Raw genomic sequence first — 68,205 nt, 5'->3', positions numbered from 1 at the left:
GAATAACATGGAACCGAAGAAATTTCGAATAACACTATGTTACCTCAACAGGGATATGCACATCCCCAATAATAAGAATATCATATTTCTTCTTGACAGTAGGAAGAGGAAATTCAAACCCTCCAAATATAATCGATGGAATCTTTCCAATAGAGTTGATACTATGAACTTGAGGTTGTTTCCTCGGAAAGTGTATCGTATGCTCATTGCCATTAACATGAAAAGTGACATTGCCTTTAGTGAAATCAATAATAGCCCCTGCAGTATTCAAAAAGGGTCTTCCAAGAATAATAGACATACTATCGTCCTCGGGAATATCAAGAATAACAAAGTCCGTTAAAAATAGTAACGTTTGCAACTACAACAAGCACATCCTCACAAATACCGACAGGTATAGCAGTTGATTTATCAGCCATTTGCAAAGATATTTCAGTAGGTGTCAACTTATTCAAATCAAGTCAACGATATAAAGAGAGAGGCATAACACTAACACCGGCTCCAAGATCACATAAAGCAGTTTTAACATAGTTTCTTTTAATAGAGCATGGTATAGTGGGTACTCCTGGATCTCTAAGTTTCTTTGGTATTCCACCCTTAAAAGTATAATTAGCAAGTATGGTGGAAATTTCAGCTTCCGGTATCTTTCTTTTATTTGTAACAATATCTTTCATATACTTAGCATAAGGATTCATTTTGAGCATATCAGTTAATCACATACGCAAAAAGATAGGTCTAATCATTTCAGCAAAGCGCTCAAAATCCTCATCATCTTTTTTCTTGGATGGTTTGGGAGGAAAAGGCATGGGTTTCTGAACCCATGGCTCTCTTTCTTTACCATGTTTCCTAGCAACAAAGTCTTTCTTATCATAACGTTGATTCTTTGATTGTGGGTTATCAAGATCAATAGCAGGTTCAATTTCTACATCATTATCATTTCTAGGTTGAGCATCATCATGAATATTATTATTAACATTATTACTAGTTTCAGGTTCATTACCAGCTTGAGTTTCAGCATCAGAAATAGAAATATCATTTGGATTCTCAGGTGGTTCAATAACAGGTTCACTAGAAGCATGCAAAGTCCTATCATTTTTCTTTTTCTTCCTTTTAGAAGGACTAGGTGCATTTATATTATTTCTCTGAGAATCTTGCTCAATTCTCTTAGGGTGGCCTTTAGGATACAAAGGTTCATGAGTCATTCTACCAGTTCTAGTAGCCACTCTAACGGCATTTTCATTATCTTTACTATTCAATTCATTGAGCAAATCATTTTGAGCCTTAAGTACTTGTTCTACTTGAGTGGTAACCATAGAAGCATGTTTACTAATAAGTTTAAGTTCACCTTTAACATTAGCCATATAATCACCCAAGTGTTAAAGCATATTTGAATTGTATTTCAATTGTCTACCAAAATAAGCATTAAAATCCTCTTGCTTAGCCATAAATCTATCAAACTCATCTAAGCATGGGCTAGCAAACTTAGTAAATGGAATTACATCTTTATCATATCTATAGAGAGAATCTACCTTTACTACCTGTGTTGGGTTATCAAGACCATGAGTTTCTTCAATAGGTGATGGATCAAGATCATATGTTTCTTCAACAGGCAGTAAATTAAGACCGTATATTTCTTTAATAGGAGGTAAATTCTTAACATCTTCAGCTTTAATACCTTTTTCTTTCATAGATTTCTTTGCCTCTTGCATATCTTCAGGACTGAGAAATAGAATACCCCTCTTCTTCAGAGTTGTTTTAGGAATAGGCTCAGGAACTGGCTCCGGAGGTGTCCAATTATTTTCATTTGTCAACATATTATTCAATAGAATTTCAGCTTCATCCGGCGTTCTTTCCCTGAAAACAGAACCAGCACAACTATCTAGGTAATCTCTGGAAGCATCGGTTAGTCCATTATAAAAGATATCAAGTATTTCATTTTTCTTAAGAGGATGATCAGGCAAAGCATTAAGTAATTGGAGAAGCCTCCCCCAAGCTTGTGGGAGACTCTCTTCTTTAATTTGCACAAAATTATATATATCCCTTAAAGCAGCTTGTTTCTTATGAGCAGGGAAATATTTAGCAGAGAAGTAATAAATCATATCCTGGGGACTACGCACACAACCAGGATCAAGAGAATTAAACCATATCTTAGCATCACCCTTTAATGAGAACGGAAATATTTTAAGGATATAAAAGTAACGAGTTCTCTCATCAGTAGTGAACAGGGTGACTATATCATTTAATTTAGTAAGATGTGCCACAACAGTTTCAGATTCATACCATGAAAAGGATCAGATTCAAACAAAGTAATTATATCAGGATCAACAGAGAATTCATAATCCTTATCGGTAACACAGATAGGTGAAGTAGCAAAAGCAGGGTCAGGTTTCATTCTAGCATTTAGAGATTGCTTGTTCCATTTAGATAATAACCTCTTAAGTTCATTTCTATCTTTGCAAGCTAAAATAGCTAAAGAAGCTTCTTGATCAAAAACATAACTGAGGGAGTCCTAGATTAGGGGGTGTTTGGGTAGCCGGACTATACCTTCAGCCGGACTCCAGGACTATGAAGATACAAGATTGAAAACTTCGTCCCGTGTCCGGATGGGACTTTCCTTGGCGTGGAAGGCAAGCTTGGCGATGCGGATATTCAAGATCTCCTACCATTGTAACCGACTTTGTGTAACCCTAACCCTCTCCGGTGTCTATATAAACCGGAGGGTTTTAGTCCGTAGGACAACTTCATCATACAACAACCATACCATAGGCTAGATTTTAGGGTTTAGCCTCCTTGATCTCATGGTAGATCTACTCTTGTACTACCCATATCATCAATATTAATCAAGCAGGACGTAGGGTTTTACCTCCATCAAGAGGACCCGAACCTGGGTAAAACATCGTGTTCCTTGCCTCCTGTTACCATCCGGCCTAGACGCACAGTTCGGGACCCCCTACCCGAGATCCGCCGGTTTTGACACTGACATTGGTGCTTTCATTGAGAGTTCCTCTGTGTCGTCGCTTTTAGGCCCGATGGCTCCTTCGATCATCAACAGCAATGCAGTCCAGGGTGAGACTTTTCTCCCCAGACAGATCTTCGTCTTAGGCGGCTTCGCACTGCGGGCCAATTCGCTTGGCCACCTTGAGCAGATCGAAAGCTACGCCCCTGGCCATCAGGTCAGGTTTGGAAGCCTAAACTACATGGGTGACATCCGTGGGGACTTGATCTTCGACGGATTCGAGCCACAGCCAAGCGCGCCGCACTGTCTCGATGGGCATGATATAGCTCTGCCACCGAACAGCGCTTTGGAGGCCGCACACGCACCGGTTCCGACCATTGATTCGGAGCCTACTGCGTCGATCGAGGATCAGCGGTCGGACGCTGCCTCTGGGGCTGCGATCTCAGAGGCGATCGAGCCGAACTCCAGCCCCGCACTCCGCATGGCCCGTGACTCCGAGGAGCCGGATTCCTCTCCGAACTTCGAGCCCCCCGTGCCCCTGCCGATCGAATCCGATTGGGCGCCGATAATGGAGTTCACCGCCGCGGACATCTTTCAGCACTCGCCCTTCGGCGACATCCTGAATTCTCTAAAGTCTCTCTCTTTATCAGGAGAGCCCTGGCCGGACTACGGTCAGCAAGGTTGGGATACGGACGATGAAGAAATTCAAAACCCACCCACCACCCACTTTGTAGCCACTGTCGATGACTTAACCGACATGCTTGACTTCGACTCCGAAGACATCGACGGCATGGACGACGATGTAGGAGACGAACAAGAACCAGCACCTGTAGGGCGCTGGAAGGCCACCTCGTCATATGACATATATATGGTGGACACTCCAAAGGATGGAGATGGCGATGGAACAGCGAGGGACGATACCTCTAAGAAACAGCCCAAGCGCCGGCGTCAGCGGCGCCGCTCTAAATCCCGCCAAAGCAAAAACGGTGATTCCGGCACGGGAGATAATACTACTCCGGATAACGCCGAAGAACACCCCCTCCAGCAAGATTCAGCACAGGAGGACAGAGAAGCCAGCCCTCACGAGAGGGCGGCGGACCAAGAGGTTGAGGACGATAATTATACGCCTCCCTCCGAAGATGAGGCAAGCCTTGACGACGACGAGTTTGTCGTGCCAGAGGATCCCGCCGAACAAGAGCGTTTTAAACGCAGGCTTATGGCCACGGCAAGCAGCCTCAAGAAAAAGCAGCAACAGCTTAGAGCTGATTAGGATTTGCTAGCTGACAGATGGACTGAAGTCCTTGCGGCCGAAGAGTATGAACTCGAACGCCCCTCCAAGAGTTACCCAAAGCGCAGGCTGCTACCCCGACTAGAGGAGGAAGCACCTACATCACCAGCGCATGACATGGCCGACCGGCCACCTCGTGGCCGCGACAGAGAGGCCTCTCGGCCCTCCACTCAAGCCATGCCCCGGCGCCGCGTCAAGCATACTAAGGCACGGGAAAATGCGCCCGACCTGCGTGACATACTGGAGGACAAGGCAAGGCAAACAAGATCGATCTACAGATCGCGCAGGCGCCCCACGGCACGTGACGGTGATCGTCACTCCGGATGCAATGAATCCGGTCGGGCCAAACTCAACAGACAAAGCTCCTTCGAGCTGCGTCGTGATATAGCCCAATACAGAGGCGCCGCACACCCACTATGCTTCACAGATGAAGTAATGGATCATAAAATCCCTGAGGGCTTCAAACCCGTAAACATCGAATCATACGATGGCACAACAGATCCTGCGGTATGGATCGAGGATTATCTCCTTCATATCCACATGGCCCGCGGTGATGATCTACACGCCATCAAATACCTCCCACTCAAACTTAAGGGACCGGCCCGGCATTGGCTTAATAGCTTGCCAGCAGACTCAATCGGTTCTTGGGAGGACCTGGAAGCCGCATTCCTTGACAACTTCCAGGGCACTTATGTGCGACCATCGGACGCCGATGACCTAAGCCACATAATTCAGCAGCCAGAGGAATTGGCCAGGCAATTCTGGACACGGTTCCTAACAAAGAAAAACCAGATAGTCGACTGTCCGGACGCAGAGGCCTTAGCGGCCTTCAAGCATAATATCCGTGACGAGTGGCTTGCCCGGCACCTGGGACAGGAAAAGCCGAAATCTATGGCAGCCCTCACGACACTCATGACCCGCTTTTGCGCGGGAGAAGACAGTTGGCTAGCTCGCAGCAACAATTTAACCAAGAACCCTGGTAATTCGAATACCAAGGACAAAAGCGACAGGTCGCGTCAGAACAAACAAAAGCGCCGCGTTAACAGCGACAGCAACGAGGATACGATAGTTAATGCTGGATTCTGAGGCTACAAATCCGGTCAACGGAAAAAGCCATTCAAAAGAAATACTCAGGGCCCGTCCAGTTTGGACCGAATACTCGACCGCTTGTGCCAGATACATGGCACCCCCGAAAATCCAGCCAATCACACCAACAGGGATTGTCGGGTGTTCAAGCAGGCAGGCAAGTTAAGAGCCGAAAACAAAGACAAGGGGCTGTATAGCGACAACAAGGAGGAGCCCAGGCCGCCGAACAATGGTGGACAGAAGGGATTTCCTCCACAAGTGCGGACGGTGAACATGATAAACGCAACCCACATCCCCAAGAGGGAGCGAAAGCGTGCGTTACGGGACGTATATGCGATGGAGCCAGTCGCCCCAAAGTTCAACCCATGGTCCTCCTGCCCGATCACCTTTGATCGAAGGGACCACCCCACTAGCATCCGTCATGGCGGCTTCGCCGCATTGGTTCTAGACCCAATCATTGACGGATTTCATCTCACAAGAGTCCTCATGGACGGCGGCGGCAGCCTGAACCTGCTTTACCAGGATACAGTGCGAAAAATGGGCATAGATCCCTCGAGGATCAAGCCCACCAAAACGACCTTTAAAGGCGTCATACCAGGTGTAGAAGCCAACTGTACAGGCTCAGTCACACTGGAAGTGGTCTTCGGATCTCTGGATAACTTCCGAAGCGAGGAGTTAATCTTCGACATAGTCCCGTTCCATAGTGGCTATCACGCACTGCCCGGGCGAACCGCATTCGCAAAATTCAACGCGGTACCGCACTATGCATACCTCAAGCTCAAGATGCCAGGCCCTAGAGGAGTAATCACGGTCAATGGGAACATTGAACGCTCCCTCCGAATGGAGGAGCACATGGCAGTGCTCGCAGCAGAAGTACAAAGCAGCCTCTCTAGGCAGTTCTCCAGTTCGGCCTTCAAAAAGCCGGACACTGTCAAGCGCACCCGGAGTACCCTACAACAAGACCGTCTGGCACGTTCTGAGCTAGCGTAGCAATGCGGCCCCAACCCTAGCCCTCGCGATATAGCGAAACCAGTGCTTCGCGTACATAACTACGCTCTTGAAATACCATGGACACAGGGGAAGGGGCACTATCACGGCACGCCCGAAATACGGCTTAAACCGCACCAGGGGCTGCCGGATTCCTTTTTTCTTTTTTTCTTTTTTTCTCTTACTCTCAGGTGAAAGATCGTGGATGTCGCCTAGAGGGGGGGGGTGAATAGGCGCTTTAAAATAATTACGTTTTAGGCTTGAACAAATGCGGAATAAACCTAATGGTTAATTTGTCAAGCACAAAACCTAAAACAACTAGGCTCACCTATGTGCACCAACAACTTATGCTAAGCAAGATAAACTACTTAGGTGATAGCAAGATATATGACAAGAAACAATATGGCTATCACAAAGTAAAGTGCATAAGTAAAGGGCTCGGGTAAGAGATAACCGAGGCACGCGGAGACGACGATGTATCCCGAAGTTCACACCCTTGCGGATGCTAATCTCCATTTGGAGCGGTGTGGAGGCACAATGCTCCCCAAGAAGCCACTAGGGCCACCGTAATCTCCTCACGCCCTCGCACAATGCAAGATGCCGTGATTCCACTAAGGGACCCTTGAGGGCGGTCACCGAACCCATACAAATGGCAACCCTTGGGGGCGGTCACCGAACCCGTACACTTTGGCAACCCTTGGGGGCGGTCACCGGTACCCGTCAAATTGCTCGGGGCGATCTCCACAACCTAATTGGAGACCCTGAAGCTTGCCCGGAGCTTTACACCACAATGATTGAGCTCCGAACACCACCAACCGTCTAGGGCGCCCAAGCACCCAAGAGGAACAAGCTCAAGGGTACCAAGCACCCAAGAGTAATAAGCTTGTCAACTTGTAACTTCCACGTATCACCGTGGAGAACTCAAACCGATGCACCAAATGCAATGGCAAGGGCACAAGGAGTGCCCATGTCCTTCTCTCTCAAATCCCACAGAAGCAACTAGTGCTAGGGAGGAAAATGAGAGGAAGAACAAGAAGTAGAACACCAAGAACTCCAAGATCTAGATCCAAGGGGTTCCCCTCACAAAGAGGAGAAAGTGATTGGTGGAAACGTGGATCTAGATTTCCTCTCTCTTTTCCCTCAAGAACTAGCAAGAATCATTGGAGGGATTGAGAGTTAGAAAGCTCGAAGAAAGTCAACAATGGGGGAAGAACACGAGCTAAAAGGATAAGGTCCATTGGGGAAGAAGACCCCCTTTTATAGGTGGGGAAAAATCCAACAGTTACCCACCAACCAGCCCGCGGCCAGCGGTACTACCGCGCCTGGCCAGCGGTACTACCGCAAGGCCGCATGGTACTACTGCTTGCAACCAAGCGGTACTACCGCACGGCTGTGCGGTACTACCGTACCGACCCATGGTACTGCCGCAACCCCAGCACAGAACCGATAAACAGACGCACAGGAGTTGGGGAAGGAACTTCCGCACGCGCGGTACTACCGCGCCCCCCATGCGGTACTACCGCGAGGCAAAAGTCCCAGCCAGGGGAAAAGGGAAACTTCCATGCCTACTTCCGCAAAGAAACGGAAGTAGCAAAAACCTGACACAGTAGTACTGCCGAGGGGCGGTACTACTGCCTGACCGCATAGCGCGGTACTACCGCACGGCGAAAGCGGTACTACCGCGGTAGGTGCGGATGTAAAAAATTACATCCGCTCCTACTACCGCAAAGGGGCGGCACTAGCCTGGTGGGCTGCGGTAGTGCGGCTCCAGGGGAGCGGTACTACGGTGGGCACCTGCGGTACTACCGTGCCACTGCACGGTACTACCGCCGATGCCTACGGTACTACCGCTTTCCTGGGAGCAGTACTACCGCAACCAACAACGGCAGCCACACAAGGGAGGCAAGAAAATGGAGGAAGCTCCAAGGAAGAAGGAGGGGAAAAGAAGGAGACGTGTACGTGATGAATCCACCCAAACCTTTCCAACGCGGACCCTGACAAAACCACACTCAAGAGAACAAGACTGCATATGAGCTCCGAATTGAGCAAACTCAAGCTTGTTGGAAAATAGATGACGAGTAGCATCAAAACAGCGACTGGTTATAGTAAGAAGAGGTAGGGGAGGTATGCCAACAAATAGAGGAGTGAAACCTCCAACCGAGAAGAACCGGCAAAACCTCCAACAACGAAAACATCATAGAGTATGCAAGCGAACTCCATTTTCGATGAACTCAAGCTTCTCATCAAGATGACCAAAAGCTCTAAGACTCTCAAAGAGAACCAAACAAGAACCAAGAAAGATGATGCAATGGTTTGAGCTCTCAGCGAACGATACGATCAAGCTACTCATCGAGAGCCCCCCTTGATAGTACGGCAATCGATCCTATAACCCAGTCTCCCAACTACCATCATGAGACCGATAAAATAGAAAACCTATCAAGGGCAAACCTTTGCCTTGCACATGGTCCACTTGAGCTAGATGAAGACGATCTTGACTCCCTCAAGTTGGACCACCTTTCTTGATTGGGTTGACTTGATGAAGACTAGTTGATTGCTCCCCCATACTCCACTATGGGTGAGCCACTCTTCAGCACATCTTCACAAGTCCATTGTCACCACAAAGGACGGCAAGCTTCAAGCATTTGATCTCTTCGTGATGCTCCACTTGAACTTGCACACCGCAACCTAACCCCACAAAGAATCCTCACGAAGACCATGGGTTAGTACACGAAGCGTAATTGACAATGCTTACCATACCATGGGATCACTTGATCCCTCTCGGTACATCTTCTACGCTTTGTGGGTTGGTCAACTTGATTCACTCTTTGACTTAGTCTTGATCAACCTCTCACAAGACCAATCTTTAGGTAATTCCTTGAATAGCACCTTGGTCGACACAAACTCTCCTTGAAACCAACACATGTACTCCAAGAAAAGCCTATGGACAAAAACCTTCAAATATAACTCAAGGCAACCATTAGTCCATAGAGATTGTCATCAATTACCAAAACCAAACATGGGGGCACCGCATGTTCTTTCATCAGGACTCCATACTTCGGATGACCCGTTCGGCAATTCAACTGCCGCACAAACGATGCAAGATCCAGGAAAGCAGACAAGCCACGCCGCATTATGGAACTCCCACGTGGTCTCTATTGCGAGCAGTATACCTGTTTTTTAATACAATTCCGCGGCCTGCCCCTGGCCAGGACATGTTAAATAGTCCAATTTCTTTTGCTTATCGCACTATTTGTATCGTTCCGCTTTCATAGCAGCCTTTCTATAAACAATGCATAGCTTTTTGTCTATTTTTTGCATCCTCTTTTTATATATATGTTTATCAATAACACGTTGCATCCATACACTGGTATGGCAAAAATACGCCAGGGGCTTTAGTACCCATCAATATGGCGTGAGAAGTCTATACACTTTCACAAGTGTGGCACCCCGAACTTATAGCACTATATGCATCGGCTCCGAATCATGATTTGGGTCAATAGTTGGGTTTGCCCGGCTCCTATGTTTGGGTGCCTTACGTTCCACTATATCGGCTAAGGTAGCACTAGGAGAACTACTGCGATTGTGCCCCAGTTGAGCTGGGCTGAGCACCTCAGTAGAGAAAGCTAAAACTGACTGTCATGATGAGGCGAGAGACCGGTCGCTGTTCGAGAGGTTTTTCGAGTCCTTAAAGACTTATGCCGCTTCGAGCGAGGAACCGGCTTTGTCCGGCCAAGGCGTGGATAGCGCCCCGAACTCGGTCTTCCGAATACTAGGGGCTTCGCTGAAATTTAAAATTATAGAGTTCTATGGCTAAGTGAGAGTGTTCAAGCATTATAGTCCGATTGCCTTGTTCGTTGTGCTGAGCGCCTCCCTCGACGGACCCAATCATGGGAAAAAGAGCGCTCAGGTTTATCCCGAACACCCCAGCACTAGTGGCATGGGGGAAGAAGCCGACGACTGGCCATCTCTCAATTTTTTGATAAACGGCCGCACAGAAAGTAATATTTTAAATTCAAGCATTGCTTAGCGCATATGAACAAGTTTTCAGCGCACAGGATAACATGAGCGAGTTCATTCAAAAATTACATCCTTGGTGCATTCATCCGCCATAAGGCGGGCACCAGCCAGAACATCCTTGTAATAGTTCTCGGGCTTGCGATGCTCCTTCCCCGGCGGTGGCCCGTCCCTCACTAGCTTCTCACCGTCCAGCTTACCCCAGTGCACCTTTGCACGGGCAAGGGCCCTACGGGCTCCTTCGATGCAGACGGATCGCTTGATGACCTCGAGCCTGGGACAAGCCTCCACCAGCCGCCGCACCAGTCCGAAGTAGCTCCCAGGCAGGGCCTCTCCAGGCCACAGCCGAACTATGAAGCCCTTCAGGGCCTGTTCGGCCGCCTTGTGGAGCTCGACCAGCTGCTTCAGCTGGTTGCTCAAGGGCACAGGGTGTCCGGCCTCAGCGTACTGAGACCAGAACACCTTCTTCGTCGAGCTGCCTTCCTCGGCTCGGTAGAATGCGGCGGCATCGGATACGCTGCGGGGAAGATCTGCGAATGCCCCTGGAGAGCTCCGGATTCGGGTAAGTAACAAGTAGTTTACTTTTATATGTCTGCTTTGCATAGAGAATGCCTTACCCGCCGCTATCTTTTTCACCGCATCCAATTCCTGGAGGGCCTTCTAGGCTTCGGCCTTGGCAGACTTGGCAGTTTTAAGGGCCGCAGCACGGACGCTCGCGTCTTCGAGTCAAGCTCCAAACTCTCATGTTTTTTCATGAGAGCCTGAAGCTCTTGCTGCACCTCGCCGACCTGCGCCTCAAATTTCTCCCGCTCGGTGCGCTCCGTGGCTGCTCTCTTCTTGGCCTCGGACAGCGCCTGCTTGAGGGTCGCCACCTCAGTTGTGGCCCCTACAATAAGCAGTATACTCCTGTCATTTTTTGCAATTGTGTCTTCTTATAGGCATTTTTTCTATAAGGTATCTCTTACCTTCTTTCTCCTCGAGCTGCCGTTTGGCAAGGCCGAGCTCTTGCTCGGTCCGCTTGAGGCCCTGCTTCAGGGCACCCACCTCCGCAGTCAGTGCGGCGGTGGCCAGCAGCGAAGCCTGCATACGTATATTGACTCCTTTTTAGTTAGACTCCTGCGATATTTAATAGATCCTCTATTCGGCTTTTCTTTCCGAACGCCAAACAGAGCATCAGGGGCTACTGTCTATGCGGTAATATTTTTACATATTTCTACTTACCTCGAAGCCTGTTAGAAGGCTAGCACAAGCTTCAGTAAGTCCGCTTTTGGCGGACCGAACCTTCTGGACCACCGTACTCATGATGGTACGGTGCTCCTCGTCGATGGAGGCGCCCTTAAGCACCTCCAGCAGATTGTCCGGCGCCTTCGGTTGGACGGAGGATGCCGGCTCAATAGGCTTGCTCCTCTTGGCAGGAGTTCTCCTGCCGTGGTCCGGAACCGTTGATGATTCCGGTGCGGTGTCTGGCTTAAAGCCGGACTTGGAGCCCTGGGGGGGTCTTGTCCCCTTTACTGCTGGAGTCCGGGAGGTCGCCTCGCGGCTCCTCCTGAACCACCTCCTCTTGCCCCGGAGCTTGTCGCGACGCCACTTCGGCGTCATCCACAGCACAGGGGCAGGCAGCAGGCGGAACTGAATTCACGTCCGATGAATCCAGGGAGCCGCTCGACGACTCGTCGAGCCCGTCCTTGGGCGGGCTGCATGATTATATTCGACATTAGGGAAAGCTGCGCAACAAAAGGAATATCATGAGTTACTCTGGTATCCGAACACTTACGATTTCGCCGGACGCTTGGCCCTGTCCGGCCACTTCTCTTCGTCCTCGTCGGCATCGGGGGCGTAGTCCGGTGGAGGGGTTTTCCTCTTCTTGGACCCTTCGGCCTCCCCTACTAGGGCGGCCTTCCTCTTCTTTCCTCCCCCCGCTGGAGGGGGAGAGGTCTCTTCTTCCTCCTCCTCGTCTTCACGGGAGGAGTGCGTCTCGGACTCATCGGACGACGAGTCCGACACCACCATATGTCGGGAACTCTTTCGAGTCCCCGTGGCCTTCTTCTCCGGCACCACATAAGGTGCCGGAACCAGCAGCTTCACTAGGAGAGCAGGGGCTGGGTCTTCGGGCAAGGGAGCCGGACAGTTAATCAGTCCGGACTTCGCCTGCCAATCCTGTCAAAGGTGAGGGAGTTTAGATCCTGCATAGAGTCAAACTATGAAGAAAACTTAACATCCTGTAAAAGATGAAAATATTTTACTTCGCCAGCAGGACACTACGAGCTGAATCCCCGGTCTTCGGAGGCAGATGTGGGAGCCTCGGCACCTTTGGTTAGCCCCTTCCAGACATCTTCGTACGTCGTGTTGAAGAGCCTGCTCAGAGTTCGGTGCTGCGCCGGGTTGAACTCCCACAAATTGAAGTCCCGTTCTTGAGATGGAAGGATCCGGCGGACGAGCATGACCTGGACTACGTTGACAAGCTTGAGTTGCTTGTTCACCAGGGACTGGATTCATTTTTGCAGTCTGGTCACCTCTTCTTAGTCGCCCCATGACAAGCCCGTCTCCTTCCAGGACGTGAGCCGCGTAGGGGTCCGGATCGGAATTCAGGGGCTGCGATCCACTTCGGATCGCGTGGCTCGGTGATGTAAAACCACCCTGACTGCCACCCCTTCAAGGTCTCCACAAAGGAGCCCTCGAGCCATAGGACGTTGGCTATTTTGCCCGCCATGGCACCTCCGCACTCCGCCTGGTTGCCGCGCACCACCTTTGGCTTGACATTGAAGGTCTTGAGCCAGAGGCTGAAATGGGGGTGGATGCAGAGGAAAGCCTCGCACACGATGATAAACGCCGAGATATTGAGGATGAAGTTCGGGGCCAGATCGTGGAAATCTAGGCCATAGTAGAACATGAGCCCGCGGACAAATGGGTGGAGAGGAAAACCCAGTCCGCGGAGGAAGTGGGGAAGAAATACTACCTCTCATGGGGCCTTGGGGTGGGGAGAAGCTGCCCCTCCTCAGGAAGCCAGTGTGCGATGTCTTTGGACAGGTATCCGGCCTTCCTTAGCCTTTTGACATGGCCCTCCGTGATGGAGGAGACCATCCACTTGCCTCCCACTCCGGACATTGTTGGAGAAGGTTGAGGTAGGAAGTGCGGGCTTGGGCGCTGGAGCTCGGGTGCGCAGAAGATGGATAGGCAAAGGAGGAAGAAGGCGTAGGTAAAAAGGTGGATCCTTATCCCCTTATATGAGCGGATGCGACTATGCGTCCCCACCAGCCTAGTAAAACTCGCTTGCCTCCCAAGCGCCATGCTAAATGGCGCGGTTGGTTTACCCACGTCCGTATTGATGAGAATCTCGTAAATGGGGGACACGATCTCTGCTTTGACAAGACGTGCCAAGGAAACCGCCTCGCAAAACACGCTGAGGTGGAAAAGTGAAAAAGATTCGAATAAAGGCTTGGCCGTAGTGTGATGTCACGCTGCGGAATACGTCAGCAGATTAGATTTGTGTTAATATTATTCTCTCTGTGGCAATACGTGGAAACTTATTTTGCAGAGCCGGACACTACTCTTGGTGTTTACAAACTTTTATGAAGAATTTGGAGGAGGAACCCGCCTTGCAATGCCGAAGACAATCTACGCGCCGGACTCGTCGTCATTGAAGCCTGGTTCAGGGGCTACTGAGGGAGTCCTGGATTAGGGGGTGTTCGGGTAGCCGGACTATACCTTCAGCCGGACTCCAGGACTATGAAGATACAAGATTGAAGACTTCATCCCGTGTCCGGATGGGACTTTCCTTGGCGTGGAAGGCAAGCTTGGCGATGCGGATATTCAAGATCTCCTACCATTGTAACCGACTTTGTGTAACTCTAACCCTCTCCGGTGTCTATATAAACCGGAGGGTTTTAGTCCGTAGGACAACTTCATCATACAACAACCATACCATAGGCTAGCTTTTAGGGTTTAGCCTCCTTGATCTCGTGGTAGATCTACTCTTGTACTACCCATATCATCAATATTAATCAAGCAGGACGTAGGGTTTTACCTCCATCAAGAGGGCCCGACCCTGGGTAAAACATCGTGTTCCTTGCCTCCTGTTACCATCCGGCCTAGACGCACAGTTCGGGACCCCCTACCCGAGATCCGCCGGTTTTGACACCAACAATAACCCTCAGGAATAACAAGTGATTCTTCATCATCACTTTCATCAGTATTATCAGATTTAATATTTTCAATCTCTCTAGCCCTAGCAATTTGTTCATCAAGAAATTCACCAAGTGGCACAGTAGTATCAAGCATAGAAGTAGTTTCATCATAAGTATCATGCATAGCAGAAGTAGCATCATCAATAACATGCGACATATCAGAACGAATAGAAGAAGCAGTTTTAGGTGTCGCAAGCTAACTCAAAACGGAAGGTGAATCAAGTACAGAACTAGATGGCAGTTCCTTACCTCCCCTCGTAGTTGAGGGATAGATCTTGGTTTTTGGATCTCTCAAGTTCTTCATAATGATAAGCAGATATAAATCCCAAGTGACTCAAAGAATAGAGCTATGCTCCCCGGCAACGGCGCCAGAAAATGGTCTTGATAACCCACAAGTATAGGGGATCGCAATAGTTTACGAGGGTAGAGTATTCAACCCAAATTTATTGATTTGACACAATGGGAGACAAAGAATATTCTCAAGTATTAGCAGCTGAGTTGTCAATTCAACCACACCTGGAAACTTAATATCAGTAGCAAAGTGTTTAGTAGCAAAGTAATATGATAGTAGTGGCAATGGTAGCAAAAGGTAACAGTAGTGAAAGTAGTGTATTTGGTATTTTGTAGTGATGATAGCAATAGCAATGGGAAAGTAAATAAGCGAAGAACAATATATGAAAAGCTCGTAGGCAATGGATCAGTGATGGAGAATTATGTCGGATGCGGTTCATCATGTAACAGTCATAACCTAGGGTGACACAGAACTAGCTCCAGTTCATTGATATAATGTAGGCATGTATTCCGAACATAGTCATATGTGCTTATGGAAAACAACTTGCATGACATCTTTTGTGCTACCCTCCCGTGGCAGCGGGGTCCTTACGGAAACTAAGGGATATTAAGGCCTCCTTTTAATAGAGAACCAGAACAAAGCATTAACACATAGTGAATACATGAACTCCTCAAACTACGGTCATCACCGGTAAGTATCCCGATTATTGTCACTTCGGGGTTAACGGATCATAACACATAATAGGTGACTATAGACTTGCAAGATAGGATCAAGAACACTCATATATTGATGAAAACATAATATGTTCAGATCTAAAATCATGTCACTCGGGCCCTAGTGACAAGCATTAAGCATAGCAAAGTCATAGCAACATCAATCTCAGAACATAGTGGATACTAGGGATCAAACCCTAACAAAACTAACTCAATTACATGATAGATCCCATCCAACCCATCACTGTCTAGCAAGCCTGCGATGGAATTACTCACGCACGGCGGTGAGCATCATGAAATTGGTGATGGATGATGGTTGATGATGACGATGGCGACGGATTCCCCTCTCCTGAGCCCCGAACAGACTCCAGATCAGCCCTCCCGAGAGGTTTTAGGGCTTGGCGGCGGCTCTGTATCGTAAAACGCGTTGAATTCTTCCCTCTGATTTTTTTTCTCCCCGAAACACAATATATGGAGTTGTAGTTGGAGTCGGAGAGGCATCAGGGGGCCCACGAGGTAGGGGGTGCGCCCTAGGGGGGCAGGCGCGCCCCCACCCTCATGGACAAGTGGTGGGCCCCTGGCCTTCATCTTTTGCAGGTATTTTTTATTTTTTCCAAAAAGTTGCTCCATGAAGTTTCAGGTCATTCCGAGAACGTTTGTTTCTGCACATAAATAACACCATGGTAATTCTGCTGAAAACAGCGTCAGTCCGGTTTAGTTCCATTCAAATCATGCAAGTTAGAGTCCAAAACAAGGGCAAAAGTGTTTGGAAAAGTAGATAAGACGGAGACGTATCAACGACGCCAGAAATCCTTCTTGCTACCTCTTGAGCACTGCGTTGGTTTTCCCTTGAAGAGGAAAGGGTGATGCAGCAAAGTATTGTAAGTATTTCCCTCAGTTTTTGAGAACCAAGGTATCAATCCAGTAGGAGGCTACGCGCGAGTCCCTCGCACCTACACAAAACAAATAAATCCTCGCAACCAACGTGATAAGGGGTTGTCAATGCAGGTGGCATGAGTTGCTAAACTATTCCGCATTGTTTCAAATGAAGTCCAAACTCATAACTCAAATATTCGCCTCCACAATTAGATTGTAGAAACTTTATTTTCTTGTTACGATGATTTTCCACTTCACTCTGAAATTCTTTGAACTTTTCAAATGTTTCAGACTTATGTTTCATTAAGTAGATATACCCATATCTGCTCAAATCATCTGTGAAGGTGAGAAAATAATGATATCCGCTGTGAGCTTCAATGTTCATTGGACCACATACATCAGTATGTATGATTTCCAATAACTCTGTTGCTCGCACCATTGTTCCGGAGAACAGAGTTTTATTCATCTTGCCCATGAGGCATGGTTCGCAAGTACCAAGTGATTCATAATCAAGTGATTCTAGAAGTCCATCAGAATGGAGTTTCTTCATGCGCTTTATACCAATATGACCTAAACGGTTGTGCCACAAATAAGTTGCACTATCATTATCAACTCTGCATCTTTTGGCTTCAATGCTATGAACATGTGTATCACTACTATCAAGATTTAGTAAAAATAGACCACTCATCAGGGGTGCATGACCATAAAAGATATTACTCATATAAATAGAACAACCATTATTCTTTGATTTAAATGAATAACCGTCTCGCATCAAACAAGATCCAGATATAATGTTCATGCTCAACGCTGGCACCAAATAACAATTATTTAGGTCTAATACTAATCCCGAAGGTAGATGTAGAGGTAGCGTGCCGACGGCGATCACATTGACTTTGGAACCATTTCCCATGCGCATCGTCACCTCAGCCTTAGCCAATCTTCGCTTAATCCGTAGCCCCTGTTTCGAGTTGCAAATGTTAGCAACTGAACCAGTATCAAATACCCAGGCACTACTGCGAGCATTAGTAAGGTACACATAAATAACATGTATATCAAATATACCTTTCACTTTGCCATCCTTCTTCTCCGCCAAATACTTGGGGCAGTTCCGCTTCCAGTGACTAGTTCCTTTGTAGTAAAAGCACTCAGTCTCAAGCTTAGGTCCAGACTTGGGTTTCTTCACTTGAGCAGCTAAAGAGGAAAGGGTGATGCAGCAAAGTAGCGTAAGTATTTCCCTTAGTTTTTGAGAACCAAGGTATCAATCCAGTAGGAGGCTACGCGCGAGTCCCTCGCACCTACACAGAACAAATAAATCCTCGCAACCAACGTGATAAGGGGTTGTCAATCCCTACACGGTCACTTACGAGAGTGAGATCTTATAGATATGATAAGATAATATTTTTGGTATTTTTATGATAAAGATGCAAAGTAAAATAAAAGGCAATGAAAATAACTAAGTGTTGGAAGATTGATATGATGGAAGATAGACCCGGGGGCCATAGGTTTCACTAGTGGCTTCTCTCAAGAGCATAAGTATTTTACGGTGGGTGAACAAATTACTGTTGAGCAATTGACAGAATTGAGCATAATTATGAGAATACCTAGGTATGATCATGTATACAGGCATCACGTCCGAGACAAGTAGACCGACTCCTGCCTGCATCTACTACTATTACTCCACACATCGACCGCTATCCAGCATGCATCTAGAGTATTAAGTTCATAAGAACAGAGTAACGCTTTAAGCAAGATGACATGATGTAGAGGGATAAATTCATGCAATATGATAAAACCCCCATATTGTTATCCTTGATGGCAACAATACAATACGTGCCTTGCTGCCCCTACTGTCACTGGGAAAGGACACCGCAAGATTGAACCCAAAGCTAAGCACTTCTCCCATTGCAAGAAAGATCAATCTAGTAGGCCAAACCAAACTGATAACTCGAAGAGACTTGCAAAGATAACCAATCATACATAAAAGAATTCAAAAAAGATTCAAATATTCTTCATAGATAAACTTGGTCATAAACCCATAATTCATCGGTCTCAACAAACACACCGCAAAAGAAGATTACATCGAATAGATCTCCACAAGAGAGGGGGAGAACTTTGTATTGAGATCCAAAAAGATAGAAGAAGCCATGTAGCTAATAACTATGGACCCGAAGGTCTGAGGTAAACTACTCACACTTCATCGGAAGGGCTATGGTGTTGATGTAGAAGCCCTCCGTGATCGATGCCCCCTCCTGCGGAGCTTCGGAACAGGCCTCAAGATGGGATCTCGTGGATACAGAAAGTTACAGCGGTGGAATTAGGGTTTTGGCTCCGTATCTGATCGTTTGGGGGTACGTAGGTATATATAGGAGGAAAGAGTACGTCGGTGGAGCAACAGGGGTCCACGAGGGTGGAGGGCGCGCCTGGGGGGGAGGCGCGCCCCCTACCTCGTGGCTTCCCTGTTGGTTGCTTGACGTAGGGTCCAAGTCTCCTGGATCATGTTCGTTCCGAAAATCACGTTCCCGAAGGTTTCATTCCGTTTGGACTCCTTTTGATATTCTTTTTCTGCGAAACCCTAAAATAGGCGAAAACAGCAATTCTGGGTTGGGCCTCCGGTTAATAGGTTTGTCCCAAAAATAGTATAAAAGTGAATAATAAAACCCAATAATGTCCAAAACAGAATATAATATAGCATGGAACAATCAAAAATTATAGATACGTTGGAGACGTATCAGCAGCAACTGGCTTGTTGTTCTTCTTGAAGTTCCCCTTCTTCCCTTTACCCTTTTTCTTGAAACTGATGGTCTTGTTGACCATCAACACTTGATGCTCCTTCTTGATTTCTACCTCCGCAGCCTTTAGCATTGCGAAGAGCTCGGGAATCATCTTATCCATCCCTTGCATATTATAGTTCATCACGAAGCTCTTGTAGCTTGGTGGCAGTGATTGAAGAACTCTGTCAATGACACTATCATCAGGAAGATTAACTCCCAATTGAGTCAAGTGGTTGTGGTACCCAGACATTCTGAGTATATGTTCACTGACAGAACTATTCTCCTCCATCTTGCAGCTGTAGAACTTATTGGAGACTTCATATCTCTCAATCCGGGCATTTGCTTGAAATATTAACTTCAACTCCTGGAACATCTCATATGCTCCATGACGTTCAAAACGTCGTTGAAGTCCCAGTTCTAGGCCGTAAAGCATGGCACACTGAACTATCGAGTAGTCATCAGCTTTGCTCTGCCAGGTGTTCATAACATCTGGCGTTGCTCCTGCAGCGGGTTTGTCACCTAGCGGTGCTTCCAGGACATAATTCTTCTGTGCAGCAATGAGGATAATCCTCAAGTTACGGACCCAGTCCGTGTAGTTGCTACCATCATCTTTCAACTTAGCTTTCTCTAGGAACGCATTAAAATTCAACGGAACAACAGCACGGGCCATCTATCTACAACAACATAGACATGCAAAATACTATCAGGTACTAAGTTCATGATAAATTAAAGTTCAATTAATCAAATTACTAAAGAACTCCCACTTAAATACACATCTCTCTAATCATCTAAGTGCTCATGTGATCCATATCAACTAAACCATGTCCGATCATCACGTGAGATGGAGTAGTTTTCAATGGTGAACATCACTATGTTGATCATATCTACTATATGATTCACGCTCGACCTTGCGGTCTCCAATGTTCCGAGGCCATATCTGCATATGCTAGGCTCGTCAAGTTTAACCCGAGTATTCCGTGTGTGCAAAACTGGCTTGCACCCGTTGTATGTGAACGTAGAGCTTATCACACCTGATCATCACGTGGTGTCTTGGCACGACGAACTGTAGCAACGGTGCATACTCAGGGACCACACTTATACCTTGAAATTTAGTGAGAGATCATCTTATAATGCTACTGCCAAACTAAGCAAAATAAGATGCATAAAGGATAAACATCACATGCAATCAATATAAGTGATATGATATGGCCATCATCATCTTGTGCCTTTGATCTCCATCTCCAAAGCACCGTCATGATCACCATCGTCACCGGCTTGACACCTTGATCTCCATCGAAGCATTGTTGTCGTCTCGCCAACTATTGCTTATACGACTGTCGCTACCGCTTAGTGATAAAGTAAAGCAATTACATGGTGATTGCATTTCATACAATAAAGCGACAACTATATGGCTCCTGCCAGTTGCCGATAACTGTGTTACAAAACATGATCATCTCATACAATAAAATTTAGCATCATGTCTTGACCATATCACATCACAGCATGCCCTGCAAAAAACAAGTTAGACGTCCTCTACTTTGTTGTTACAAGTTTTACGTGGCTGCTACGGGCTGAGCAAGAACCGTTCTTACCAACGCATCAAAAACCACAATGCGGTATAGTGATTGCTTTTTGATCTTCAGAAAGAACCCTATTCATTGAATCCGATTCAACTAAAGCTGGAGAAACAGACACCCACTAGCCACCTGTGTGTGAAGCACGTCGGTAGAACCAGTCTCGCGTAAGTGTACGCGTAATGTCGGTCTGGGCCGCTTCATCCAACAATGCCACTGAATCAAGAATCAACTAGTGACGGCAAGCAATATGTATATACCCACGCCCACAACTCCTTTGTGTTCTACTCGTGCATACAACATCTACGCATAAACCTGGCTCGGATGCCACTATTGGGGAACGCAGTAATTTAAAAAAATCCTACGCACACGCAAGATCATGGTGATGCACAGCAACGAGAGGGAAGAGTATCGTCTAGGTACCCTCGTAGACCGTAAGCGGAAGCGTTATGACAACGCGGTTGATGTAGTCGTACGTCTTCACGATCGACCGATCTAGCACCGAAGGTACGGCACCTCCCCGATCTGCACACGTTTGGCTCGGTGAAGTCCCGCGAACACACGATCTAGTAGAGCTTCGAGGGAGAGCTTTGTCAGCACGACAGTGTGATGACGGTGATGATGTTGCTACCGGAACAGGGCTTCGCCTAAGCACCACTATGATATTGTCGAGGTGGATTTTGGTGGAGGGGGGCACCGCACACGGCTAAAGATCAATGATTAACTTGTGTGTGCATGGGGTGCCCCCCTCCCCTGTATATAAAGGAGTGGAGGGGGGAGGGGTCGGCCTCTCTAGGCGCGCCCCAAGGAGTCCTACTCCCACCGGCAGTAGGATCCCCCCCCTTCCCTTTGTTGGTTCTAGGAGAGAAGGAAGGAGCGGAAAGAAGGAAGGAAAGGGGGGTCGACCCCCCTCCCAATTCGGATTGGGCTTGGGGGCGCGCCCCTTCCTTTTCTTCTTTCCCCTCTCTTCCACTAAGGCACAATAAGGCACATATACCTCCCGGGGGGTTCCGGTAACCTCTCAGTACTCCGGTATACTCCCGATTTCACCCGGAACCATTCTGATGTCCAAACATAGGCTTCCAATATATCGATCTTTACGTCTCGACCATTTCGAGACTCCTCGTCATGCCCATGATCAAATCCGGGACTCCGAACTACCTTCGGTACATCAAACCACATAAACTCGTAATACCGATCGCCACCGAACGTTAAGCGTGCGGACCCTACAAGTTCGAGAACTATGTAGACATGACCGAGACATGTCTCCGGTCAATAACCAATAGCGGAACCTGGATGCTCATATTGGTTCCTACATATTCTACGAAGATCTTTATCAGTCAAACCGCATAACGGTATACGTTGTTCCCTTTGTCATCGGTATGTTACTTGCCCGAGATTCGATCGTCGGTATCTCAATACCTACTTCAATCTCGTTACCAGCAAGTATCTTTACTCGTTCCGTAATGCTACATCCCGTAACTAACTCATTAGCTACATTGCTTGCAAGGCTTATAGTGATGTACATTACCGAGAGGGCCCAGAGATACCTCTCCGACAATCGGAGTGACAAATCCTAATCTTGATCCATGCCAACTCAACAAACACCATGGGAGACACCTGTAGAGCACCTTTATAATCATCCAGTTACGTTGTGACGTTTGGTAGCACACAAAGCATTCCTCTGGTATTCGGGAGTTGCATGATCTCATAGTCATAGGAACATGTATAGTTATGGAGAAAGTAATAGCAACAAACTAAATGATCATCATGCTAAGCTAACGGATGGGTCAAGTCAATCACATCATTCTCTAATGATGTGATCCCGTTAATCAAATGACAACTCATGTCTATGGTTAGGAAACATAACCATCATCGATTCAATGAGCTAGTCAAGTAGAGGCAAACTAGTGACACTCTGTTTGTCTATGTATTCACACATGTACTAAGTTTCCGGTTAATACAATTCTAGCATGAATAATAAACATTTATCATGATATAAGGAAATATAAATAACAACTTTATTATTGCCTCTAGGGCATATTTCCTTCACAAGTTGTGTTTTGTTCTGATGGCTCTCTTAGAGAGTAGTTGGGGTGGAGGGGTATAAATAGCCTTCACCCAAAATCCAACTGTTACACACTTTTGACTCAAATCAGTGAGACCGAATATAAAACTCAGCGAGACCGATTAGTGTAAAAGATATGAGCGTTGGGCTCTTTGGTGGGACCGAAGTGGAACAACTCAGTGGGATCGAAGTGCAATGGCTAGGGCAGAACCCAGTCTCGGAATTTCTGATTGTTTCAACTCGGTGATTCCGAAGTGAAACAATGTCATCACAGAAACTTGGCAATGCCATCTCGGTGGGACCGAGATCCTTTTCGGTCAAACCGAATTGCTAGGGTTTGGCAATGGCAATGGTAGTGGTCATCTCGATGGGTCCTGATGGGATATGTTCGGTGGGACCGAGATAGTGAATTAGGGTTTGGATAGATGTGTTTTGAGAAAATGACTGAGGTTTTTTTGGAGCAATATCACTAAGCGCTTGAGCAACAACCTCATCAACAATACCTCATCCCGTTTTAATAGTATTGGCTTTCCTAAGGGACTCAATGTGATCTTGGATCACTAAACCAAAAATGTAGAGTCTTGGAGTAGCCAATTCTTGTTCTTGACATTTTGAAGGGGTCCACATCCTCATGTCCTTGCCATGCCGCTATTGAACTTGTCTGAAATATACTAGGTAAAAGTATTAGTTCAACAATGTGTATGTTGACATTAATTACCAAAACCACCAAGGTAGCAAATGTGCTTTCAAATTTCACCTAAGGAAATTTGATTACCCCATACTTTCACTTGTCAAACTTATTACTCTTGGGTGTTTGGGCACCTTAGACGAAAGAGGTCACCTCGGAGCCACATTCCATGGTGAAGCTCTGTGGTGGTACTGGATCCTCCAATTAAGTTGTGGAGAGATCCCCAACCTTGTTTGTAAAGGTTCTGGTTGCTGCCTACAAGGGCATCGCTAGTGGATTCACGGCACCTTGCATTGTGCGAGGGCGTGAGGAGAATACGGTGAGTCCTTGGGACGCTTGGGGAGCATCGAGCCTCCACACCCCTCCAAACGGAGACGTACCTCCCACAAAGGAGGAAATTCAGAAACACATCCTCATCTCCACTTGCGGTTATTTCGGTCCTTTACTTTGTGCAAGTTTATATCTCTTGTTTAATCTTGCTTGCACTTGTTACTTGTATTGCTTGTCATATAGGTTGTCCACTGATACGTCTCCAATGTATCTATAATTTTTAATTGTTTCATGCTATTATATTATCAATCTTGGATGCTTACATGCATTTATATGCTATTTTATATCATTCTCTGGGACTAACTTATTAACCCAGTGCCCAGTGTCTTCCAGTGTTTTGCTTGTTTTTGACTTTTTAAAAAATCAGCACCAAACAAAGTCTAAACATGATGAAACTTTACGATGATTTTTTCTGGACCAAAAGGGACCCTAGATGCTCCGGGAGGAGGCCGGAAGAGCTACGAAAGAGTCACAAGCTCACAGGGCGCGCCCCCTGAGCTCGTGGGGCCCATGTAACTCCGTTTGACCTAATTCCAAGACTATAAATTCATAAATATTTCCAAACTAACAGAGAGCCACCCGAAACACTTTTTCCACCACCACAAGTTTATGTTTTCTCGTTATCCCATCTGGAGGCCTTTTCCGGTACTCTGCCGGAGAGGAAATTGATCACCGAGGGCTTCTACATCGTCCTTGCCGCCTTCCAATGATGCGTGAATAGTTTACCACGGACCTACGAGTCCATAGCTAGTAGTTAGATGACTTCTTTTCTCTCTTTGATCTTCAACACCATGTTCTCCTCGATCTTCTTGAAATTATATCTGATGTAATCTTTTTTTGCAGTGCATTTGTTAGGATCCGATGAATTGTGGGTTTATGAACAGATTATTCATTAAAAGTAACTAGGTTTTTTTCTGAATTTTATTGCATGATTGTTGTAACTGGGATAACTTGGCTCAGCCATGACAAAACTAACAAGGCATGAAAACTATCTAAACAATCTTGTGTGTCCGTCAACCTTCTGCTGAAATTAAGTTTGAAATGAACCGGGTGGTTGTGAAACAGCCAGCATCGTTCGCCTCCACAAAACCCAATCGCAATCACACCAGAGACCGGACATGGACGCTACGGTGTCGCCTAGCATCACGTGCATGCAATGTTAGGCATGGCGTTGCTGTTGGAGTGCCCTCAACCACCTCCGTCTCCTCCCCTCTGGAATAGACGCAACAGCAGAACAAATTATTGAGAGATAGGCACGCCCCACAGGCCGGCCACAGTGCGCCAGCACCACTTGAACCTGAAGCAGAGGCCACAGTGCAGGCGCCACTTGAAGCAGGGACAATGAAGCCGCAGACGCAGCTCCTCCTCCTCCTGGCCTACATCGCCGCGGCGCTGGTCATGAGCCGCGGCGTCCTCGCCGGCGCCGGCACCCATGCGGCGATGCCGGTGCGCACCGTCGAGGACGACGAGGCGGGCTTCACGGAGCGTGAGGAGGAGGCGGCGTACCCACAGAGGAGGGTGCTTGCTTACAGCCCCCAGTACATCGGCTACGGAGGGCTGGAGGCGAACAAGGCGGCGTGCTACGGCTCCTGCCCCGGCCGGGGGCAGCCCTACACCGGCCGCGGCTGCAAAGCCATCTTCGGCTGCCGCGGGCGTTGATTATCTCATCTCATCTGGAAGATACTGCCATTCCTGTTTGCATCATGGCAGAAAGAAAAGGCCCTTCTTCCACTGACCCAGAAAGCTGTGAAGAGATAAAAAAAATGTGGTTACTGTGTAAGCTCACGTAGTTTTACACGCATGTATTTGTGTTCTTGTATGTAATCCTTGGTTCCTTGTGTGTACAATAATGTGTGTTTGGATGAATTCAAGCATGCATACGATTCAGAAAAATGGTTTGCGTTGTCAGTTTCCAGGAAGAAAGGAATAAACAGCTGAAACAAGAGAAAAATGTTAGTGGGATATAATTGATTAGTCAAAGGAGACGAAAGATGTACTCCCTCCGTAAAGAAACATAAGAGCATATAGATCACTACTTTAGTGATTTAAACACTCTTATATTTGTTTACAGATGGAGTATCTGCTCGGCTTCTAAAACCGACCCATCCTGTACTAATATTAGCCAATGGCTAGTTATTCAAACGTCATGTGCATGAGTTCATGTATTTTTCATGAAATTGTGTGAGTTCATGTTATTTTGATAATTCTTGTACACTTCATAAACATAGCGCTAGAATTTAACACCAAACAAACAAACTCGATAAAATTATACTAGTGAACTGACCATGATTAGAAAATACTCCCTCTGTAAACAAATACAAGATCTTTTAGATCACTAGTAACAGGCAGTAATTCAAGTATCAAAATGGTAAAATTATTTAGATATACTCATTCACAAGAGATCTGCATAAAAGCTAGCTAGGAGTGCAGATTGGTCTGGTGCGATCTTGTCTCAACATATAAAAAGAAAGGGAAAGAACACTTGGTATTTTGAGGATAGGAGGTCAGTTTAATGCATGAAGACATCTAAATCATCAGGATAAGAAGCAGAATGATCACAGGATACGTATTGCGGCAATCTCAATGTTACAACAATTATCTTAGGATGGGCATACACACAAAAGGGTGTTTTTGCAGGAACAGTAGAATTGCAATATTTTGGAAGCACCTCGTCCTTTTTTACCTTTGTGGAGTGCTTCCTTTCGGACCGATGTTTTTGCTCTTTCTCCAGTAAACTCACCAGCCCTTTGTTTGCTTCGTTGAGAGTTCTGTTCTCCTCGAATACGAATAGCGACTTAAACCTTGAATGAGAAATGCAAGAAACTTCAGGCCAACAGAACTACGTACATCAGTGCAGCAGAAACTGAAGTTCACTGAGAAGATGATAAGTTGTGGGTGGAAGACATGGCTGCAAGGACAAGAGTGCTTCAATAACATCTTGCCTCCTCCTCTGGTTTGTTTCTACTGGGTACTGGCCTTCAGTATCTCCTTGTCCCTCTGCAGAGCTTGCAGTTCATTATTCAGAGCAGTAAGCTGCACATGGAGAATAGCACAGGTAAGATGAATGTTGGAGGATCAGACTAAACAGAACAACATAAATAGGTGGACAACCACTGCAGTAGTAATTTCAAACACTCACGACATGAGCATATATCAGCTGGGAACTAGGTAAGTAGACGAGGACAAAAAGGTTTCTTGCAAACAGAATGTTCAATGAATCTTATATAACATTGGCGCAAACCTACACATGCCAATAGAACTGAGAAACCTCAGGATGGTGATGAGCGTAGGGCGAGCGCGCGAGGCCGAATCGGCAATCAGTGCCGACATGGACGTGGGATGGCACTGCGGGTAAATGACCAGAAAAACTCACCCTTGAGAATATTACAGCCGTCACCTCAGAATTTTTACGTGCAATCCTAGCCATCCGCGACACGGTCGAATGGCCCAAAGCCACAAAGCCCAGAAAGCCGGCCTTACCAGGCATGAATTAAATCTTTAAATGACATGCTAATGTATCTTGAGGTTACAACTACGCACCATTGCAAGGATCTAAAAGATGTGATAAGTTTGTGGAGAAGTTAACAGAGATGCCTAAAAGAAGAGCAAATCATACACAAAGGTATCGGTACATCACCATATGATAACCAGAGTGTAGACATCATTACATCATTACATATTTCTTCGGTAAGTTAGGAAAATTTCCATATTTAAATGATCATGCGAGTCCAAAGTTCATTTGTAATAAGAGATGATACAATTGCACAAATTTTAGAATTCGTAAAAGTGGTTTCGCACAGCACATTCAGAACTTACAGGGAACCTTATGGATACAGGAGAACTGAAAGAACAAATTCAACTAGCTCGTTGTTAAAAACAGTTGCAGCTTTGAGCTAGTACTTCGCAGAAAGTTATGCAACAGCAATATGATGTCAAGTTGAAAGACATCTTACTCTGATAGATGGAAACCGTGAAGAGAGGTTCAGAAGAGCAACAGCCATGATAGGTTGAGTCATCATGTCTGCAGAGTAACGGTTAAGACCGAGCAACACAGCATCCTCAACATAATATTTGTTACCTGGACAAGTTGACATGTTTGGCATGATTCCTGACAACAATACCATACAAAAGCAATACTACCAAATGAAATATTAGCCCTGCAAAAGTCCATGGTACTGGGGGCCGATGCCCCTCGGGGGCTGACCAAGCAACATTAGCACAACTGGCGCCTAACTGCCCCACATTGAGCCCAATAAACAATTTTTGTGACCAAAACGAATGATTGTAAATTTCCATACTTCATTGCACCCACCTAACTAGTTGTTCTACCCACAGTGCATTTTATTAATCCTAATACAATTCTCTTGAACTAAATGCCAATTAAATAAATGTTTTGCACAGTAATCCTGGAAACAATTTTTGAAAGTATAGTTCATGAAAGCAGAAAGGAGAATGACAACAATTGATGGTGGATCAGACTATAATGTGATTTGAATATGTGCTAGTTTTCAGAGTAGTTGAAACTTGAAACAGAGCAGTGCAAAATGAAAAACACCACCAGTCTTGCAACAGTCTAGTATATTTCAAAAATCACCAGTCTTAACCATGTCAGAGACTCAGAGTGCACAGAAAATCGCTAATTACAGGATCCATGTAAGTGTAACAGTGATATGGCAAAAAAATGTCCACCACATGCACATTTCCCCCAGCAAAACAAAACATGCCCATCCCTCTTCATAAGGTAAAATTGTCCATCGCATTCAATATCCCAATTCACAGCACCATGCAAGGTTCGACACCTAAAAATGTGTATTGACCATCCTCACTGCTCAGCACCATCCAGTATGCTCCTAACTTTGTCAATGGAGCTGCACACATTAACATACTATTAGACCGTTTACGTGCACAATGGAGGGGGTGAGGGAGATAATGAAAAATGTAGACAGACCTTTTCGGTAGATTAGGTAAGAGACTCTGGACAGCATTCATCACAATGTCGCCTTTTTGGTTCTTCGCTTCAGGATCTATGGCACACAAATATCATTACCCTGAACGGAGATTGAAAACTGAAGAGAAATAACAAATAGAAAAGTTCTACTGGTGGTTCACAATGTACCTTGAGGATCTTGAGAATTAGAACTGCCTCCAAGATAACAATCGGTAAGTTCATCAATCTCCTCGTCTTCAGTCAACATGTTTTTAAGAATGTGCCCAATAAGCTCGTGTGCAATACTTGCAGTGTCATCACATAATGCAGAGAGATCTTCTGCAGAGCATCTAGTCATCTCCACATTGTCCTTCAAACTAGGATCCTTCGTACTGCCAGTAGCATCACTGTCTCCATAATGTCCAGCACCAGCAGTGTACTCAGAATCTTCAGTGCTATTGATCATGAAATTTGAACAGCGGCCCTCATCCATGTGCTGCTGAGAACGAATATCAAAGTAGTTGCTCGCGGTGAGTACAAAATCATTATCTTCACTGCACCTGTCACTCTCTAAGCTAACTTCGTCATCGCTTGAGTTTTCTTCAGTGGCACCGCGTGCTAAAGATCTGAGGCAACTGCTTAAATCCAAGACAGCATCTACTTCCACTTCCTTTCTGTCTTCTGTGAGAATAGCCTGTTGATATTTAGGAGACATTCGAGCTAAGAAACCAATGGCACGTACTGCCAAATCTGGTAAATTACCATCATCACACTCAAACAAGCATTCTGTCAAGTACTTCCTCACAGCTGCTCTGAATGATGCCATCTTAACTTGAGAACCTTGACCCATAATGGGACGCAGCAACTTCATATCATCAGTATCGACGTTTGGAAGTGACCATAGAGCATTCAGGATATCTTGCTGCGATGATATAGTCGCACGTGGAAACAGAAAGAACTCTGAATGTGAAATATCCATGCTCTTTAGTGTTAGTTTTCGATACAGGTTCATCACTGACAATGCTTTTGCAAAGTTCACTGGAAGATCACTGCCTTCCTGCAGCTTTGCTATCATATTTCCACACCTTTTCCTTAGCAAATTAATAAGATAGCTTCTGCTGGAAGTTCGAGTTACATGCAGAAATTCTGGGGGGCATGATTTTCCTGTGAGCTTTCTATTGATTGCAATAACAGCTTGCTGGGGAATTTCATCCAGCTCAGCTAAAGCTTGGTCAATAGATGACAGAAGCATTGGTGAAACAGGTGTTCTAAGACGGACAGAATTAGAATGGTAGCTGCATGGATTTGTTAAAATTTCAGACAACTGCATACCACTTTCACTGTCCAACTCAGCCAAGTATTTTGGAAGGTGGTCCTTCACGATTTTCATCATTGTAGGCCTAATCTTCCTGAAACTAATCCCATTGTGGGCGACAATATTAGCCACTGACTCAAGTGCTCCATTGCTTAATTTGCTGATTGTACAGTGCATGATCTTCAAGCTTTCTGGACAGAGAGAGCCATCCTTCTGTTTTTGCAACTTAAAAAGCTCGAGACCATCCAGAACTACGTGATGAATGTAACACTTCCTTTGCAAACCAAAACTTTCTTCGATGTTAAATCTTACTCTCTCGCTGGACACCTGGAATAGACATTTCTTGATAAGAAATGCCCAGTTACTGTCATGTTTATGCTACATGGATGTTAACTAAAGCAACAAAAGAAGAGGGTAAAATGATCTATAAGACACTATTGTAATAAAGAAGGCAGGCAAATCGTGAGATAGTAATAAAACTACATTTCAAAAGTAAAATAGTATAAACTGTGACATAGTAACAAGAGATGTATTATATGTAATATACTAAATATAAACTATCTTACAGAAGAGTACTCTCAAGGATCAAATCAAGTGATTACTATGAAATTATTCGCCAAAAAGAAGTAATTACTATGAAATTGATAGTGCTAACAAGTATGGAAAATCGATCAAGCAATAACAAATGAGTTAGAGCCTTTTTACTAGATGTTATCTCATCTCAGACTATAATCAATCTGCTCCTTCCAATGCCCTAATCCCATCAAAGCCATGCTGTATATCCTTCCACAAGTGTAGTTATCTTGATGCAAGGTTCACATGAAGCAACATATTTGATCACACAACATATTAAAATTGTTAAATCTTCTCTTATTATTGTACTAGAAATATAATTATATGCCATTCATTCTTATATTAAACCTAACGGATAAATAAGTAGCTACGCAAGCAACATTAATAAGGGGAGTAAAAACTGAAATTGAAAACCGTAAGCTGTAGGTTCTGTTAGAGTATGAATAACTTACTTCATCAGTCCTGACATCCGATTCAGCCAAGTAGCTGTAGAACAGAAATTTTTGTCGGGGGTTACTAAAATATTAATATGGGTAAAGTAACCCTACAAGTAAAGAAATATGATAAATGGAAATCTGGTAGGTTTGCCATATTTTACAATCCAAGACCACATGGAGCTGAGGTAACTCACTAAATCAGTGGATGTTGTTTTCAGATGAGAAACATGGGCTATGGGTCATTTTTGTGCATAAACGAAGAGTGAGTTTTGCTCTATTGAAGCTTTTGGCACAAACTCTTGGACCATGGAGCCATGGAGGTAACCCACTAAATCAGCACATACTGTTTTCAAATGAGAATCATGCAGCTCCAGCAGTTGAAATACCGCACGGCATCTGGTTTAGAGAAAGGTGCACAGATAGTAGAATACTTACGCGACTTTGAGAAACTTTGGTCGCTTAAGTTTGAAGGGGACACCTAATTCAGGATTCAGCGAGGCCAGCCATCTGCATGCATACATATATGAATAAAAATAAATATGTAAGGTGCGGATAAGAGGGGGTGGAGGGATGCATATAGAAGAAGAGAGCAAGCACTAGACAGACCTTCGCTTTTTCTTGATCAGACCTTGCTGCCGCAGAAAAAGAGAGCACAGTTTTTTACCATCCTTGAAAGAAAAGTTGGCCGTGTCCTCTGGGTAAAAACCACACAGAACAATATTTTCAGATGTATAACATAACTAGAGGATTTTCAGCCACATCAGACTGCAATACCCTAGGTTTATGTGAGCCGAGGGTAACAAATTGGTGTATGGATGGTGTCACTTTGAAGTGTGGAAACCAAGTATTCTAAACAAGATGATATCAACAGAGATGCATACAACTCAACTTGGATGCATCATCAGTTCAGCATGAGAAATGCAAGCATAATAACTATGGATGCTGTCGATATGAAGTGCTTCGCATGCAGGTGATTGTTCTAGAAACACCATCACATTTACAGTAATGAAATAAGTTTCAGGTATTGCACAGTAGGCACTACAGCAAGTGGAGTGGTACTGTTGTGGCCTCAGAAGCATGAAGATGAGATGAAATCACCTTCCTGCGAACCTTCCTGCGAAGAAAACATCTGGGTCCTTGACCTTCTGTACGCGGCCTGGAAAATAAGAATCATGGCATAAGCTTTCGGTGAGGAAGTTAGGATGTTATTAGCAACGAAAATAGATGATTTCAGACATCAGGGGGGAAAAAATGAGAGGTTGCGGCCGGCTAAGCTGTCCTTGGTCTTCTAACACAAATCGACTTTGACCAAGGTGGACAGATGACATGCGTGAGCTGTGCGCACAGCGCACGTACCAAATTACTTTCGATTCCAGCAATTGCATATACTCTAGATTATAGAGCTCATCAACAAGAAATCAAATACAGTAGCAATATTGGAGCGCCAAACCTGCACCTAGTCACACCGAGATAGGATGAACTCTGCAGCCGCCGAAGACTTCCGTCGACGAGGTCGCGGCGGCGGCGGCGGCGGCGGGGAAGCGAGACAAGGAGACGCCGGCGGCAGAGACCGGGTGGGGAGGGGAAGAGGAGGGATTGGTGAGGCAGAAGCGGCGGGGGGAAGCGGAGGACGGAGCAGCGGCAACGGCCTGGTCACGAACAGGCGGCGGCGGCGGCGCAGCGTCAGCACTCAGCACTAGCGGAGCTACTCACGGGCAAAACCGTGCAGTGGCACGCTCAGCAAAATCACCAAAAAAAAAAATACTATGCTCATTGCCCAGCCCATACTCCGTAGCCCAAACGCCCAGTCCAATAGAGCTAAACAAAAGCATTATTAAATAGAGCAGCCCGGTCCTTTTTCTTTTTGGTTACTTTTTTCCTTTTAATTTCTTTCTTTATTCGATTTTTACTTTTTATTTTTCTTTCCTTTTTTACTCTCTTCAATTTTTTTTCAAGTCTGTTTGTCAACAGGTGTTTTGGTTTTTGTTTTTCCAAATTTATGTTTCTGTTTTCAAATTTTGTTCTGGATTTCCAAAAAGTATTCGCGTTCAAAAAAATGTTCGTGTTTCCAAATTTTGTTTTGGAATATCAGAGAATGTTACCATTTCAAAAAGAATGTTTGCATTCTCAATTTATTTTTAGATTTCAAAACATGTTCACTTCTCCAAAAATTGTTCATGATTTTACAAAAATGTTCATTTTTAAACAACTGTTTGTGTTTTCAAATTTTGTTCGGTAGTTTCAAAAATTGTTTGCAATTTTTTTTCCTGTTTTCAAATTTTGTTCTGGGTTTTCAAAAAATGTGCGCATTCCAAAAAGTGTTCGTGTTTCCAAATTTTGTTTTGGAATTTCAAAAAATGATCCTGTTTTGAAAAGAATGTTTGCGCTCTGAATTGTTTTCTGGATTACAAAAAAGTTCACGTTTTGAAAAAAAATGTGATTTAAAAAAAAAACTTCCTGTCCACAAAAGGTGTTTGATTTTAGAAAAATGTTTGTGTTCACAAAAATGTTTTGAATTTTTTTAAAAAAATTGTTCACGAATAAGAAAAGTGTTCGCGTTTCATTTAGCATTCAATTTTGTGTTAAAAAATTGTTTTTCCTTCCAAATTAAAAAAACGGATTTGCATTTATAGTTGATCATTAAGACTTTCCGCTGATCTATGGTCAAATAGCGTTCCCTAGTTCAACTAGACGGCAGGTCGTCGTCTTTAGCGAGACGTCGGGGGCAGTCTATTTTTTTTTATTTGTTTGCGTCGCTCGCTCTACCTTGCATTGTTAAGGACGTGTTTGGTTACTCCAGTAACTCTCACGGGTACCCCTCGGGGCCGACCCGTCTTTGACATGGTTCTGGGGGTAAAGTCAAAGTAACCGTGTGTCCATAACACCAAGGGGGAATCCGAGGAATCACCCTCGATGGATTCCACTTGATGTAACCGTCAAGGTGAACTTGCGGGAATCATCCTCGAGGGTTCACACTTGAGGTGTTGCACGACGGAGTCGTTATCGGGAGTGGTGAAGGAGGAATCACCCTCCGTAGACCACGACCGATTAACTATACTACAAAGGTCTCATCAGAAGTGATATACGAGGTATCACCCTCGGCACTCGATAGTAGCTCTATAGAGTCGTACAACTAGGGGGTGTGAGGTGATGTGTCGGGCTCTGGACGTCGATCACGTTGATCGAGTCATCGATCATAGAGCGGGGGCAACATGGACAAGGTGAGGGGTCATTGGTGGATCACTACCCAACCTATACTAAGCATATAGGATAAACAGGTAGGTAACAGTAGCAGGTTGCAAAATCAGGCTATGCACCAAAATAGGTACAAACGAACAACAGTAGCAAAATCTAATGCAAGCATGAGAGAGAAGGAATGGGCGGTATAGAAATGATCAAGGGGGTTTTGCTTTCCTGGAAGCTCTGCTGCAAGTGGCTGGACGTCAAAGGTGTAGTCGTACCGGGAGCAGCGTCAGTCTCGGTGTCTACCGGGGAGAAGAGGGGGAGAAACAATAAATATAAAGCAATCAAATGCATCACAATGCATGACATGGCAATATGCAGTGCTAGGGGTGACCTAACGCAGTGCTACACGTCACTGACGAAGCGGGAAAACATCCTGAGAATGTTTTCCCGGCGTTTAACAGTTTTGGACAGATATATCAGAGGGGGAAGGATCCATGTTCATCATGTTAGAGGCATGTGACATATGAGTGGATAGCATATTCGGATTCGTTACATTTTTCTGACCAACTTTCATATATAAATTATTTGCATGTGAGTTACAGATTATTTTATATGAATTTTCAAAGTTTTAATCATTTTCTGAAATTCCTAGAATTAAATTAATTTGAAAAACAAATAACAAAAGGGCTGGGTGCACCCAGCAGTGCACGGAGGCGGACCAGTGGATGGACTTAACCTAGTTCGACAAGCGACTTTTAATTTGTGTTGTTATTTGTTAATAGCTTGGATGAACTGTTATTTGTTTTTTAGCTAGGACTGAAATGATGTTTCGATCGTGTGTGGTAAGATCATCACTAATGAGAAGGAATGATCACAACAACTCGTGTTTTGCACAACCAAACATCATGTAATGCATCAACCCAGTCCAACCAGCAAAAAAAAAAGTATTAGCTCAGTCAGACCCAACCGAGTAACACATACAAAGACCCCAAAAACGATGCAACTAACCAAACACGGCCTAGATTGCTACTGTTCCTCTAACCAATATACATAACAGGTTAAAATCTTTGAAAGAGGCACCGCCATTACCATATAATATGCACAGAGGCAACATTGGATCCACGGCTCGATAAAATACCAATGATATGGTATTTCCTCCTCCTCAAGAAAAGTATTCTTCCTCCTCCCGCCTGCGTTGCCGTCGATCCGCCCCATCTCCGATGGCCTTTGGGCCATGGAGGTGCGGAGGATCTCAGCCCCACGCCGGCGGAAGGGACCCCGTTTTTGTTTTTGTTAGGTTCGACGTCTTGATTGAGGCCGTGTGGCGGTGGCGATGTCCCTCAGTAAGAATAATGTCTCCCACGTCTGATCTCCATTCCGATGGTGCGAATAGCGTCGTCAGAGGAAGTGTGAAGGTGTGTCTCCATTGGATCTCGCGGGATTCGGTTGGTGTTGGTCTTTGATAGATCTATTAATTTGAACCCATCTTTGTTCATCTTCGTTCATGTGGTTACAGGTTTGATCTTTCTGATCTATAACTATTTTCATCGCCGATGGTTGCTGCTCTGGTACGCTGGTCATTCGGGGCATTAACACGACGACTTCCCGACTATCTAGTATAACAAGATTTGCCTGGCTCCGATGAGGGAGGGGCCATGACGGCAGCACGTCTTCGGCACGTCTCCGATGCTTGTAGTCGTCGCTACGTGGTTCCTGGACCTGGTTGTAATTTTTATTATCTCTTGTGTTTTCTACTATCACGATTGATAAATAGATTGGGAATTTCTCTCGCAAAAGAGAATACCAACGAAATGCAACGTGCTATAACTACACATTCCACCTTGTACGGTGGCATCCAGCGGAAAAGGTTAAAGTTGTTCGTTCCACCCAGAAAAAAAAAGTGTCATCGTTGCATGCCCAGCAATGCGATATTCCTCGATCTACATCTTCGCGCCAAGCTACAGAGACCCGTCCCACGGAGGGCCGACAGATCTCCACCCATGCACGCATGAATCCACGGCCAGTACATCGTATCCTCCACCTCGCCGTCCTCGCCCCGTCGCAACACAACACAGCACGTCGCGATCATCACGGACGACGACACACCGTCAGCGAGCCCCCCGGCCCCCGTCAATCATCGTCGACTCCCGCGCGGCACGGCCGAAGCGCCGGTGGCGTTCAAATATCCCGACAGGCGGGATCGGCGGACCGGCCGGGCCTCGTACGCGCGCGTGTGAGCACGTACGTACGTCCGCTGCCGCATGCATGCATGCGTCCGTCCGTCCGTCCGTCGACGAGAGGGAGAGGCCTTGCATGCATGCTTCCCCGCCACCAGCAAACAGCCCCGGATCTGGCTTCTTCCCGCGCAGTGCATGTGCATGATTGCTACACCACCACCACCACCGGCACCGGCAGCGGCAGAGATCTCGTCGTGTTTGTACCGATCCGGTCGCCGTTGGCCACCCCCGGCTTGGCCGTTTCCCGGCTGGTATTTCACCCTTGTAGCTAGCCAAGCCAGGCCAGGCCAGCCAGCAATGGCTTCTAACTTTCCCTGCGCCGTCCGTCCCGTCCCGATCGACGCCACTGTTCGTCCGCTGCGGCGCCAGCGCCGCCGACGACGACGTGTGCCGACCGGACGCACGCACGTACATCGGGTCGGAACGCCGATCTGTCGAGATAGATAAGGCGACGTACGTACGCACTGTGAAGTCTGTAGCTGCGGCGCGGCTGGCAGGTTTAAACTACTGTGCGGTGCAGGTAAATGCTAGATCCCGGCAGGGTGCGGCCAAGGTTTCCCGATCGAGGAGGGACGGACGTACGCGACGCCTGTGACGCGGGGCAGAGGCTGTACGCGGAAGAGGCCGGGCTACCGGCTACGTACGCGCGCGCCAGGTGCCCCCATCGGCCCATCATCCCCCCACCCCGTTGCAATTGAAGCGCCATTGGCCTGGCTCGTGCCTCGTGCTCGTGGACCTGCCGTCGCCAGCTCCCAAACCATCGGCGCCCGGCCGGTGGTGGCCAGCACAGCAGGGCCATCACGTAGTACGCACCGGCCAGGAATCACGCAGGGAATGTACGCCGTGGCGGTGGCAATTAACACTGCACCCACGCACGTCTCCCCGCCTGCAGCAAGTCTTTAACCGTTCCATTCCTTCCGTTGCAGTCTGCAGAGACGGGTTCAGGGCCAGCCAGTGTGGGCATGCATTCATGTTTTTTCACCTCATCTAGACAGCGACCGGCGTCGACGGCGACAAGGGGGAGGCGCAGGCGGCGTGCGGCCGGACGACGATTAGTCGCCGAGATGCGGCGCTACCGCTGGGTCGGTCGGTGGGGCGGGCGCGACAGGGGCTCGCTGATGGCAGGAACCGGACACGGGAACGGCCAACGCAACGCAACGCAACGAGCCCGCCCGCCTGCTGCCTGCATGCGGCGTAGCTACATGGAGGCCCACGTACTACTTGCTGGCCTGGCCCGGCACTGGGCTACTGGTCGTGGAGCCGTGGTAGGGGAAGGAGGAGGGACGCGTGACGCCGGCGACCAAGACACCATGATTCATTCACTCACCAGATAGTCTTTTCTTTTTCTTTTTTGCGTTAGTCACCTCATGGATCCGATCTTGCTAGCTAGCTATCTACTACTGGTGGCGGCTTGGATCAATCATCATGGCCGGGTTTACCTACCCCTACGGCTTCGGCGAGTCAGGATTGGCCTTGATTTACAGCTGGGTCATAAACATGTCTGAGCCAGCGTCAACCACATCTTCTGCCCAGCCGGAAACTTGGCTGCGATTCTCGTTCCCCCGTACGGTAGCGATCGATGTCGATGATCGGTCGCATAATTCGCAATCTATGGCAGCAGATTCTGCCATCTATTCCACGATTTTCTGACAGTAAATCAGGGATCTAAACCTCAGGCGCGACAAGGATTTGATCACATTTCTCTTCATTCCCACCTTTCATTGCACATATTGATTTCACACAAGAAGTGAGAAGAAGATCATAAACCTACACTACGGTTTTCGATACATAAGTGGCTCTGGGTACTCGAATGCGCGCCGCAATTCTCAACAGAGGAACCACAGCATACTTCACCATACAGGATCTCAACCACAAAACTAGGTTGATCCAACGCAGGATACAGGAACGCCCATCGAGCGTGTAATCGATCCCGACCCCGCACCCAAAGAACCATCTGTCACAAAACACTTTGAAGGTGTTTTGCAACGTGCATTACCGCGGACACTAAATATTCACAAAATCCCTACCGGACGGTCACACGCTGTGCAATGCGCTGTATCCGCGTTTCTTTTACCACAGGTCCATTTCTCACTGCCCTACACTTAAACTGATGGTGGCCAACTAGGCCAAGTGCAGCGGCAGATCATTAAAGGACAGCGAGAGCAGAGGCAAACCATGGACTGCTGGTAGACAGTAACTCTACTGCAGCTCCACAAGGGAGTATGTCCACCATCTTCCTCAACATCTCTACCGTTACGATCCAGTTGACCCCCCAGTATGGTAAATGATACTCTAGTGTCATGCACAGACAGGCATCTCAGTATGGAATCTGCTACGTACAAGATATTGAAAAGAAGAAGAGAAGTCAAATGACACAGGAATCAGGATCAAGATTTAGCTGTGGTAAACTTGAGTGCACCCTGATTCAAGTGAACTAAATGCGGTGAGAGAGACTAGGGTCAGTCGACAAAGAATTGAGAAATCCGGGTCGACGCCCTCAGTTCTTCATCCAATGGTTTAACAGAAACAACACACACAGATCAGGTGGATTTTTAAACCTGGGTAAACAAAGCAAAAAAAATCTTGAGCCTTACTGGATGGTAAACTTGAGTACACTCTGACTCAAGTGACACAGGAAGCAGGATCAAGATTTAGATGTGGTAAACTTGAGTACACTCTGATTCAAGTGAACCAAATGGGGTGAAAAGGAACAATGAAATCTCGGTCCACCACACAAGTTTTCATCCGACGGTTTAACAGGAACACACACACACAAAAAAACAAGTGGATTGTTAAACCTAGATTAAAAAATCTTGAGCCTTATTGGATGGTAAGCTTTGCCTGACTGAGATTTAAGAACTTCTTAATCGACTTAGCATTAGCAAATCCGATAAATATAGTGCTTGACCATGAAGGAAGGTGCACAGATATGGTAATGTAGGTGCCTAGGTGGGTCTATTTAGTTTCTATTTTCATTAAGAAATCTCGGTCGACATCCTGAGTTCTTCATCCAACGGTTCAACACACACACACACACACACACACACACACACATGGATTTTTTTAAACCTAGATAAAAAACAAATCTTGAACCTTATTGGATGGTAAGCTTGGCTGACTGAGGTTTAATAATTTCTCAGTCAGATTTGGCATTAGCAAATCCGACAAAATGGTGCTTGACTGTGAAGGTAGGTGCACAGAGATGGCAATGTAGGTGGCGCAGGTGGATCTCAGTTTCTGTTTTTGGAGATGAACTTCAAATGCAGGTTTGTGAATGCATATACATATCGAAAAGTCAGATTGCACTACAGTATTCAACAGCAAGAGGTTTCATTTACGGGTCTAGCAGGCTGATATAGGGCCATCAGTGCTACTCTTAGTTCTCACTAACCCTAACATATAGATTATGCTCCAAATCAAATGGTAAAGGGTAATGCACTTGTAAGGAAACAGGCATCCCTTATGCTCTACATTTGATCCCATAAATTACTGAACTAGTGTTGGAATCTTGAAAAGAAGATCATTTATTTATCATTGATTCTTCAACGGGTGACGAATAAAGGATTGGGTAGACAAGCACAGTTGCAATCAAGGATCATGACATAATAGTAGACATCACAGAAAAGGGAAATAAAATGGAACAACATATAATGTCGACAAAATTTATAACTCATCAGAACAAATATAAACTGTTCTGTATCTCAGCCAATCCGTTTTAGGATCATTTTCATTCACCGCCTCAATGATCAGAGCAGCCCTTGCCCAAAGTTCATTGGAAACTGAATATGGAACCGAAATACAAAAACAGGGCAATAGAGCTCTCATCTCTACAACATGCAACTTCCTTGCTCCATCTCTGCCTACACTAGCATGCATCTCTGGACACTAACAGCTTAGCATGCCCCTTACATATGTCGATTGCATGAACAGGCTCGCGGCGAACTGTTTGTTTTTATGGGTCAAGTATTGACTATGGTGTTTTTGTTCCTTCCAGCAACTACTTGACCACACTATAGTTCTCGAGTGACCAAACTGAATTGAGATGTTTGAAACAACAAAACGGCCAAAACGGTGAGCAACACACCTGAAGCACAGCACGACATGAGACCGGTCATCTGCCAATTCTCCTCCTTTTGCTTGCCGAAGAGGCTTGGTAGCATGTTGCTGGAGATCCAACAGCAGTATCATCACTCTGTTGGCTGAGACATGCAGCAGCATCCAACACGCCTATCGGGCTTTGCGGCACAGAGAACATTGATGATCCAGCTGACTTTAGGACAATGGTTCCCATTGCTATCTTGTCTTGAATCAGTTCGTAGCATCTTAACACTCGCTCCTACAAGACATAAGAGGTATTTAGGCAAATGAAGTAACAATTCAAGCGCATCATTGCATTTACAGGTTACCATTTAGTGAGGGGCAAGTGGTTTAGTAAGTGAGAACATTGAGCTGATCACTACCTTGTTTATGTACTTGCAGGTAGTTGTAGCCCGCTCGACTACTGAAGTATTGCGCTCCCCAAATGCGGCAAGTGCAACACTTGCAGCAATCTCTGAAGGTCTGAACACCAAAAAATCAGCTCCTGCAATCCAAATTCTCAAACTTTAAGAATTGATCGCCGCCAAATTATACACATTGATCAATGCATACCAAAAATGAGATCTGGTTTAACACATTGATCGATGAATACTAAAAAGGAGATCTGGTTTAACACATTGATCGATGAATACTAAAAAAGGGATTTGATTTACTACATTGATCGATGAATACTAAAAAAGAGGGGTCTGATTTAACTCTCATACCTTTAGCGGTGCTCAGGATGAGGTCGGTCGAGCGGGAGAATGCGAGCATGGAGGGTGCGTCATGATCATTGAATTTGCGCAGGAAGTAGTCAATAAATGAGCAAGCAGTAACAGCTTGCATCCTCCATTTTAAGGTGCTGAGCACCAAAAGCTCCATCCTTTTTATGGTCCTTCCCTCAAACGCAGAAGTTGCCTCAACCACCTGTCAAGCGAAAACCGTCGATTAATTGAGATGAAACTGAAAGATGGAACCCTTCAACGATGCGTGTATGCGGAGGTCTGTGATAAGATGAGATGCATCACTCACTGACCTGCAGGTCGACGGGGAGCGGCACATAGGTCTCCTCCATCTTCGAAGCGAGGGACAGGCAAGCCACTGCCAAGAGCTGTGTGACCCAAGCTTTGCCTTCCTGCCATGAGAAACCAATTCCTCCATGATTACGGGATTTTTAGCAGGGTTTGCTTCAGTTGGCACTGAGATGACGATGGTGATAAGACTTACAGGAAGGGGATAGACGGAGATGAACCTATCAAGGTAGTTGACAGACAGGACCGCAGTCAACGGCGCGAAATTGAAATGCTCAATGACCTATGAGCAGAGAATTTGCAGATTTAATCAGCTATCGCATCGGGCCGGCACCATCGAGCACCAATCCAACGAGAAATCGCCACTAGAACGGGTGAAAAAAAGGCATCTTTACACGAATCCGGCCCATCACATCTCGGCGCCGCGCCATCGGCACGAGTAAACGGCGATTGGAATCAAATCAAGATGCGGGGGGTCTCACCTTCCAAATCCAATCTACGGCGTCCCTCCTGACGGCGGCCAAATCCAGGGCCCCGGCCCGGCGCTGCAGCATCTGGGGGTACCCGTCCGCGGGCATGTGCTCCTTCTCCGTCGCGACGAGCGCCGCCACGCACTCGTCGGACTGCACGGGGTGGTCCACCAGGAACCCCTCCGCCGCGGCGGCGGCATCGGCGGCGACGCGCGGCGGGGTGGTGGCCCCCGCCCCCGCCGCCGCCGCCGCCCAGGAGCAGTCGTCCTCGTCGTCGTCGAGGCCGAGGATGGCGGCGTTGTCCTCGGCGCAGAGCAGCACGGAGGCGGCGCAGTCGTACCCGGACGGAACCATGCCGGCTCCTCCCGAGAATGGCAGGAATGCTGGGTTAATGAGCAATCAATAAACCGATGCGAACTGATTTATCTATCTATCTATCTATCTATCCACGCCGCACCCCTCGTCTCTCCCTGCGAATTTACTCCCCGGTTGCTCCTCCTCCTCCTCCCCCTCCAATCTCCCTCCCCGGTTCTTGATCCGTCAATCAAAGGGATAAACGAAAAGGATAAACTAAACTATATATTTTTTTCCTTTTTCCGCCTGCTGCGTTCTTCTTCTGCTCAAGTGGAGACGAGATGAGGAGCGGAGGGGGAGGAGGGCGGAGGGGGAGGAGGGCGGAGGGTCTGCCTGCCCACTGTAGAAGCGGGGAGCGAGAGTGGGGGAGAAGGGCGAGGGTTTTGGCTTTGTAGGGCGCGGCCTCCGGGACGGGACGGGGAGGCGGGGGGAGCCGGCCGCCATTTCGGGGGCGACGCGGGGGGGCGGGCGCAAAACCGCACGCGACTTCCTGGCGGAGTTGTTTTGTTTTTGGCATTTTCCTGGGGGCGCGGATCCTTTGCGGCCACGACACTCGCTCGGATTTCGCGTGCGCCGTGTCGCTCGCTGCGTCTGTTTCCTTTCTTATTATCTCCTCTGCTCCTAGACTAGCCTCTGTTCTAGGTTAGTAACATGATGAATGTGGTATGTGGTGATGTGTTTCTTGGCTTGTTTGCTTTGCGAAACAAACATGGGAAGAAACATCGTTTTGTGATCTCGGGGGTCTTTCCACGTAGTTGTTGCATGGAGATTTTTATGGTGATTGTGTTTTTATGCTTTCTTTCTTGCTCGTTGTAATAAATGGATGCAGGCGGGGGCCTGATATTTCACAAGATTTGGGTGCCAAAATTAGCCTCTGCTTTTTTTTGGTGTGCTAAAAAAAATTAGTTTGTGATTTTCATGACTCGGTCGCTACAGAATTTCTTTCGTGGCAAATCCTCTCGTAAGGAACTGGCACTTTGAAAACCAACATTGCGCACGTCACGATAGATGAGGAGGCACGTTCGTGGACGCCGGATGGTAGGAGCTGCGCTCGCCTTTTGGATTTCTTCCTTCGGTCGCCTAGGCCGGTGCGGCGATTATGAGTGGCGCGAGTGACGCCCGCCCTCTTGGAGGCATTTTACACGTTTCCAACGAACGTCGGAAAGGTCGGAACTGACACCTCCACTGGTCTGATGAGCTCCGTCATCCAGACCATTGTGTGCATGAGTATCGTCAAAAGGACTACGATACAGACATATATTGTTTTGGGAGGGGTATTTTTTATCTCATCACTTTCTTCTCTCTCCTCTTGTTTCCCTTGAGAGTTGCCTGGCGGCCTGGGTAACCTCAGCTCCTCTCCCTCCTCGCCTCCGGTGGTTCCGTTGCGCGGATTGAAGTTGAGAGAGCGGCTTCTCCCTAAGAATAATAGGTCTAGGGTGTGTATTGCCACTATGGAGCTTGACATTATGACGGTCTTGAGCTCCCCACTGGCATGAGCAGATATCGAGCGGTGATCTTCTCATCTTCCATGGCTTTTGGTGGGGAGTGGATCTGACAAGGGCTCTCCCAATAAGCCTTGCACTTCACTAGATCAAGCCGAAGAAGATGTTGCTCCTTTTTCCCTATATCGTCATGGCGACGAGAAGGTTTTCGGTGGGCCATGCTTGCTTGGCCATCTTTTATGGTATTAGGTATTGTCGGGTCTACCTCCGGTGAAGGTCTTGGAGCATAAGGTACAACTGCTCCATCCCGAGTTTATTACCAGTGTGTTCGAGCACAAGCTACAACACTCGTTGATCTAGTCTTTTTCTTTGAGAATATCGGTTCCCAACAGTTGGTTGTTGGTCTCAACCGCTCCACCACCGGCTTTTCCAGCCGAAGGACGGCCGCTTGCCGCTCAGAGTGCTGACATTCATCTTCCTTGGCTCATGATATTCTTCCCATCTATGATGCCAATAGGGAGGCAGTTCGACTTCGGCTCCAATATCTGCACCCTCTGCTTCCTCCAATACTTCGTGATGGAGGCGGGGGCACAATGATCTTCTCGCCCCAAGTGGTTCTTCCCCGAAGGCGATGGATGTGGCTTGAAGCAGAAGCCCATCGTGGAAGAAGGGCTACATTGCAATTTTGTGTTTTTCTCCAGAGCCCTTATTGCCAAAATGTGAGTTATTTAGCAGAGCTGTCGATAGAAGGTGAGTCCACGATATCGTTGTTCAGCTCAAGGCTTCATGGCAAGCAGTAGACCTTGAATCGGACATTCAAACATCCAACTTTTATCCTCGAAGAAGACGTGTAATTTATGGTATAATTTTATAAAACGTGCTCTAGTAAAAAACAGAACCTAGACAAGAATCCCTTCACACATCTCGATCATAAACCCACAATTTATACGACAATTAAAGATTGTTATTAACCACATAATATTTCAATTATTGTCATATAACAAGCGTTCATACACATTTGGTAAAATCTATACGACGAAACTTTTAAGTTGTTACTTCATCACTTCACACATCTTGATCATAAAACCACAATTTATGACACTAACAAGACGATTATTGAATTTAACTACGCTAAGAAATAGCATCCACTTAAACTTTTCATCACTGGTAGGGTCCACCGTCGTGCTCACTTCGTCAAAGTTTTCTTTATTATGAAACAAGGTTGGACGATGCGCGTCGGCAATCCCATCGAGAAAAAGATCCGCCGACTTACTTAAAGTAGATCCGCTTATCGTCCAGCCTTATTTCATAATAAAGAAAATCCAAAGATTATGTACAAGAAGTGTTAAAAGTATATTTGTTGTTATGACAGTCCCTGGTCATAGTGTTTTTCTTTTGTGGGGAACAAAAAATTGATCATGGGTAGCCATGTGTTTGCAGAACTGTTGTTTACAGTGCATCTATATCCAAGCAGCTGTGCCTTAGTGTTGTTGCTAAAGAAGACGAAGGGATTTGGACATGTACTTGGGCACAAGCCAATGTGGATGCTGTCATCGAGCAATGCTGGCACTCTTGGCCAGATTCCAATCTCCGGGGTATCAACCGCCCCCCACTACATCTTGTGTATATGTTCACATTTCCTGCAAGTGTTTGCTAGAGGGCGTAGATTGTTGAATTCTTGTTAGCACTTCCTTTGTTTTGGTTCCTCATAATTTGAGTCTATTTTGACTTAATTTAACTAAGAAAATATAAAGAACTGTGTATATACTTTTTGAAGGAGGCTCGTATGTGAGGATCCACAGATTGGAAGAAGCGCAGACCCCTCTCTGCAAAAGGTCAGAGGGCTTTATCTGAAAAAAAAGAACTGAAATTGACATGCGAGATTCGCAGATTTGCCGAACTGCAGGCCCCTCCCTGTGAAAAGTCAGAGGGAGGACTACGTTTGATTAACTCTAATTGCCATGCGTGGTTCCACGAATCCGGAGAAAAGCAGGGCCCTCGCTGCAAATTGTATGAAACTAGATATCGAATCATAAAATAAAATCGCATGGACTAGATACGAGACCCGGAGAACCCCGAGCCCCTGGGCGCAAAAGGGGCGGGGAGGAGTACACGTAGGAAAGCGCCTCGGTGGCACGACCCGGCCCACATGCCATGTGGCAGGAGGCCACCACCCCGGCAATTTTCCATCAGCGGCAGGCGCTGGCGCCAAGGGAGATGCGGCCAAGGCGTGGGGAGGGGCAGTTCGGGCATTGCGCAGGCCATGTGGGACGACGGGATGGGGCCGGGGGCGGTGGCACGGAAGGGGGTAGTTCGGCCATTGCGCGCGCCATGTGAGGGTGACCATGTGGGGCAGCGGACGCGTCCGGGTGGTGGGGCCCGTGGGGGAGGGGCAGTTCCGTCTTTCCGCGCGCGGCTCGGCTGCTGCCTGCCTGTGCTCCTGCGGCCGCATGCCTGCAAAGCGTACCGAACACAGGCACGGGCACGGCCTCCGCTAGTCCAGCAGCGCGGCACGGTTGCTTTCTGGCGGTCAAACCTGACGTGAACCGAGGAGTAACTTCGCGCCGTGGCGAGGAACGGAGCGACGCCGTGAAAGGGGCGTCCCTTTCGCCGAGGGGTCGCGCCGCGCGCTGCTGCGTCCTGGCGCATCCGATCCGGTGGTTCGGGCCAATTTTTGTTGGGCGCGTACCGGGTGCACCGTGAGTATGGTGCGATCTTTATTTTATTTTTCCGAGCGCTGCTATAGACACGATCCTTTTCAGCCGATGCTCGCACGATCTGGCAAATCCAAACCATCCATGCGTATAAACAAAACGAAGCTCGCCCATCAGATTGTCCATCGTCTCTACCTCGGGCATATAGTATCGTGCGTCCAGTAGTTTCGTTTTTTCCCTGGGGTAAATCAGAGAGCTTTATCAGCTAAGATGCTAGTCACTAGGAAGATAGGAGTTTCATCAAGCCAGCTCTCGGTCACATTCAAAATGTGAGCATGCTTCGCACAAAGATGCGTATGTATGCATTTTTTTATACATATAGCTTATTGCTATTAGGTGTTGGTGTGTACATGTGTACTTCACTGTCAAAAGTTAGCAAAAACTGACGATGCTCATATGCATACTTCCGCATTTCCCGTATCTATGTCCGGAAATTCGATCTCAAACACATATTTTTTGGGTTATACATCGATAAAAGCTATGGATTTTGTCTATTTGGATATGTTTCGTACCAAATTCACAATATGGCAGAAAAAGATTGATACAAAACTCTCACACAGAAAAAAAAACATCTACCGACTCGTTTACTACTGCAAAATCTCGTATTTAATAGGCTAATAGGGTACTACTAAATATTCATACCCAGGGATAAAGGCCGCATTCTCGCAAGGTTTGGTCTCCGCCGTGCCTTAAACCTTTCTATCAAAACATCGGGCACACCTTGAAATATTACCTACCCCTATCACTCTTCATACCTAAATACACATATGTCAATTAGACCTTTATATTTGTAGTTATTATCTTTGATGGAATTTTCATAATTGCATCTAAATGTATCACGTCCATTAAATCTTCATAATTATCATATCACGGTCATTGATGTTCACAAACGATATCTAAATATAATGATGTTTCCCGTGCAATCACATCCAACACCTGGCTAGTTTCATACTAGATACTACTCGCAGTGTAAATGTTGTCAACTGTTTCGAATTTCACCATAAGTTTTTGAATGTTGAAGATAGAGATTGCACTAAGACCCAATGCACCCCATGGATTTGATTTACCAAATCCATCATTATTGTATACTCTTTTGATAGATTTAGTGCAACCCAAATTAATCTCTAATCCTTGTTTTACAAGTTCTTATTAGTAGGTCTCCTTTCTTAGTTTGAATGCAAACACGTAACTAAATACTAATACAAACTTTCCTGCGTTACCACGAGCAGGCTCTGCTCTTTGCGGAGAGCCGAGCAAACAAGAGACCATGTCATGTTTTCTGTTCATGGGATTGGATTTGGCATCGAAACACAGAGCTGGAATGGAATTCCTGGGTTGTTTGTGTTGGGAATGAATTATGACAGGAATCCCTTCATATGGGATTGAACTACGTCCGGAATCACCGAAAGGGATTTGTATTCCAGGACGGAATAACAGAGCGGGAATGGGATTTGCATTCCGGGACTGTATAGCAGGGTTGGTATGTGATTCCTGGTATACGGGTGCTGCAGTCTGGCTGGTATGGGATTGGAATTGCTAATCCCACATCCAATTCCAGCGCCCGAGCCGTAATGCCATAGCCCGATACTCATTCCCCCTCTCCCGTGTCACTCAGTGAATCCAGCTCACGCAAGCTGCAGCCTTCTCTTCACGAGTTGGGTTGTTTCATCCTGTCCCCTCTCCACCCTCTTATCTTTTTCTCGGCCAAAGGAGGTGCTGTATGAGCGTTTGCTATATTATGCATATGAAACATGGTGTTCGTGATCGTATAATTTTCGTACCAGCAAGTCGTCCATGCAAACTCTTACGATTTTCGTGATCGTACAAATTTCGTAGCAGTAAGTATCGTATGCATATTAGTTCGAAACCAGCAGCGTCTTTGAACCAGCGAGGCGCACGGCACGAGCAGTTACGGATCGATCGGGGCACACGTACGTGGGTCAATTCGGCCACGGTAGCCAGCACGGCGATCTAGCAGCAGAGACTCACGTGATCCGCGCCTCCGATCGCCACGCTCGTGCGTGCGCGCGCGCGGCACAGGGCACCGACCGACCGACCGATCGAGCCGGATGGGCGACCCCGCGCTTTCAAGGGGCGACAAGAAGCTTTGGCGGAGCGGCAGCTAGCTTACGTACGTACGTAGCTTTGGCTGGCCGTCATCATTTCCCGCACGCGTGACACTCTCCATTTTGCTCCGCCACGTATGGCCGTATCGCCTCGCTCGTGCGCGCCAGGCAGGCACCGAGCCACCGACGGCAACTCGTCGTGTATGTTTTTGTTTGCGCTCCCATGCATTTCGATATTATTATTATTTTCTGGCATTTGCATGTATTTTCAAACTGCATTAAGCGGACGGCTGGCACATCCTTTTCTTTTTTTTTCTGAACACAGCACAATTGAAGTCGCTCTCGTAAACACACATGCACTCACTCCAACGAGCATTTGCGTAAGACCGAGCATGCATGGAATTTCGAGATTTTACAAAGTGATCATAGGCGCCTCTCCGTCTGGCGGATACGTCTTCTCACATGAAAACGAACATCGTCAAAAGTCTGAAAGAAATACAAGAATCAACGTCAAGCACAAAATTTGAACCTTAATGAATTGAGTATGTCATTGTTCTCCTAACTATTCAGTCACATGTCGGTTAACCGGTGCCAGGTGCTTGTGACTGTTTGGTGGAGCCGGCGATCGAGCAGCAGAGGTTTGATTTCTCACGTGCTCCGCGCCTCCGATCGCCACGCTCGCGCGCGCCCCCGGCGCCGGGGCACCGATCGACCGATCGAGCCGCCGCGCCCCCACGCCTCCGAAACAGTCATCCCAACATTGCTTGGGCGACCCGCCTCATCTGTCCCGCGGCGACGTGCTGGCATCGAGCGCGCGCACACGTTGCTCCCCTGACAATTCCATGTGTCCCCAAAGACTTTGCTCCTTCTTTTCGTACGCCCCCTAATTATGCGCCTACGTCGCACCAGATCGGTACGCGCCTCCATCATCTATCATCAACGCACGGAGCGATCTGCAGTGACCCACGAGTCGCGTGCCGGACTCCTCCTCCCCCTCCCCTCCCGCTTCATTTCCCCGTCCGATCCAACGTACTTTTTTGCTCTACGTGTGTACGTGTTCCGGCGCGTACGTTCGCATGCGTGTTAAGAGACGCCGAGAGGACGACCAATAATGGTAGTCTCTAGCTGGCCAGGCTCCGTGGCGTGACCCCGTCGCGTTCACCGGAGTTTCCATGCATGAAGAACATAAGGAGAGCGAGACAGATGTGTATATATATGTATACAGTGGCGGGCGAATCGGATGCTGGTGAAAGCAGCTGGTGGGTGGGTGTGGGTAGACGTAGACCCCCCAAGTTTTTCCACGAAGATCCACGCAGGAGAAGAGATCGTAGAAAGAAGCCGACCGAGCGCGAAAGGTCAATTTCCCGCACCGCTTGTCTCTTTCTCCCTTTCCTCCCTGCCTCGATCCAGACCGACTTTCGTCTTCCTTTTCCCTCCGCTGCTGGGCGGCCGAAACCCACTCAAGCTCCTCCACTTTATCACCCCTCGCCTTTACAAATACGATATGTGTCCCAATAATTTAACCACTAAAGCGAATATGGTACGCGGGAAAAATGATATATAGCGAGCTAGCTAAGATCTCTCGTGGGTCATGGCGGGCTCGGTTGGCGGTGGCGTCTACGTGTTTGTTCTTGGATCGGACGGAAACAGCTCTGGTGGCTTCCTCCCATGTCCCATCCCGTCCCCCGTACGGCCGGCCCGTCGCCGCACCTGCGCGCACAGGCACGCGGCATCTCAGATCTTCCAGCCCGTTCCCGCACATAGAATATCAAACCCTAGCACGCCGTGCATCCGAATCTGCTCCACATGCATGCTGCCTCGCATCGCCGTTGAAGAAAACCAGACAAGAACCTTTTTTATCGCCGGGCTTTTCTTTTCCCGGGTGATAAGCACACTGTGCACGCACGCACGCACGCTTGCTCGATCCGGAAGGAGGAATCGAGGTCGATCGTGAGTCATCTCCGTTTTTGTTTGATTTTTCTGAAAGATGCATTTTCCTTATTCTTAGATCGTGGAGGTGATCGTGACATGCATGCATGGCTCGTATCTCCTGGTTGCACACATATTTTTTGTCATCGGCGCGGATCCTTCGATCCCATTGACCTATCGCACGGCGTCCGTGTCCATCCTCGGGCTAGAATACGAAGTAAATGACCGGAGTAGGGGGCAGAGCATATGCAGCTGTTGACTGCTGCCCATGGCGCACAGTAGAAAATCTGAAGCTCGCAGTGCAGTCGTAGAGCCGTGCCAACAGTGCGTTGTAGTAGTACAGATCATGCAGCCGCGTGCGTGCCCGTCCGGAGGAGAGTCGAAAGCGATAACTGCATGCGCATCTCCTACCTACGTTCGGAGAAATGTCAGCCGGGAGAGGAGCATCCTGGCCGGACCCCGTATCGGCGACGGAGCAGCGCATGGCACGGCGGCCGGCCATGCGTGCATGGTGCATGCATGCATGCGCCAAAAGCTGGGCTCTGGCCGGCGGCGAGAGTTGAATGCCTGCCGATCATGGCTCCCATCGAGCAGTCGAGCAGCATCAACAGGCTGTCTCCGCGCGTTCTGTTCGAGGCGACTTGCTCAACAGTATATGGGGTAGTGGATGTGGCAGCCTCCCGCGCTAGGCCTTGATCATCTACAGTGTCTCTCCGCCTGCAAAGTGGAGGCCGCGCATTGCATGCTCGAGCGGCAGAGACGACGAGAGGTGTATGGAGGAGAGGGAGCTATATATGCCTCCATGACGCCGCCGCCTGGGCCTTTGGCAGGGGGCGCACCGCTCACTTTTTGCCGTGGATCCGAGTAGAGCAGGGAGGTGCCATTAATGGCGGCGCCGGGCAGTGCTGGGGAATCGCTCGTCGTGTATGCATCTTCCTCCCCCTGGCCACTTGGTTGATCTGTCGCTCTTGTCTGCCTCTATCTCGCCCGTCTTTGCCTACCCCTCTCACCTACCCGCGCTGCAAAATTCAACTCAGCGCCGCATATGTTGGTTATATATCTTGCCAGAGGTTTTCGCCTGGCTATTGACAAGAGAAAGAAGATGTGGCGCCTAACTGTAAATAGGAGCCAAACAATGTCCTGAACTGGAGAAGCTCGCCTAAACTGGCCAGGCGTGCCAGGAATTGGCCTCCAGCTAGACACCACAGACATAGCATGTTCCAACCACGATCTTAGAATTTGTTTTTATCAGAGAGTGCTCGAACGGAAGACGACTAGTCTTGTTTCCCTTCTTCTGCTGATTTAGAGCACTATTCATTAATTTAATGGCAAAAACGCTCTCATATCATGAAACAGAGGGCATATTAGGTAGATCAGGAACAGTGGTATAGGTTCCTCTGTTTTCTTCGTACGATGATCTGTCCGACAGTAGTACAGATCGAACCATTCATGCATTGGAGTAAAGCTAGCATGGGTTGAGCTCGTACCATTTTTTTCTTGTACGTGAAGTTACCACTAGTTCCGTTAATCCAACGATGGTTAAGCTAGCATGTACAGTACGTACTTTGCATATTAGTTAGTCTTGTTCCTATGTTTTTATATTAGGTTGTGTCTAGGGCACATCTAGATGTGCTCTAGTTATTGCACATCTAAGTGAGTGAATCAAGTATAAAGAGAAAGAGAAAAAAAAAGAAAATATTCACACGAATCTCAATGTAAGATCAATGATATATGACTTAGATGTGCAATAATTATGGCACATCTAGATGTGCTTTAGCAAAATTATATTATTTACTCTGTATATTAGTTTTGTCTTAAATAAAACTTTATAAAATTTGACCGAGTTTATATAAAAAAATACACTAACAAGTGTATATGATACTAAAAAAACTCAATGATGAATCTAAGGACATTGATTTAGCATTGTATAAATTAATATATAAACTTGATTAAAATTTATAAATTTAATTTAAGACAAATCTAATAAGCAGAATAAATAAAAATGAATGGAGTGCTTACTGTACATTAACCCACACGGTGATAGGATCGAGCAAATTTCCGCATCACGTGATCGGCAAGGTGTACTGTACAGGACGATGGTTAAGCTAGAATAGCAAGAGATTTGAAAAAAAATACCAAGAAATTTGAAAAAAAAAACACTGAGATTTTGGGATATCAAACTTGGGTGTCCGATCTACTAATTTTGTGAAAAAATAATCAGGAAACGTATTTGTGCCAAAAAAGACAAAAAATTTCTATGTATAGAAAAAGACTATTTGGATGGATTTTTGTTTGGACAGTATTTTCTTCGCTACGGATACGTTTTCTGCTAATTTTTCATGAAACTTCACATGGAAGTAGATAAGAACTCAAGTTTGATATCCCTAAATTTCAATATTTTTGAATTTTTAGTATTTTTTTATGTTTAATATTCGTATAGGATCGTGGAGTATTCAGAAACTCCTGTGTATTTTCCGCACGTACTACCACTATACACCAAGGACAGCACATACGGAGTAAACATCAATTGCACCTGCTCTGCGCCATCCAGGTACCACGGCACTTCTCATACCCTATCAAATATCATGTGTACGTAGCATACATAAATGCGAGATTTATAGGTAGGGCCTTCAGGCTGATCGTAATGATAGTATCATAGGTAATATCATACATACCAACTAGGCAAATTTGATAAGGTGGCATATAACTAAATGAAGAAAGAGAGAGTTGAGTATCATATCATGATACCGTATCATATTAAATGATGTGCTACTATGTGTCATGCATGGCAATAAATGAGGTTAGCTATGATACTAACTTATGATAGTATGCACTACGGATATAGTATTATACACTAGTATCATATGCATAATACTAGTATATAATACTCGCCATTACAACCAGCCTCATCAGCTACAATCGCTCATCTCCAAAGTGGAGGCCGTCGTGCGGCAGAGAGGACGAGAGGTGTATGTACAAGGGCAAGGTGAGGGAGCTATATATGACTCCACGACGACGTCTAGGCTTTTATAAAAAAGGTCGTGTCTGTTTTATAGACAAAGCATCGATCAAATCCATCAAATGTTGCTTCAAGTTTTGTTAGGATTTGAGTCTTATTCAAGAAGACGAGACGACGACATCTTTCTAAAGATGTAATAAGGTTTTCTCCATCTAAATCCCTGTCCCAGTGGTGTGTCTAGCATCACTGATGGGCGTGTAGATATGTGACTACGGTGGATCTGTGTGTGGTGGATTTGCTTGGATATGGTCTTAGCTTGTCTACGTTCGTGTGCCTTCAGGTTGAATCCTTCTAATATATGATACTCTTCATCGGCGGCGGTTCCTGTTCGGATGCACTAATCTTATGGGGCCTTAGAGCATCTACAGCCGGACTTTGCAAATCCGACACTTCAAACGCCCGCGGACGCGCCCGGGCGCGTCCACGGACACTGACCAAGAACTCCCTAAATCCACGCCTCCACACCCGCGTATCTCATATCCGACACCCTATATACATACAAATTCATGCAACGTAGTACGTAGATCACCAAACGATCAAAATCATCAGGAAACGAACATATAAACCGATACCAAACGGGCATAATTCACATAAACATCACCAAAAGATCACCAAACGGGCATGGTTCACACAGTTCAACGATCCGGCACATTGTGATTACATACTAGAACTAGATTATATAAAAGGAGAGGGCGAGCTTCACTACTTCCTCGCCGTCCCTTTGCCCTTCCAGTCGACGGCGCTGCTGTAGGCATCTGCAACATGAGGTGGGTTGACGTCGAAGCCATCGAAGTCGGACCCATCAGAGGAGGAGGGGATGACAATGTAGCCTTGCAAGCATCGGACGATGCGGTTTTGCTTGCGCTTGAGCTTGGCCACTGTCGGTGTCAAAACCGGTAGATCTCGGGTAGGGGGTCCCGAACTGTGCGTCTAAGGCGGATGGTAACAGGAGGCAGGGGACACGATGTTTTACTCAGGTTCGGGCCCTCTTGATGGAGGTAAAACCCTACGTCCTGCTTGAGTGTTCTTGATAATATGAGCAGTACAAGAGTAGATCTACCACGAGATCAGAGAGGCTAAACCCTAGAAGCTAGCCTATGGCATGATTGTATGTTGTCCTATGGACTAAAACCCTCTGGTTTATATAGACACTGGAGAGGGCTAGGGTTACACAAGGTCGGTTACAAAGGAGGAGATATACATATCTGTATTGCCTAGCTTGCCTTCCACTCCAAGGAGAGTCCCATCCGGACACGGGACGAAGTCTTCAATCTTGTATCTTCATAGTCCAACAGTCCGACCAAAGGATATAGTCCGGCTGTCCGGAGACCCCCTAATCCAGGACTCCCTCAGCAACCCCCGAACCAGGCTTCAATGACGTCAAGTCCGACACGCAGTATTGTCTTTGGCATTGCAAGGCGGGTTCTTCTCCAAATTTCGAATGTTTGTTAAGCAGTGTCCGGCCCCATAAATGTTGGACCTCTTGGCTTCTGCGCCCAATAAGGGCTATCTTCCACGCGTCAAATGAATACGAGGAGCCAGGGCGTTTTTACATTCGCCCCCCTAGCCAGATAAATAAATTGTCTATTAAAGGGATGGGGATTCTTAGATCCAATCCATATCATCCTCCCCCAGCGAGAATCCATCGAAGCGCGCTTCGGAAAAATCCACTCCAGCATGGCCGACAACCGCAACTCCTCCTCCCACCCCCATAGCCCTAAGCCCGGTGATTGGGAGAGGTGTTATGTCCCACACAGTCGATTAGTCGAACTGCAGACTAAGGGATTTCTCCCTCCAGCGTATATGGTTCCCGTCCGAGCCGGGCTCGCCACCTACAATGGCGGGGAGCAAGCGGAGAGCTTCCCCAGTCCCTCTACGGGGGAGCGGGTATGCCTTGTTCCTTACTTATTAAGGGGACTCGTATTTCCAATTCATCCGTTCCTCCGCGGGCTCCTGGAGTTTTACGGCCTCCAACTGCATAATTTCACCCCTGCTTCCATATTACACATCGCCGGCTATGTTGCCCTCTGCGAGTTATTCCTGGGCCGCGAGGCTCATTTCGAGCTGTGGAAAAGGTTATTTTGCCTCGTCCCCCGCACATGGGAGGGGTCACTTTATCAAGTGGGCGGAGCCGAAATATGGCGCATCGCCGAAACCGGATACCTGTCCGGTACTCCGAAGAAGACGTCCGAGGACTGGCCTTCGGAATGGTTTTATATGGAGGACGTCCCCCTTCCGGACCCTGTTCGGCGGGGTCTTCCTGAGTTCAACAATGCTCCTCTGAAGAAACGCCGAAGCTGGCGCCCACGGAGCCCCCAGGAGGAAGACAACGGGGAAGTCCTTTACCTGATGAACGGTATTAAAGCGCTGTCTCAATCAGGATTGACAGTAATCGAGGTTATGTCAATATGCATAATGCGGGGAGTGCAGCCACTTCAATATCGAGGGCACCCCCTGTGGTGTTTTAACGGGGAAGACGATGCCACCCATTGCGGGCGTAAGGGTCCGGACAACGCTGCTACTTTAGCAAAAATCCTGTCCGAGCTGTTCAAGGGAGAGGAAGAGGAGTTCATCCGCATCAAGCCACGGGATGGATTCTCCATGTACAACCCTCCAAGCTGGGTGAGTTATATCTCCTTACTCCCATTCTTCCCACATTCTTTGTCGTAGGTACTCACCTTGCCATTTTACGGTAGGAACTACGAAAAGCCATAAGGGAGGTCAATAACCCGTCCCCACAACCAGAGGACCCCGACCGGGCCCTCGGTCCCGGACTCGAAGAAGATCCGGACATATTCGTGGAGCTGATAGACCGGCAGTTCTATCAATTGAGCTGTGAAGATGCCATGGTGGCCATTACGGCCGACTATCCCGGACTGCTCCCTGCGTCGCTCGTAAGAAAAACCAAAATCCCAACTCCAAAAACTAGGATCCCCTTTTAGATACTTCACCTACCATATACATATGGTGTTTTACAGGGAAGGCATTCGGGACGCCGTGCCGAACCTGCAGCAACTCGCCAACAAGAGGCACCGAGGCCGGGTAGGAAAAAAAGGAAGGCGGTCAGGATGGAGACGCCGGCGCAGAGGTATGACAAAAACCCCGCTCCTTGGTTGTCGTCTTTCTCAAAATGTAATGACGTCCATGTTTCTTTAACAGAAAAACGCTCGCCGGAATATGTCTGGTGAGGCTGCCGATCATGCTTCCACCAGTCGGGCACCGGACATAGAGGCGGAAGCCGACATGGGGCGGACGCCAGATACTCCCCCTACAGAGGATGCGAATAGACTATCCGCTACAAATTCAGAAGTGGAGAGCGCCATGAATCATAGGCGTCGCTGGGCCGTACTCCGTGACGCTTGCTTCTCACCAGAGGCATTTGATGCCTTCAATTCTGGAGACGCGTACCTCCATGCTGCTCAAAATGGTCTAGCCAGAGCCACGGACGAGCATGTAAGGGATGTACGGGTAAGCAGATCTGACGATTATGTGTATCAGTAGCCCCTGAGACTTGAAATAGTTAGCATAACTGATTTAAGGATCATCTATTGTGCAAGTTCTTACAGAGAAGAATACTCGACTGTCACAGGAGCTGGAGGAATGCAAGACCCAACTTCGGGCCGCCGTTGCCGCATTGAAGAAACCTAAAAAGTCCCCAACTGGTAACATTTATTTCAAAGAATAATGGGTACCATATAGCGTGCGGCATGGCTGCAGATCTAACAATAGATGTTGCAGATGAATCCAGAGAGAATCCGGAGGACCAGCATGTCGTACGACAGCTAAAGGCTGGCGAACGCGTGCTGACTGAGGTCAGGCGGGAGAAAAACAATCTCCAAGACGCCAATACCAAGCTGACGTGGAACTGAAAGATGTTCGAGCCCAGCTTGCGGAATCCGAGAAGGAGAATAAGCGGCTTCGACGCGGCATTTTCAGTAAGTGCTTGAACGAACCCTTAAAAGGGGGCGGTGGAGAAGCCAGCTAACAGAGTTATGTCTGCAGGTATGCTGACGGGTCGTCCCGCGGAGGAGATGCCCGGGTCTGCGGGTGATCTTCTACCCGAGCTTTCACAACTGCACGAACAAGTTCGACAGGTGATGCAAGGTATTGCCCAGGCCTTGTGGCCATCCGTCTCCCTGCCAGAAGGCATTGGAGAGCTTGCGGAGAAGCTCAAGGGAGCACGGCGGCGCTTCCGATTATGGAAGATATCGGCCCGCCGTCAAGGTGTCAGGGAAGCCTGGGCCATGGTGAAGACACGGTATACCAAGGCTGACCCAAACCACATGGCTAAGGTCGGACCTGTGGGGCCTGATGGGAAAGAGATCCCCGTTAGCTTACATGGGCAAGTAGAATTAGCCGCAAAGTATTCCCAACAGGATTGTAGGCTAGACAACCTGTTGGATGGTATAGAAGAGGAATTTAGTCAGTCTACATGACTATGTAATTAAAGTTACATGTATAATGCCTTCTAGCCGGATTGTAAATCATTTGTCATGGCGGACCTTTTGGCTTCAACCTCGGGACCCGATAGTCCGGAGTGTGTCCGAATACCCGCTTAGTTATATAAGAACCGGGGTATGCGTGGAAACCAGGCGTAGGGGTCATTAGTGCTTGAACATACAAGTACCCAACTAGTTATGTTATATTACATGGGTAGTAAGAAACATCTTCCAGGGAGAATAGTTCCATTAGGGGTTCCTTTCCCTGGGTACGCGTGCCCTAAAGTGCATGTCTGGACTGCGAGAGGAGACGCAGGCAAAAACATCTGGGGGCATATATGGAAAATGAATAAAAATCATCTTTTGTTCACCGACCGAATATTCCCTTAAGAACGCTAGCTTTCGGCTTCACCCAGTCTGAGGTACACATCCAGCTGACCCAGCAGTAACAATCGCAGAGGTGCTCCCCTTATGCCCTAGCCGAATTAACGGGAACGTAGGGCATAAATACAAGAGCCAAGCAACCTAGCTTGGCCAAAACTTAAGTCATATCGATGCATATAATGGCGAAGAAATGGAAGAATAACACATGTGCGGGGCATGAAGCCCAGATAAATAATTAAGCTTCTGTGTAAGAAGCCCCCAGGTATAATGAGCGCGGTTAGAGCGTCTATAGTGTGCAAGCGGGGCACAAGTTGGCCCTTGAAGGCCTCGAGAAAGAATAAAAGAAAGAGAAAAAAGACAGATAATGTATGTGCGAAAAAATGGACAGAGGAAGGAGACGAACATAGAGTCTGGCGCTAGGCGTAGAATCTTCGGAGCCTGGCTGCGTTCCATGGGTTCGGCTCAAGTCGATTATTCGATGCATCCCGCAGATGGTACGCTCCACCGGTCAGAACTTGGTCAATAATGAAGGGACCTTCCCATTTGGGCTCGAGCTTGGTCTTTTTCTTCTTCGACAGGCGTAGAACTAACTCGCCATTGTTATAAGTTTTGGCCCGTACTTCTTTGCTTTGGTATCTGCGAGCATGTTCCTGATAGAATGCGGAACGGGCTTTTGCCATGTCGCGCTCCTCCTCCAGGGTGTCCAGACTGTCCTGCCGATCGAGCTCGGCTTCTCTTTCTTCGTACATGCGCACTCGAGGTGAGTCATGAATTATGTCGCAGGGCAGAACTGCCTTTGCGCCATACACCATAAAGAAGGGTGTATATCCGGTAGTACGATTCGGCGTGGTCCGTAGCCCCCAGAGTACGGAGTCGAGCTCCTCTACCCAGTGCGTGTTAGACTCCTTTAAGGACCGCACTAATCTGGGTTTGATGCCGCTCATGATAAGACCATTTGCTCGCTCAACTTGGCCGTTGGTTTGTGGGTGATAGACGGAAGCATAATCGAGCTTGATGCCCATGTTGCTGCACCAGAGTTTTACCTCGTCGGCTGTGAAGTTCATGCCGTTCTCAGTGATGATGCTGTGGGGGACGCCATAATGGTGTACAACCCCGGATATGAAGTCTATCACCGGTCCGGATTCAGCTGTTTTAACAGGTTTGGCTTCTATCCATTTGGTGAATTTATCCACCATGACCAGTAAGTATTTTTTCTTATGGGTTCCCCCTTTAAGGGGTCCAACCATGTCAAGCCCCCAGACCGCGAAGGGCCAGTTAATGGGGATTGTTTGGAGGGCGGTGGGTGGCATGTGGCTTTGGTTTGCAAAAAGCTGGCAACCGACGCAGCGTTGGACCAAGTCTTGTGCGTCTGCTGTTGGGGAACGTAGCAGAATTTTTTAAATTTTCTACGCATCACCAAGATCAATCTATGGAGTCATGTAGCAACGAGGGAGAGAGGAGTGCATCTACATACCCTTGTAGATCACGAGCGGAAGCGTTCAAGAGAACGGGGTTGATGGAGTCGTACTCGACGTGATCCAAATCACCGAAGATCCTAGTGCCGAACGGACGGCACCTCCGCGTTCAACACACGTACGGAGCGAGGACGTCTCTCGCGCCTTGATCCAGCAAGGAGGAGGGAGAGGTTGAGGAAGAGGGCTCCAACAGCAGCACGACGACATGGTGGTGATGAAGCTGCAGTACTCCAGCAGGGCTTCGCCAAGCTCTTATGGAGGAGGAGAGGTGTTTGGGGAGGGGAGGGGCTGCACCTTGGATGTTGTGTGCAGCCCTCCCCTCACCCCTCTATTTATAGGGGAAAGGGGAAGGGGGCCGACCCCCTCTAGATGAGATCTAGAGGGGGGGGGCGGCCAAGGGGAGGGGGGCTTGCCCCCCAAGCAAGGGGGCGCCCCCCCTTAGGGTTTCCCCCAACCCTAGGCGCATGGGCCCTAGGGGGGTGTGGCGCCCCAGCCCACTTGGGCTGGTTCCCTTCTCCATACAGCCCATAAGGCCCTCCGGAAGAGGTGGACCCTCCCGGTGGACCCCCGGAACCCCTCCGGTGGCCCCGGTACAATACCGATATGCCCCCGAAACTTTCCGGCGACCATATGAAAACTTCCCATATATAAATCTTTACCTACGGACCATTCCGGAACTCCTCGTGACGTCCGGGATCTCATCCGGGACTCCGAACAACATTCGGTAATCACATACAAGTCTTCCTAACAACCCTAGCGTCACCAAACCTTAAGTGTGTAGACCCTACGGGTTCGGGAGACATGCAGACATGATCGAGATGACTCTCCGGTCAATAACCAACAGCGGGATCTGGATACCCATGTTGGCTCCCACATGCTCCACGATGATCTCATCGGATGAACCACGATGTCGAGGATTCAATCAATCCGTATACAATTCCCTTTGTCAATCGGTACATTACTTGTCCGAGACTCGATCGTCGGTATCCCAATACCTTGTTCAGTCTTGTTACCGGCAAGTCACTTTACTCGTACCGTAATGCATGATCCCGTGATCAACCACTTGATCACATTGAGCTCATTATGATGATGCATTACCGAGTGGGCCCAGAGATACCTCTCCGTCATACGGAGTGACAAATCCCAGTCTCGATTCGTGCCAACCCAACAAACACTTTCGGAGATACCTGTAATGTACCTTTATAGTCACCCAGTTACCGTTGTGACGTTTGGCACACCCAAGGCACTCCTACGGTATCCGGGAGTTGCACAATCTCATGGTCTAAGGAAATGATACTTGACATTCAGAAAAGCTACAACAAACGAACTACACGATCTTTGAGCTAAGCTTAGGATTGGGTCTTGTCCATCACATCATTCTCCTAATGATGTGATCCCGTTATCAATGACATCTAATGTCCATAGTCAGGAAACCATGACTATCCTTTGATCAACGAGCTAGTCAACTAGAGGCTCACTAGGGACGTGTTGTGGTCTATGTATTCACACATGTATTACGATTTCCGGATAACACAATTATAGCATGAACAATAGACAATTATCATGAACAAAGAAATATAATAATAACCATTTTATTATTGCCTCTAGGGCATATTTCCAACAATCTCCCACTTGCACTAGAGTCAATATTCTAGTTACATTGTGATGAATCGAACACCCATGCAGTTCTAGTGTTGATCATGTTTTGCTCTAGGGAGAGGTTTAGTCAACGGATCTGCTACATTCAGGTCCGTATGTACTTTACAAATCTCTATGTCTCCATTTTGAACACTTTCACGAATGGAGTTGAAGCGATGCTTGATATGCCTGGTCTTCCTGTGAAACCTGGGCTCCTTGGCAAGGGCAATAGCTCTAGTGTTGTCACAGAAGAGGGTCATGGGGCCCGACGCATTGGGTATGACTCCTAGGTTGGTAATGAACTCCTTCACCCAGACTGCTTCTTGTGCTACCTCCGAGGCTGCCATGTACTCCGCTTCACATGTAGATCCTGCCACAACGCTTTGCTTGCAACTGCACCAGCTTACTGCCCCACCATTCAAAATATACACATATCCGGTTTGTGACTTAGAGTCATCCAGATCTGTGTCGAAGCTAGCATCGACGTAACCCTTTACGACGAGCTCTTCGTCACCTCCATAAACGAGAAACATTTCCTTAGTCCTTTTCAGGTACTTCACGATATTCTTGACCGCTGTCTAGTGTTCCATGCCGGGATTACTTTGGTACCTTCCTACCAAACTCACGGCAAGGTTTACATCAGGTCTGGTACACAACATAGCATACATGATAGACCCTATGGCCGAGGCATAGGGGACGACACTCATTTTTTCTCTATCTTTTGCCGTGGTCGGGCATTGAGCCATGCTCAATCTCGTACCTTGCAATACAGGCAAGAACCCCTTCTTTGACTGATCCATTTTGAACTTCTTCAATATCTTGTCAAGGTACGTACTCTGTGAAAGACCAATGAGGCGTCTCGATCTATCTCTATAGATCTTGATGCCTAATATATAAGCAGCTTCTCCAAGGTCCTTCATTGAAAAACACTTGTTCAAGTAGGCCTTTATGCTTTCCAAGAATTCTATATCATTTCCCATCAACAGTATGTCATCCACATACAATATGAGAAATGCTACAGAGCTCCCACTCACTTTCTTGTAAATGCAGGCTTCTCCATAAGTCTGCATAAACCCAAACGCTTTGATCATCTCATCAAAATGAATGTTCCAACTCCGAGATGCTTGCACCAGCCCATAAATCGAGCGTTGGAGCTTGCACACCTTGTCAGCATTCTTAGGATCGACAAAACCTTCCGGCTGCATCATATACAATTCTTCCTTAAGGAAACCATTAAGGAATGCCGTTTTGACGTCCATTTGCCATATCTCATAATCATAGAATGCGGCAATTGCTAACATGATTCAGACGGACTTCAGCTTCGCTACGGGTGAGAAAGTCTCATCATAGTCAACCCCTTGAACTTGTCGATAACCCTTAGCGACAAGCCGAGCTTTATAGATGGTCACATTACCATCCGCGTCTGTCTTCTTCTTAAAGATCCATTTATTTTCTATGGCTCACCGATCAACGGGCAAGTCAGTCAAAGTCCATACTTCATTTTCATACATGGATCCTATCTCGGATTTCATGGCTTCCAGCCATTTGTCGGAATCCGAGCCCGCCATCGCTTCTTCATAGTTCGAAGGTTCACCGTTGTCTAACAACATGATTTCCAAGACAGGGTTGCCGTACCACTCTGGTGCGGAACGTGTCCTTGTGGACCTACGAAGTTCAATAGCAACTTGATCTGAAGTTTCATGATCATCATCATCAACTTCTTCTCTAGTCAGTGCAGGCACCTCAGGAACATTTTCTTGAGCTGCGCCACTTACCGGTTCAAGAGGTAATACTTCATCAAGTTCTACCTTCCTCCCACTTATTTCTTTCGAGAGAAACTCTTTCTCTAGAAAGGACCCATTCTTGGCAACAAAGATCTTGCCTTCGGATCTGAGGTAGAAGGTATACCCAACAGTTTCTTTAGGGTATCCTATGAAGATGCATTTTTCCGACTTGGGTTCGAGCTTTTCAGGTTGAAGTTTCTTGACATAAGCATCGCATCCCCAAACTTTTAGAAACGACAGCTTAGGTTTCTTCCCAAACCATAATTCATACGGTGTCGTCTCAACGGATTTCGACGAAGCCCTATTTAAAGTGAATGCGGCAGTCTCTAAAGCATAGCCCCAAAATGATAGCGGTAAATCGGTAAGAGACATCATAGATCGCACCATATCTAATAGAGTGCGATTACGACGTTCGGACACACCATTACGCTGAGGTGTTCCAGGCGGCGTGAGTTGTGAAACTATTCCACATTTTCTTAAGTGTGTGCCAAATTCGTGACTCAAGTATTCTCCCCCACGATCTGATCGCAAGAACTTGATTTTCCTGTCACGTTGATTCTCAACCTCACTCTGGAATTCCTTGAACTTTTCAAAGGTCTCAGACTTGTGTTTCATTAAGTAGACATACCCATATCTACTCAAGTCATCAGTGAGGGTGAGAACATAACGATAGCCACCGCGAGCCTCAACACTCATTGGACCGCACACATCAGTATGTATGATTTCCAATAAGTTGGTTGCTCGCTCCATTGTTCCTGAGAACGGAGTCTTGGTCATTTTACCCATGAGGCATGGTTCGCACGTGTCAAATGATTCGTAATCAAGAGACTCTAAAAGTCCATCTGCATGGAGCTTCTTCATGCGTTTGACACCTATGTGACCAAGGCGGCAGTGCCACAAGTATGTGGGACTATCATTATCAACCTTACATCTTTTGGTATTCACACTATGAATACGTGTAGCATTACGCTCGAGATTCATTAAGAATAAACCATTCACCATCGGAGCATGACCATAAAACATATCTCTCATATAAATAGAACAACCATTATTCTCGGATTTAAATGAGTAGCCATCTCATATTAAACGATATCCTGATACAATGTTCATGCTCAAAGCTGGCACTAAATAACAATTATTGAGGTTTAAAACTAATCCCGTGGGTAAATGTAGAGGTAGCGTGCCGACGGCGATCACATCGACCTTGGAACCATTCCCGACACGCATCGTCACCTCGTCCTTTGCCAGTCTCCGCTTATTCCGAAGCTCCTGCTTTGAGTTACAAATGTGAGCAACCGCACCGGTATCAAATACCTAGGAGCTACTACGAGTACTGGTAAGGTACACATCAATTACATGTATATCACATATACCTTTCGTGATGCCGGCCTTCTTGTCCGCTAAGTATTTGGGGCAGTTCCGCTTCCAGTGACCACTTCCCTTGCAATAAAAACACTCAGTCTCGGGCTTGGGTCCATTCTTTGGCTTCTTCCCGGCAACTTGATTACCGGGCGCGGCAACTCCCTTGCCGTCCTTTTTGAAGTTCTTCTTACCCTTGCCTTTCTTGAACTTAGTGGTTTTATTCACCATCAACACTTGATGTTCCTTTTTGACTTCTACCTCTGCTGATTTCAGCATTGCAAATACTTCAGGAATGGTCTTTTCCATCCCCTGCATATTGAAGTTCATCACAAAGCTCTTGTAGCTCGATGGAAGCGACTGAAGGATTCTGTCAATGACCGCGTCATCCGGGAGATTAACTCCCAGCTGAGTCAAGCGGTTATGCAACCCGGACATTTTGAGTATGTGCTCAGTGACAGAACTATTTTCCTCCATCTTATAGCTGAAGAACTTGTCGGAGACTTCATATCTCTCGACCCGGGCATGAGCTTGAAAAACCATTTCCAGCTCTTCGAACATCTCATATGCTCCATGTCTCTCAAAACGCTTTTGGAGCCCCGGTTCTAAGCTGTAAAGCATGCCGCACTGAACGAGGGAGTAATCATCAGCACGTGTCTGCCAAGCGTTCATAACGTCTTGGTTCTGTGGGACGGGTGCGTCACCTAGCGGTGCTTCTAGGACATAATCTTTCTTGGCAGCTATGAGGATGATCCTCAGGTTCCGAACCCAGTCCGTATAGTTGCTGCCATTGTCTTTCAGCTTGGTTTTCTCTAGGAACGCGTTGAAGTTGAGGACAACGTGGGCCATTTGATCTACAAGACATATTGTAAAGATTTTAGACTAAGTTCATGATAATTAAGTTCATCTAATCAAATTATTAAATGAACTCCCACTCAGATAGACATCCCTCCAGTCATCTAAGTATAACATGATCCGAGTTAACTAGGCCGTGTCCGATCATCACGTGAGATGGACTAGTCAACATCGGTGAACATCTTCATGTTGATCGTATCTTCTATACGACTCATGCTTGACCTTTCGGTCTTCTGTGTTCCGAGGCCATGTCTGTACATGCTAGGCTCGTCAAGTCAACCTAAGTGTATTGCGTGTGTAAATCTGTCTTACACCCGTTGTATTCGAACGTTAGAATCTATCACACCCGATCATCACGTGGTGCTTCGAAACAACGAACCTTCGCAACGGTGCACAGTTAGGGGGAACACTTTCTTGAAATTATTACGAGGGATCATCTTATTTAAGCTACCGTCCTTCTAAGCAAATAAGATGTAAAACATGGTAAACATCACATGCAATCCAATAGTGACATGATATGGCCAATATCATTTGCTCCTTTGATCTCCATCTTCGGGGCTCCATGATCATCGTTGTCACCGGCATGACACCATGATCTCCATCATCGTGTCTTCTTGAAGTTGTCTCGTCATCTATTACTTCTACTACTATGGCTAACGCTTTAGCAATAAAGTAAAGTAATTACATGACGTTTATGTTGACACGCAGGTCATAAATAAATAAAGACAACTCCTATGGCTCCTGCCGGTTGTCATACTCATCGACATGCAAGTCATGATTCCTATTACAAGAACATGATCAATCTCATACATCACATATATCATTCATCATTCATCACAACCTTTGGCCATATCACATCACAAAACACTTGCTGCAAAAACAAGTTAGACGTCCTCTAATTATTGTTGCAAGTTTTTTATGTGGCTGCTATAGGTTTCTAGCAAGAACGTTTCTTACCTACGCCAAACCACAACGTGCATTGCCAATTTAAATTTACCCTTCATAAGGACCCTGTTCATCGAATCCGATCCGACTAAAGTGGGAGAGACAGACACCCGCCAGCCACCTTATGCAACTAGTGCATGTCAGTCGGTGGAACTAGTCTCACGTAAGCGTACGTGTAAGGTTGGTCCAGGCCGCTTCATCCCACGATGCCGCCGAATCAATATAAGACTAGTAACGGCAAGCAAATTGACAATATCGACGCCCACAACTACTTTGTGTTCTACTTGTGCATAGTAACTACGCATAGACCTAGCTCATGATGCCACTGTTGGTGAACGTAGCAGAATTTTTAAAATTTTCTATGCATCACCAAGATCAATCTATGGAGTCATCTAGCAACGAGAAAGAGAGGAGTGCATCTACATACCCTTGTAGATCACGAGCCGAAGCATTCAAGAGAATGGGGTTGATGGAGTCGTACTCGACGTGATCCAAATCACCGAAGATCCTAGTGCCGAACGGACGACACCTCCGCGTTCAACACACGTATGGAGCAAGGACGTCTCCCGCGCCTTGATCCAGCAAGGAGGAGGGAGAGGTTGAGGAAGAGGGCTCCAACAGCAGCACGATGGCGTGGTGGTGATGAAGCTGCAGTACTCCGGCAGGGCTTCGCCAAGCTCTTATGGAGGAGGAGAGGTGTTTGGGGAGGGGAGGGGCTGCGCCTTGGATGTTGTGTGCAGCCCTCCTCTCACCCCTCTATTTATAGGGGAAAGGGGAAGGGGCCGGCCCCCTCTAGATGAGATCTAGAGGGGGGGGCGGCCAAGGGGAGGGGGGCTTGCCCCCCAAGCAAGGGGGCGCCCCCCCTTAGGGTTTCCCCCAACCGTAGGCGCATGGGCCCTAGGGGGGTGTGGCGCCCCAGCCCACTTGGGCTGGTTCCCTTCTCCATACAACCCATAAGGCCCTCCGGAAGAGGTGGACCCTCCCGGTGGACCCCTGGAACCCCTCCGATGGCCCCGGTACAATACCGATATGCCCCCGAAACTTTCCGGCGACCATATGAAAACTTCCCATATATAAATCTTTACCTCCGGACCATTCCGGAACTCCTCGTGACGTCCGGGATCTCATCCGGGACTCCGAACAACATTCGGTAATCACATACAAGTCTTCCTAACAACCCTAGCGTCACCGAACCTTAAGTGTGTAGACCCTACGGGTTCGGGAGACATGCAGACATGACCGAGATGACTCTCCGGTCAATAACCAACAGCGGGATCTGGATACCCATGTTGGCTCCCACATGCTCCACGATGATCTCATCGGATGAACCACGATGTCGAGGATTCAATCAATCCGTATACAATTCCCTTTGTCAATCAGTACATTACTTGTCCGAGACTCGATCGTCGGTATCCCAATACCTTGTTCAGTCTCGTTACCGGCAAGTCACTTTACTCGTACCGTAATGCATGATCCCGTGATCAACCACTTGATCACATTGAGCTCATTATGATGATGCATTACCGAGTGGGCCCAGAGATACCTCTCCGTCATACGGAGTGACAAATCCCAGTCTCGATTCGTGCCAACCCAACAAACACTTTCGGAGATACCTGTAATGTACCTTTATAGTCACCCAGTTACGTTGTGACGTTTGGCACACCCAAGGCACTCCTACGGTATCCGGGAGTTGCACAATCTCATGGTCTAAGGAAATGATACTTG

General features: G+C 47.1%; 3 protein-coding genes across 6 annotated transcripts; 1 reads left to right on the top strand and 2 right to left on the bottom strand.

Moving 5' to 3' along the window:
• Positions 1-24,831: 24,831 nt before the first annotated feature.
• Positions 24,832-32,804, bottom strand: LOC125514706. 4 transcript variants are annotated; one of them, XR_007286586.1, is made up of 12 exons: positions 32,533-32,804; positions 32,175-32,232; positions 31,683-31,770; positions 31,512-31,583; positions 31,092-31,125; positions 28,941-30,408; positions 28,773-28,848; positions 28,624-28,692; positions 27,778-27,902; positions 26,672-26,857; positions 26,508-26,592; positions 24,832-25,568 (listed from the first exon to the last, which is right to left on the bottom strand). XR_007286586.1 is itself a non-coding variant. In XM_048680050.1 (8 exons), the coding sequence occupies exons 2-8, from the start codon at positions 32,203-32,205 to the stop codon at positions 28,647-28,649; spliced, it is 1,815 nt and encodes a 604-aa protein (XP_048536007.1). In that variant the 5' UTR covers positions 32,206-32,232; positions 32,527-32,804; the 3' UTR covers positions 28,386-28,646. The 4 variants fall into 4 exon arrangements, 3 of the variants coding, with proteins under 3 accessions (XP_048536007.1, XP_048536006.1, XP_048536008.1); XM_048680050.1 differs by lacking the exons at positions 24,832-25,568; positions 26,508-26,592; positions 26,672-26,857; positions 27,778-27,902 and having other exon boundaries at positions 28,386-28,692; positions 32,527-32,804; XM_048680049.1 differs by lacking the exons at positions 24,832-25,568; positions 26,508-26,592; positions 26,672-26,857; positions 27,778-27,902 and having other exon boundaries at positions 28,386-28,692.
• On the top strand, positions 25,166-25,732 carry LOC125514707. Its single transcript, XM_048680052.1, has one exon. It carries the CDS (start codon positions 25,166-25,168, stop codon positions 25,481-25,483), a length of 318 nt encoding a protein of 105 aa, XP_048536009.1. The 3' UTR covers positions 25,484-25,732.
• A 7,343-nt stretch (positions 32,805-40,147) lies between the features above and the next one.
• LOC125514705 (cyclin-D3-1-like) lies at positions 40,148-42,801 on the bottom strand. Its single transcript, XM_048680048.1, has 6 exons — positions 42,090-42,801; positions 41,804-41,890; positions 41,613-41,711; positions 41,302-41,503; positions 40,960-41,081; positions 40,148-40,835 (listed from the first exon to the last, which is right to left on the bottom strand). The coding sequence occupies exons 1-6, from the start codon at positions 42,429-42,431 to the stop codon at positions 40,611-40,613; spliced, it is 1,077 nt and encodes a 358-aa protein (XP_048536005.1). The 5' UTR covers positions 42,432-42,801; the 3' UTR covers positions 40,148-40,610.
• Positions 42,802-68,205: the final 25,404 nt, after the last annotated feature.

This window comes from Triticum urartu, chromosome 6, assembly GCF_003073215.2.
Source record: "Triticum urartu cultivar G1812 chromosome 6, Tu2.1, whole genome shotgun sequence".
In the NCBI taxonomy this organism is placed as follows: Eukaryota; Viridiplantae; Streptophyta; class Magnoliopsida; order Poales; family Poaceae; genus Triticum; species Triticum urartu.
The sequence above is the reverse complement of the archived record's forward strand: the minus strand, read 5'-3'. Positions and strand labels throughout refer to the sequence as shown.

Coding starts and splice junctions, on each gene's coding strand:
- LOC125514707 (XM_048680052.1), top strand. CDS start 25,166: ATGAAGCCGCAGACGCAGCTCCTCCTCCTCCTGGCCTACATCGCCGCG.
- LOC125514706 (XM_048680050.1), bottom strand. CDS start 32,205: ATGTTTTCTTCGCAGGAAGGTTCGCAGGAAG. Junction 30,409..31,091: donor CGGATGTCAGGACTGATGAA/GTAAGTTATTCA, acceptor TTTCTTATCAAG/AAATGTCTATTCCAGGTGTC. Junction 28,693..28,772: donor TTACCTAATCTACCGAAAAG/GTCTGTCTACAT, acceptor TAATGTGTGCAG/CTCCATTGACAAAGTTAGGA.
- LOC125514705 (XM_048680048.1), bottom strand. CDS start 42,431: ATGGTTCCGTCCGGGTACGACTGCGCCGCCTCCGTGCTGCTCTGCGCC. Junction 41,712..41,803: donor TCTCCGTCTATCCCCTTCCT/GTAAGTCTTATC, acceptor TTCTCATGGCAG/GAAGGCAAAGCTTGGGTCAC. Junction 41,082..41,301: donor CATCCTGAGCACCGCTAAAG/GTATGAGAGTTA, acceptor TTTGGATTGCAG/GAGCTGATTTTTTGGTGTTC.